Source organism: Ranitomeya variabilis, chromosome 7 (genome assembly GCF_051348905.1).
Source record: "Ranitomeya variabilis isolate aRanVar5 chromosome 7, aRanVar5.hap1, whole genome shotgun sequence".
Lineage (NCBI taxonomy): Eukaryota > Metazoa > Chordata > Amphibia > Anura > Dendrobatidae > Ranitomeya > Ranitomeya variabilis.
The window spans coordinates 3,803,747-3,874,956 of record NC_135238.1 but is presented as its reverse complement, the minus strand read 5'-3'; the positions used below and the strand labels follow the sequence as shown (position 1 = coordinate 3,874,956).

At 47.0% G+C, this 71,210-nt stretch overlaps 3 protein-coding genes across 6 annotated transcripts; 2 read left to right on the top strand and 1 right to left on the bottom strand.

The window, feature by feature from the left end:
* Positions 1 to 4,988: 4,988 nt before the first annotated feature.
* LOC143785035 (uncharacterized) lies at positions 4,989 to 13,131 on the top strand. The gene is made up of 4 exons (XM_077273693.1): positions 4,989 to 5,355; positions 6,392 to 6,515; positions 11,461 to 11,534; positions 11,917 to 13,131. Exons 1-4 carry the CDS (start codon positions 5,043 to 5,045, stop codon positions 12,870 to 12,872), a joined length of 1,467 nt encoding a protein of 488 aa, XP_077129808.1. The 5' UTR covers positions 4,989 to 5,042; the 3' UTR covers positions 12,873 to 13,131.
* A 9,848-nt stretch (positions 13,132 to 22,979) lies between these two features.
* On the bottom strand, positions 22,980 to 37,502 carry LOC143785034 (uncharacterized). Of its 2 annotated transcripts, none has more exons than XM_077273690.1 (5): positions 37,407 to 37,502; positions 25,078 to 25,358; positions 24,113 to 24,298; positions 23,928 to 23,962; positions 22,980 to 23,192 (listed from the first exon to the last, which is right to left on the bottom strand). In XM_077273690.1, exons 2-5 carry the CDS (start codon positions 25,355 to 25,357, stop codon positions 23,109 to 23,111), a joined length of 585 nt encoding a protein of 194 aa, XP_077129805.1. In that variant the 5' UTR covers position 25,358; positions 37,407 to 37,502; the 3' UTR covers positions 22,980 to 23,108. The 2 variants fall into 2 exon arrangements, with proteins under 2 accessions (XP_077129805.1, XP_077129806.1); XM_077273691.1 differs by having other exon boundaries at positions 22,980 to 23,189.
* Positions 37,503 to 37,505: 3 nt separating this feature from the next.
* LOC143785032 (uncharacterized) lies at positions 37,506 to 62,045 on the top strand. 3 transcript variants are annotated; one of them, XM_077273687.1, is made up of 7 exons: positions 37,506 to 37,641; positions 44,727 to 44,995; positions 47,378 to 47,608; positions 51,213 to 51,262; positions 52,153 to 52,498; positions 52,608 to 52,814; positions 59,774 to 62,045. In XM_077273687.1, the coding sequence occupies exons 1-7, from the start codon at positions 37,610 to 37,612 to the stop codon at positions 60,946 to 60,948; spliced, it is 2,310 nt and encodes a 769-aa protein (XP_077129802.1). In that variant the 5' UTR covers positions 37,506 to 37,609; the 3' UTR covers positions 60,949 to 62,045. The 3 variants fall into 3 exon arrangements, with proteins under 3 accessions (XP_077129802.1, XP_077129803.1, XP_077129801.1); XM_077273688.1 differs by lacking the exon at positions 51,213 to 51,262 and adding an exon at positions 51,313 to 51,362 and having other exon boundaries at positions 37,510 to 37,641; positions 44,733 to 44,995; XM_077273686.1 differs by lacking the exon at positions 51,213 to 51,262 and adding an exon at positions 51,313 to 51,362 and having other exon boundaries at positions 37,525 to 37,641.
* Positions 62,046 to 71,210: the final 9,165 nt, after the last annotated feature.

Here is a 71,210-nt window from a genome sequence, read left to right as displayed (position 1 = left end):
TTATTAACCCCGCAATTGACAAAGACTGGCATGCACCCCCTGACGGACTCGACCAGCACTCAGAACCGCCATGACCCAGTGCCGCTACTGCAGCGGCCCAGCTGAGGCGGCACACCTCCATTTATAGTCTTCTAAAATATGGTGCCCCCATAGCTCCCTACACTCAGTATGATGCCCCCACCGATCCCCATTACACAGTATGATGCCCCCACGGCTCACTATGCACAGTATGATGCCCCCACAGCTTGCTACACACAGTATTATGCCTCCATAGCATCTTTATACATAGTATGATGCCCCCACAACTCCCCTATTCACAATATGATGCCCCCACAGCTCCCTTATTCACAGTATGGTGCCCCCACAGCTCCCTATTCACAATATGATGCCCCCACAGCTCCCTTAATCACAGTATGGTGCCCCCACAGCTCCCTACACACAGCATGATGCCCCACAGCTCCCTTATACACAGTATGGTGGGCCCACATCTCCCCATACACAATATAGTGCCCCCACTGCTCCCTATACACAGTGTGGTACCCCCACAGTTCCCCCACAGTATGATACCAAAAGTCATCTCAAATATAATTTTATTTGCAGCTCCTCACATATTTTGATGACCCCACAGAGTACTATGCCCCTACAATACTGCACTGCACCATGCAGACTGTGGCTCTGCGCAGCAGGTGTCCCTGGTGATGTCATCACACCTGCAGTGCTGAGACTCAGGCTGAATGGCCGAACATGGCCCTAACAGCTCCTTGTTGCTCCACTGTATTCAACTGTGGTTACATCCTGACAATTCAGATATTGTTGGAATTGAAACTCTAGGCAGCACTGTTCCCCACCACGATCCCCAAATTACAGGGCCCAATGACGGCTGCACTGAGTGTGGTACACATTTAATATTACCGTTAGTGTGCATTATGACCATCTTCTGGGTTATCAGGTTATAAGACATCAAATTTCAAGCAATTAGCAAATATTGGGCAAGGTACGGTAGGTGTGAGATGTGTGTCGGATCACCAGGGCGATATAACTGAAGATAAATGTAATTGTACTCACTCCTGAATAATCTTTGTACTTGTTGTCAATAGATTTGTTTCTTTATAGTTAATGTAGCTAACTGGCTACAAGATGTCGCTGTTGTTTGAACATCATTAAGAGACTGACATATGTCTGTAAGATGTGATATGGAGGGTTTTATAAAGGGAAAGACAGGAAGAGGAAGCGCAGCCATCTTGGGCCAGAGTCTGCAGGAATGAGGAGTGTAGGAGGCTGTGCTGGAGAGGGATGCGATGACATCCCCTCGTGACAGCACCCAACTGAATAAAGAGCAGCGGTAGATTGAAGATGAACTGAACCGGTATCCGAACCTGTCTGCATGGGAGGGAATTCCTGCTAGAAAAGCTGTTAAAGAAAAGAAAGGGCCCAGGACCTGTGAAGTGAAAGGTGCTGCACCCTGTGGAAGCGTGATAGCACAAGCCTCCTCGGTATTGTTCACTGGCTGGAAGAACTCTGCATCCACCCGCATGTCCTGATTGTGTCGTTCGGAACAGCGGCAAGAAATGCCAAAAGCCCACAGCGATGTCACGGTAAGTAAACATGCACGCATCACAATATATTTTAGTGCCAATAGACACATGGCTGTAACAAAACTTTAGTTAGTTAGGTATATTGACTCTTCGGACCACATTTTCCTACTGGAATCAAGGGCCAGAAAACCTGGATTTGTCTCTACATTTTCGTGCAGTCCAGTAACTAAAGATTCTAGGCTATATTTAGGTGCTGACACAGCAGCGGTGAACTCCAGGAAGGGCTTGTGTTTTCCTCTCTGCTCTGCTGGAAGAGGGGTCTCTCTGTGGGACAATATGAGGTGGAGCAGTGATTCAGCTCCAACAGACTTTGTCCACGGCACCTTCTCCGATGTCTATACAGTGGGGCAAAAAAGTATTTAGTCAGTCAGCAATAGTGCAAGTTCCACCACTTAAAAAGATGAGAGGCGTCTGTAATTTACATCATAGGTAGACCTCAACTATGGGAGACAAACTGAGAAAAAAAAATCCAGAAAATCACATTGTCTGTTTTTTGATCATTTTATTTGCATTTTATGGTGGAAAATAAGTATTTGGTCAGAAACAAAATTTCATCTCAATACTTTGTAATATATCCTTTGTTGGCAATGACAGAGGTCAAACATTTTCTGTAAGTCTTCACAAGGTTGCCACACACTGTTGTTGGTATGTTGGCCCATTCCTACATGCAGATCTCCTCTAGAGCAGTGATGTTTTTGGCTTTTCGCTTGGCAACACGGACTTTCAACTCCCTCCAAAGGTTTTCTATAGGGTTGAGATCTGGAGACTGGCTAGGCCACTCCAGGACCTTGAAATGCTTCTTACGAATCTACTCCTTCGTTGCCCTGGTGGTGTGCTTTGGATCATTGTCATGTTGAAAGACCTAGCCACGTTTCATCTTCAATGCCCTTGCTGATGGAAGGAGGTTTGCACTCAAAATCTCACGATACATGGCCCCATTCATTCTTTCATGTACCCGGATCAGTCGTCCTGGCCCCTTTGCAGAGAAACAGCCCCAAAGCATGATGTTTCCACCACCATGCTTTACAGTAGGTATGGTGTTTGATGGATCCAACTCAGTATTCTTTTTCCTCCAAATACGACAAGTTGTGTTTCTACCAAACAGTTCCAGTTTGGTTTCATCAGACCATAGGACATTCTCCCAAAACTCCTCTGGATCATCCAAATGCTCTCTAGCAAACTTCAGACGGGCCCGGACATGTACTGGCTTAAGCAGTGGTACACGTCTGGCACTGCAGGATCTGAGTCCATGGTGGCGTAGTGTGTTACTTATGGTAGGCCTTGTTACAGTGGTCCCAGCTCTCTGCAGTTCATTCACTAGGTCCCCCCGCGTGGTTCTGGGATTTTTGCTCACCGTTCTTGTGATCATTCTGACCCCACGGGGTGGGATTTTGTGTGGAGCCCCAGATCGAGGGAGATTATCAGTGGTCTTGAATGTCTTCCATTTTCTAATTATTGCTCCCACTGTTGATTTCTTCACTCCAAGCTGGTTGGCTATTGCAGATTCAGTCTTCCCAGCCTGGTGCAGGGCTACAATTTTGTTTCTGGTGTCCTTTGACAGCTCTTTGGTCTTCACCATAGTGGAGTTTGGAGTCAGACTGTTTGAGGGTGTGCACAGGTGTCTTTTTATACTGATAACAAGTTTAAACAGGTGCCATTACTACAGGTAATGAGTGGAGGAAAGAGGAGACTCTTAAAGAAGAAGTTACAGGTCTGTGAGAGCCAGAAATCTTGATTGTTTGTTTCTGACCAAATACTTATTTTCCACCATAAAATGCAAATAAAATGATAAAAAAACAGACAATGTGATTTTCTGGATTTTTTGTTCTCAGTTTGTCTCCCATAGTTGAGGTCTACCTATGATGTAAATTACAGACGCCTCTCATCTTTTTAAGTGGTGGAACTTGCACTATTGCTGACTGACTAAATACTTTTTTACCCCACTGTATATTTGGCTAATTTTGTAATACTCTCCATATAGTCGAGGACAGACTTTTCCTCTAGTTTCTTGAGTTTATACGGGGACGGGAGGGAACATTTGGTTGGGAAATAGGAATAGAAATATATATTCTTAAAGGGAACCTGTCACCATGTTTTTGGAAGATGGGATAAAAATAGCGTTAAATAGGGGCAGAGGTGGGCATTACATTAGAGTGTTTGTTATGCGTTTATTACCCACCTAAGTTGCCGAAATACCTTTGCAAAGTCTCCGTTTTCGCCTGTCAATCAGGCTAGTCTGGTCAGATGGGCGTTGTCTTCCCCCAGATTTTGCGTAGTTTTCCGTTGGTGGCGTAATGGTGTGCGCATGCCCAAGGTCCCGAATCCTCTGCCAGGGGATTTCAAAGAGCGCGGTGTCCGTTATTGCATTGGTGATCGGTGGGCGCGGCCATCTTCCTTTGGCCGCGCGTGCGCAGAAGCGGCGCTCTGCTGGCCGCGGCATCAGGAAAATTGCCGCGGGATGCCGCGCGTGCGCAGATGGATATCGCGGCGGCCATTTTCCTGAAGCCGCGGCCAGCAGAGCGCCGCTGGCAAGCAGAGCGCCGCTTCTGCGCACGCGCGGCCAAAGGAAGATGGCCGCGCCCACCGATCACCAATGCAATAACGGACACCGCGCTCTTTGAAATCCCCTGGAAGAGGATTCGGGACCTTGGGCATGCGCACACCACTACGCCACCAACGGAAAACTAAACAAGATCTGGGGGAAGACAACGCCCATCTGACCAGACTAGCCTGATTGACAGGCGAAAACGGAGACTTTGCAAAGGTATTTCGGCAACTTAGGTGGGTAATAAACGCATAACAAACACTCTAATGTAACGCCCACCTCTGCCCCTATTTAACACTATTTTTATCCCATCTTCCAAAAACGTGGTGACAGGTTCCCTTTAAGATTGTGAATCCCTGTGCTGAACCGCAGGTGAGCTCATGCTTCGCACTCACTTAAACCAGTTTTCTGGAGAAAATAGCAGAAAGAGTTCTCTTGGATGCCGAGCTGTCCAGCATAGTGAATAAAGCCTTCTGGCAAAATGTTTGGTTGATGCGTTTACTTTGTGCGTTTGTCAAAACTGAGTAGGAATATCTTCGTTCCTCCTAAGTAAAATAGTTACTGACAGTGGACTGGGTGGATATTAGTTGTTTTCTCGTCTGCGACTCTGCTGTGTCTTGAACAACACCCTTGGTGCATGATTTATGTGGGGGCAACGTGAAAAAAAGCCAGGCCATAACTATGGTGGAATTGGACTCAGGAAAGTCACACTATAATGAGAGCAGTAACTCTACACCTGGTGCACCTCTAGTGGCGAGATCCAGAAATCCACTGAGCGGGCTGGGAAATGAATATTCAGCATAAAGCTCGGAGTTAAAGTCCTTGCCCGAGTGTGGAGCTCTGCTTTTCTTGAACTTTGTACATAATATAACTCGTTGTACAGGCGACTTGCCAGTTCAGACATGGACATCGAAGAACTGACACAATGCATTAAGAACTTCAGCTTTGGCAGGTGTGAGTCGGGTGGACAGGGCTATGAGAGAATCCTACTGCAGCTTTTTGGTTTCTTGGGTCATGGCAAATCCTCCTTCATTAACTCCTGTAAATATGTCTTGGATGATGAGGACTACGTGAGCTATGCAGGGGCAAATATGTCCAATACCCGGCGCAGCTCGGCCAGGATATCCTACAAGCTGACGGACAGCATCACTCTGGTAGACAATCGTGGGTGTGAGAAGATCAGCCATAAGACAGGGGAGATATTCGCTCAGCTCGGTGAGTAGAGAAAAAATTATGAGAATGTGGTCCACCAGTCCCGTGTTGTCACAAATGATCAGAATGTGGCACACCAGTCCCATATCGTCATGGGTCATCCTTATTGGATGGAAGCCTCTGGTCATAATTCCAAAATGGTGTTTACAGACCAGGGCTTTCTCCAGTGCAGATTACTCTTACAGGTAACATAGTAACATACTTATTAGGGTTGAAGGAAGACTTTAAGTCCATCTAGTCCAACCCATAGCCTAACCTAACATGCCCTAACATGTTGATCCAGAGGAAGGCAAAAAAACCCCATGTGGTAAGAGTAAGCTCCATCATGGGGAAAAAAATTCCTTCCCGACCCCACATACGGCAATCAGACTAGTTCCCTGGATCAACGCCTTATCCAGGAATCTAGTATATATACCCTGTAACATTATACTTTTCCAGAAAGGCATCCAGTCCCCTCTTAAATTTAATTAATGAATCACTCATTACAACATCATACGGCAGAGAGTTCCATAGTCTCACTGCTCTTACAGTAAAGAATCCGCGTCTGTTATTATGCTTAAACCTTCTTTCCTCCAGACGTAGAGGATGCCCCCTTGTCCCTGTCACCGGTCTATGATTAAAAAGATCATCAGAAAGGTCTTTGTACTGTCCCCTCATATATTTATACATTAAAATAAGATCACCCCTTAGTCTTCGTTTTTCCAAACTAAATAGCCCCAAGTGTAATAACCTATCTTGGTATTGCAGACCCCCCAGTCCTCTAATAACCTTGGTCGCTCTTCTCTGCACCCGCTCCAGTTCAGCTATGTCTTTCTTATACACCGGAGACCAGAACTGTGCACAGTATTCTAAGTGTGGTCGCACTAGTGACTTGTATAGAGGTAAAATTATGTTCTCCTCATGAGCATCTATGCCTCTTTTACTGCATCCCATTATTTTGAGTACTGGTTAGTTATTGGGCTCAGAAGTGCGGAGATCTTCGTTCTGAGACTCCTCACTGTTGGCCATTAACTTCTGAGAGATTTTCTGTATCTTGCAGGTAATGTTCTACCCCTGGATGTGGACATGGAGTGGAGCGAAGGATTGCAACTAGTAGACAAGGCTGTGGATGTGGAGACAGAGGTCATCTCATCAGATTTCATCTATCCTGTGTTTCTCTATAGGTAAATACATCACTGGGTCCATAGGTGCCAACAACATATTTCCGAAAGATGATAGGGAGGGGAACGGAGTAAAGAAAAAAATGGAGAAAACCTAATTCTGAGAACTAATGAAGCCCAATAATATGGGGAAGAGGAGAGGGAAAAGAGCCTGGAAATTCTACAGTACAGTCAGAAAGGAAAGGGGAGAACCAGCAGAGAGCAGTCAGAGAGGTAGGAGAAGAACCAAGAGAGAACAGTTAGAGAAGTAGGAGAACCAGGAGAGAATGGTCAGCGAGGAACGAGAAGAACCAACAGAGAGCAGTCAGAGAGGTAGGAGAAGAACCAAGAGAGAGCAGTTAGAGAAGTAGGAGGAGAACCAGGACAGAATGGTCAGCGAGGAACGGGGAGAACCAGCAGAGAGCAGTCAGAGAGGTAGGAGAAAAACCAAGAGAGAACAGTTAGAGAAGTAGGAGGAGAACCAGGAGAATGGTCAGCGAGGAACGGGGAGAACCAGCAGAGAGCAGTCAGAGAGGTAGGAGAAGAACCAAGAGAGAATGGTCAGTGAGGAACGGGGAGAATCAGCAGAGAGCAGTCAGAGAGGTAGGAGGAGACCCAAGAGAGAATGGTCAGCGAGGAAGGTGGAGAACCAGCAGAGAGCAGTCAGAGAGGTAGGAGAAGAACCAAGAGAGAATGGTCAGCGAGGAAGGGGGAGAACCAGCAGAGAGCAGTCAGAGAGGAAGGGGGAGAACCAGCAGAGAGCAGTCAGAGAGGTAGGAGAAGAACCAAGAGAGAACAGTTAGAGAAGTAGGAGGAGAACCAGGAGAGAATGGTCAGCGAGGAACGGGGAGAACCAGCAGAGAGCTGTCAGAGAGGTAGGAGAAGAACCAAGAGAGAATGGTCAGTGAGGAACGGGGAGAACCAGCAGAGAGCAGTCAGAGAGGTAGGAGGAGACCCAAAAGGGAGCAGTCAGAGAAATAGGAGGAAAACCAGGAGAGTGCTGTTAGAGGTAGGAGTAAAACCAAGAGAGAGCAGTCAGAGAGGAAGGAGGAGAACCAGCAGAGTGCAGTCAGAGAGCTAGGAGGAGAATCAGGAAAAGGTGGTCAGAGAAGTAAGAGGAAAACCAGGATAGAATAGTCAGAGAGGTAGGAGGAGAACCAGGAGAGAACGGTCAGAGAGGTAGGAAGAAAACTAGGAGAGAGCAGTAAGAGAGGTAGGAGAACCAGGAGAGGGTTTTTAGAGAGATAAGAGGAGAACCAGGAGTGAGTGGTCAGAGCGGTAGAAGGAGAATGAGGAGAGAGTGGTCAGATAGGTAGGAGGATAACCTGGAGAAAATGGTCAGAGACGTAGGAGAACCAGCAAAGAACGGTCAGAGAGGTAGGAGGAGAACCAGATGAAAACAGTTAGAGAGATAGGAAGAGAACCAGAAGAGAGCAGTCAGATAGGTAGGAGGAGAACAGTAGCGAACGGTTATAGAGTTAGGAGCAAAACGAGGAGAGAGCAGTCAGAGATGTAGAAGGAGAAACAAGAGAGAATGGTCAGAAAGTTACAAGGATAGCTAGGAAAAAGCAGTCAGAGAGGTAGGAGGAGAACCAGGAGAGAAAAGTTAGAGAGGTAGGAGGAAAACTGGTAGAAAATGGTTTGAAAGACCAGAGGAGAACCAGGAGAGAATGGTTAGAGAGGTAGGAGGAGAACAAGCATAGAGTGGTTAGAAAGGTAGGAGGAAAACCAGGAGAAAACAGTCAGAGAGATAGGAAGAGAACTAGAAGAGAGTGGTCAGTGAGGCAGGAGGAGAACCTGGAGAGAACAATCAGAGAGGTAAGAGAAGAAACAGGAGAGAACGATCATAGAGATAGGAGGCTAGCCAGGACAGGGCAGTCAGAGAGGTAGGAAGAGAATCAGGATAGAGCGGCTAGAAGAGAGGAGGGGAACCAGGAGAGAGAAGTCGGAGAACAAGGAGAGAATGGTTAGAGAAGGAGAACGAGAACCAAGAGAGAGTGGTCAGAGAGGTAGGCGGAGAACCAGGACAGTGCGGTCAGGGGTAGGAGGCAAGCCAGGAGATAGTGCTCAAAGAGGTAGGAGGATAACCAGGAGAGAGCACTCAGAGAGGTAGGAGAATCAGGAGAGAGCATTCAGAGAGGTAGGAGAATCAGGAGAGAGCATTCAGAGAGGTAGGAGGAGAACCAGGAGAGAGCATTCAGAGAGGTAGGAGAATCAGGAGAGAGCATTCAGAGAGGTAGGAGGAGAACCAGGAGAGAGCATTCAGAGAGGTAGGAGAATCAGGAGAGAGCATTCAGAGAGGTAGGAGGAGAACCAGGAGAGAGCATTCAGAGAGGTAGGAGAATCAGGAGAGAGCATTCAGAGAGGTAGGAGGAGAACCAGGAGAGAACATTCAGAGAGGTAGGAGGATAACCAGGAGAGAGCACTCAGAGAGGTAGGAGGAGAACCAGGAGAGAACATTCAGAGAGGTAGGAGGATAACCAGGAGAGAGCACTCAGAGAGGTAGGAGGATAACCAGGAGAGAGCACTCAGAGAGGTAGGAGGATACCCAGGAGAGAGCACTCAGAGAGGTAGGAGGAGAACCAGGAGAGAACATTCAGAGAGGTAGGAGGATAACCAGGAGAGAGCACTCAGAGAGGTAGGAGGAGAACCAGGAGAGAACATTCAGAGAGGTAGGAGGATAACCAGGAGAGAGCACTCAGAGAGGTAGGAGGATAACCAGGAGAGAGCACTCAGAGAGGTAGGAGGATACCCAGGAGAGAGCACTCAGAGAGGTAGGAGAATCAGGAGGGAGCACTCAGAGAGGTAGGAGGAGAACCAGGAGAGAACATTCAGAGAGGTAGGAGGAGAACCAGGAGAGAACATTCAGAGAGACAGGAGGAGAACCAGGAGAGAGCAGTGTCCTTGATGGGAATAAAGTGGAGCACAATGAGGAGGATTCGAGGATCCACAGTGTCAGTTGCTGCAGAGATCCAGAAGATCAGCAGGGAGCAGTGACTGTAGAGTTTAGCTGTTAGTAGATCGTTAGAGACTTTTTTTACTGTGTGTTCATATGCAGCTTTTTTATCACTTTTTTTCTGCATAAAAAATATAAGCAATGAACGGGAAAGTGGATAAGAAATGATGCCGTTCTGGTGCATTTTTTAGGCGTTTCTGTCAGCTTCTTGATGCTTTGTTATTTTGAGTTCAGTGGGTAAATGCCAGAGTAAAGACACTTAAAGAAGTGATGTGCTACATTTTTTTAAAAACATCCCAGAGGTTAAAGCATCCTAGGAAAAAAAGGTCACTTAGTGAAACAGATTTCAGAAATGTCATTGATTTCGCTGTTACTGTAAAATTCCACATTTTTTCTGCATAATATAAAGCACTGAAATAATAATGCAGAAATAATAATGCATCAACAAACACTACGTGTGAACAGTCAGAGTGGTCCCTGTAGACTGCACAGACCAGATTGTAATGGGTCAAGAAGACCATTGTCAGAAAGATTTGGGGTTAAAGGAGAGTGGAGCAAACATTCCCGGAGAGTAGAGATGAGGGGAGACTAGAGACCAGGTCATAGTTAGCGGGATCTGTCAGCAAGAATATTTCTTTTTACACAATGGGGTTATGTCATAAAGGGGAAGGAAAAACACTGTACAATAAAGGAATGTGGAATATTTTATAGAGACAGCCGGGGAGAGGGACTGGACGAGCCGTGGAGAAAGCGAGGAGTCTGGAGACTTCTGATATTGGCTTAAAATGATCAAAAGGAAGTGCAGGAAGGTGGGAAAATCCTGTTTTATGTCAATTTTAACTTTAAAACTGAAAATATCTTCAGCACTGAGATCCATGATCAGCACCTGCCCATCAGCACCAAGAAAAGTGTGAAAAGTGTCAAGGAATCGAATTTGGGCTATTCATATGGAGATCAGAGAGGTGAAGGCTGGCATGGAGCAGAGCCAAGCATTGGTGTAGCATGTAGGGGGAACAGAGGAGGTTGCCCTGGGTGCCAAATTGTAGGGAGAGCAACATTTTAATACATTTTTACACTCTCTTTCCAACCCCAATTTTATTAGGGTTAGGTTTAGGGTCTAGTTTGGACTGGGGTTTGGGTTAAAAATAGAGTTAGGGCTAGGATATGGTAAGGCTGAGAGTTTGGTTAGGACTAAGGTTCGTGAGGGCTAGGGATTAGTTAGGACTATGGTATGGTTACAACTATGCTATGGTTAGGACTAGACTTTGGTTAGGACTAGGGCTTGGATTATGACTAGATTTTTAGGACTTTGGTAAAGATCAGAGAGTTTTATTGTGATCAGATCGTAGAAGTGGAGAGTTAGTGTAGGCAGAAACCAAGCAGAGCCTAAAGAAGACTAGAACAAGTAGACAACATCATTGCACGTGTATAAGTTGTAGAACATCAAGATCAAGGCAAAATCTCTAAGCTGAGAGACAGGGAAGCAGATCAGGTTCTCAATGGGGATGTTAAACAGTTATTGTTTTAGAAAATAAGATAAAAGTAAGCCAGGCAGAAAATATACTAAGTATACCAACTCTTCTTCCCGTCCTCTCCTCATTCATTATTACCACCATCGTCAAAATGAACGCAACCATCAGTATCATCATCATTGTCATACCCACTTCCCTCTTCATCACCATTTCCTTCATCCTGTGACGTGATGTTCTTATCTCAGAATCCATGGAAGGTCTGATGCACTTCCATGGAGGTTGTGATCTCCACATCTCCAGGAGCAGGTTGTGATTCTGGACCATTATTAGAAGTGAAGCCTCCAGCTTGTTCCTCTGCAGTGGAGCATCTACCACCTGAGTGTCACAAAGGAAGGAGAAGGCTTCCCTGGGTAACAGAAATACGGAGGCAAAAGGATCTGTACTGTAGAATTAGTGGCGGATAGAAGTTCAGAAGATTGGGTCCATTCTGTTCTGCAGATAACAACACAATGTATCAAGAAGATCTGTTCTGTATTTTCAGCATTAAGAAAGGAATTGACCAAGAGGAAGTAGAAGATATAAAGAAGCTTCTCCAGACTGCCGGAAGTGTCACAGGTAAGAAACTTAGGCTGAATTCTCCTGAATACTTATCGTCTGGATCATGGCTGCCATCTGGTGACCAAGACAGGTTATGTTATAATTAGATAGATAGATGATTGATGGATAGATAGATAGATGATAGATAGATAATAGATAGATAGATAATAGATAGACAGATAGATAAATAAATAGATAATAGATAGATAGATAATAGATAGATAGATAGATAATAGATAGACAGATAGATAAATAAATAGATAATAGATAGATAGATAATAGATAGATAATAGATAGATAGATAGATAGATAATAGATAATAGATAGATAATAGACAGATAGATAATAGATAGATAATAGTAGACAGTAATCATTATATAATAATTTCTCTGTTCCTCAGGGACATTTCCCATTGTTGTCCTCACATACAAGACTTATGGCAGACTGACACAAATTGAGGAAACGTTCCGAAAAATGGGGGTGGAAAGGATTTTCGCGCTGGAGAATTACACCCTGGAGGATAACTGCAGATCAAGAGGAAGACATGAAGCCATCTTACATCTTTTATTTGAAGTTATCAAACAAGTTAGGTTTTCTCTACAACATCCACGAGATCGAATTCAGGAGGTGAAAGACAGAATACAGTTCATCCAACGGGTCATACGTGACATGGACAGGTGGGACCGAGTCATCGTGGACAGGCAGTGTCGGACCGACATATCCAGGTGGGAAAAGGCTGACAAGGATAGGCAGGGTAAAACTGACATGGACAGATGTGAATGGGCTGACAGGTGTAACCATCATGACATGGACAGGCAGGACCGAGTCAACATCAGTAGGAAAGACCAGGCTGACATGGAACATCGGAACTGGGCTTACATGGACGGGTGGAGCCAGGCCGTCAAGGATGGATGGAACCACGCCGACATGGACAGGTGGGAGCAGGCTGACATGGACAGGCAGAATTGGACTGACATGGACAAGTGGGAACAGGCTGACATGGATAGGTTGGGTTGTGTCCCCATGGACAGGCAGGAATATGAAGTGACAAGGTGGGACCATTCTAAAATAGACAGGTGGGAACAAGCTGACATGGACAGGCATGACCAAGTTGATGTTGACAGGCGGGAGAAGGCTGACATGCATAGAGAGGAACAGGATGACATGGATAACTGGGAGAAGGCCGATATGGACAGAGAGGAGGACAGGAGACATTACGAAGAAGCAATAAAAAATTTAACAGAGAAGTATGAGCTTCAGAGACAATGCGACCAACGAAGAAACGAGGCTGAAATGAGGGAATATCAGCGGATTATACAACAACTCAAGAAGAAATCTGACTGTGTTCTCCAATGAGGAGGCGGCAAGAAGATGTCATTATGAATGATACGTCCACTTCTCTGTTGTGACCCCTCTATAATCTTATATATGCAGACTCCTTCCCCCCAATCATATCAGCCGTTTTTTTATTTCCCAGGAGATCAAAAGGTTGGACATATTGATATTCATGGTGGACTGTTGGGCTCACGGTCAATTCTCTCCACCTTTTATTTCAGATGTGTGCCTCATTGTAGTTTCAATAAAAGTAAATTGAGAACCACCAGGGCGGCCATGATCTCTGCTTCAGGAGTTGTCACTCACTTAGGTAAAGTGTATTTGTCATGAATCACAGAGGGATATTTTTATCATCCCACCACTGCCACCAATAAGTCATGATTGTTTGGCTGCCCAGGTTCTTTTCTGAAGGGGATTTATCTATATCCCACTTCCCAGTTTGGAACTCGCAGCTCTCTGGTGCCCCCCTTACCCTCAGGTCAGTCAGGGAACTTCACCTAGGATAATTAGTTGCCAGAAAGGCTGCCTGCTATGTACTGGCTGTTGGGCACACACTGCAGTGAGGGTGATATAATTATTACCAGCCGCAGCCAAGCATTACATTTATAAACCCCGTTCTGTCGTTGCCAGCTTTACCCAACAAGCTCAGTACTGTCCGCTGTCACCAGCTCCTATTCCTAAATCAATAATGGGTCACGAGCCAACCCAATTAGTAGCGTAATTTACTTCAGAGGATGTGACAGTACGTTATAGAGCAAGGAGAAACGAAGCTAGTAATTTTATATATTTTACTCCAAAAGGTAGGCAGTGTTTACAAAAGTATAAAAAGATGTGATAAAATGAGACAATTATGTATCTACAGACATTTACAAAATAAAAGGGATTGAAGGAAGTAAATAGACTTACAGTTCTTTCATATAATGGCTGACCATGCAGCTGGGGGAAGGAGCATATGTCCCAGTGCATCACAAATGTGTCTCTCAGCTAGCTTCCTGGGCAAAGGCTGACTCAACTCAGCAGGTTTAAGATATACCCTCTGGTCGTGACATCACTGAGTGAGCTGAGTTATGAAATGCACTCCTCTTTTCTCAGAGGGACTGAAGCATACTGAAAGCTCCTAACCGCCGTGGCTCGGGGATGGCACCATGTATAGCGACCACGGAACTGCCATTCTCCAGGCATGACCTGGCGTTAATTTGAGCCCAAACATGAAAGTGGATATGAGCCTCTGTCAAGCAGTAATCCGTTTCTACTAGGTGCTGCGCTGGTGTGTAGCCCTATTGTTGCACATACCAAATATATAACTTTCATATCTCTGTCATTAATTGGGGTCTAGTTATGCCCTACTTGTAAGTTTTCACATGGCCTTTAGCCAGCTGAAAGTCATAAAATACTCAGTGGGGGCTGCTGCACATTGGTATCAAGTTGCACAAAGTGTGCAGTGAGAAGACAGTTTCCTATGCAGCTGAAGAGGGGGGTCAGAGAGCCAACAGCGTGTGTGTGTGCCATGTAACCTTCTAGAACTATACTCCGAATATGGCATATTTATATTATCGTGACAGTATTATTTGTCTACTTGGCTGACAATCCCTATAGGTGCTGTAATAGTGGCCATATTGTTTTTTCTTCCAGATGAATCTGGTTTTACTACTATGTAATAATGCAAATTATGAGTCATCATAAGGTTTATTGTTTTTACATCCCAGGTTGTCCCACAGAAGACATTCCATAACAACCTCATCTCTGAAGCAAGAACACTCACATTAATCACCAGAGTTCCTTCTGGTCCTATCATCCCATCTTCAGCTCCATGGGCCTCACAAACATCTCTGGAGATAATGTCCTTTCTTAACAAGTTAACTTTACTTAACAGTGACATTTCTGAGGCTTTCCATGCCTTCTCGGCAACCTCCGTTCTTCCTGGCAATCCATACCTCGCTTCTGGCAATCCCTGCCACGCTGGACAATCTCTGTCCCATTTGTGCCTTCAGGCCCACCAGCTTTCTCCCATTCCCATTGTCCAGCTTCAAAGGAAGAGGTAAAAGGCTCACCGTCTCAGCTTTACCTAGTCCCGGCCATAGGCCCCGGATCCTCTCAGGGATGGTTACCATTTTAGCTGGTGACCGTCTGCACACCACTGAGCCTGGGGCCCCTTCTTGCCAAAGCAACCTTATCCCCATTGCTATCAGACTGTCCTTGATCACTATATCATTAAACCACCAAGAGTATAATCCAAAAAATACAATCTTTAGTAAAGTATACAATACATTAAGAGAATAAAAAGTCTGCTAAATACCAGAAATGCAGGGGCCAAGGTTACACAGAAAGTTGCAAAACAACCTTTTTACAAAATTCTCAACGGACAAGAGAGTGACACCATGGTAAACTATGTATTCATCATAGGAACATATTGTACTATGGCTAAAGTAACATCCTACAGGAAAGAATTCTGGTAATATTGCTCCAGGTGACAAAGCGATAGAAAGGGTTTAATATCAAGAGGACATTTTGTAAGAAGGTTGTTGCCTCATGGGTTGGGGGAGGGGACATATTAGGGTTTTTACAGAAGCATAGTAATGTCGGAGACTTGGGCCTCTCTACCTTTAAGAGTATTTTTTTACCAAAAAAGAGAAAAAAATACCCCTAAAATGTAACTTTTATTAGTTAAAGGTAAAATTACCCATAAATTGGGGTCAACTAGATATAGTAATAACAGAGTCATATCCTAAATAGAAAAGATTGACTAGGGGGAGGGGACAGTGAACTCTCCCTTCCTTACCCCACCTTACCGTGGAGGTTGCACCCTAAGTTCAACACGGCGCCCCCGCTCAACGTCGGCTCTCCTTATAATGCTAGAGGGAGGAACTAACAGAAAACCAATAACAATAAAGTGCAGTACAATGACCTGTATCTTTTCAGAGAGACCATGTAGATGATGGCTCTTAGTACGGTATACTTTCTGAACCCGAAATCAGAAAAAAGAAGTTTATAGCAGGAAGTATCCTAGGTAAAACTACTGGTGATTTAGGTGGACAGCACCAATAATAATCCAAAATAAGGGAACCGACCCACAGAATCTCAGGGTCACCAATAATTGAAAAGGGCTTTTCTAATCATGTGAGAAAGTCAGCGAGGAAGCTTAATATACAGGACATGGTATCGATAAAGAAAAACCCACTAAAGCATGTTAGAAAGGTTCAAATACAGGCAATAAGAATAATTAACCCATGAAATTCACGGCAGTGGTCAAGAGAAAACACAATAAATAATGGAGGATGTACTCGTCCAATCTCATGTTGCTGGGATGGGTTTACATAATTAGAGTTTACATTGGCGGCCAGAACGTTACATTTTGGTCTGATCTGACCACGGCACCTGCCTCCATACATGTAGGGAGTCTCCCACATGTCTTTTGACAGACACAAAACAAGCCTTTCATTTTATGTCTAAGTAAAGGCTATTTCCTGCCCCCTCTTCCATAAAGGCCACCTCTATGGAGCTTACGGCTTATAGCGGTCATGTGGACAGATACTCCAGTCTCTGCTTGGGAACTCTGCAGCTCCTTCAGGGTTACCTTTAATCTCTTTGCTGCCTTTCTGATTGATGCCTGGGGTGTGAGTTTGGGGGGGGGCCTTTTGTTGGCAGGTTTGTTGTGGTACTCTGTACTTCTCAACAACTTTGCCTCTGACTTGCTTTGAGATCTCCTTCATCTTCATGGTGATGTTTTGAGATCTCCTTGTCTTCATGATGGTGTTTGGAGATCTCCTTCATCTTCATGGTGATGTTTGGAGATCTCCTTGGTCTTCATGGTGGTGTTTGGAGATCTCCTTTGCCTTCATGGTGTTGTTTGGAGATCTCCTTTGCCTTCATGGTGTTGTTTGGAGATCTCCTTTGCCTTCATGGTCTTGTTTGGAGAGCTCCTTGTTCTTCATGGTGCTGTTTGGAGATCTTGACCTCAATGGTGTTGTTTGGAGATCTACTTAGCCTTCATGATGTTATTTGGAGATCTCTTTGGCCTTCATGGTGTTGTTTGGAGATCTCCTTGGTCTTCATGGTGTTGTTTGGTTACTGGTGCCTCTTGTTAATAATGTTGCAGCCTCTGTGTCCTTTCATAAAAGGTAAAGTGTATATACTGACCGACATGTGACACTTAGATTACACGTAGGTGGATTTATGAAGGGAATTGCTTGCATCGGAAATGTTTAGAGGGCTTCATAGTAAAAGGGGTGAATACATATGCATATGCCAATTTTTAGTTATTTGATCCCATAAATTTAATTTATGCCTATATTTTTCTCTCTTCACTTCACCAATTTAGATTAATAAGTGCTGATACACACGAATCGGATTACAAATATAGTTAAAACAGCTAACACAGAAAAACTAACAAAAAACACAACATGAAGAGCAGACTCACCAAAACCTTGTCAGATGACAAATGCACTCACATGGTGCAGCAGGCCCCCGATAATAAGTGCTAAAGCAGCACAGGTGCAAGCTACTGACGAGAACCACCCACTCGCCCTCTGATGTTTGGGTGAGTGGGTGGTTGCTCTCATCAGTAGCTTGCACCTGGGCTGCTTTAGCATTTATTATCGGGGGCCTGCTGCACCATGTGAGTGCATTTGTCATCTGACAAGGTTTTGGTGAGTCTGCTCTTCATGTTGTGTTTTTTTACAAAAATATTTAAACACAGCTTGTAATGTAATGAAATAGGTAAAAAGCCAAGAGGGTGAATATTTCCGCAAACCAGAGTATTCCCAGCTAATCATCCCCCTCCACAATCTTTAGGATTGTATTTACTTATGCTGTCTTGATGTCTTAGGCTGCTTTCACACTAGCGTCGGTACGGGGCCGTCGCGCTGTGTCGGCCTGATGTACCGACGCATACTGTGAAAAAAATGCCCGACGTGGGCAGCGGAAGCAGTCTTACAACGCTTCCGCTGCCCCACTGCACGGTCCGGGGCGGAGTTTCGGCCGTGCATGCCTGGTCAAAAATGGCGGACTAGACGCACAAAAAAAGTTACATGTAAAGTTTTTCTATGCCGGCGGTGCGCCAAAACATGACGCAACCGTCGCACGACAGTTGTGACGTGTGGCACTGTGTCGCAATGCGTCGCTAATAAAAGTCTATGGAGAAAAAACGCATCCTGCGGGCAACTTTGCAGGATGCGTTTTTTCTCCACAACGACGCATTGCGACGTGCAGTGCCCAACGCTAGTGTAAAAGTAGCTTTATAGTTAGATGTAATCTTAGACCAGACAGTTTATATGTGATAGACAGTGTGATTGTCCCGAAGCAGCTCCTGGACTTTCAACATTCCTCCTTTTAATTATTTTAGACTTCTCTGCTCCACAAATGGTGCACGCCATTGATTAATCTTGCGCATTTTACAACCTTTTTTCTAGACACGTTTGGAATCACACAGAGGCTATTGCTCCATATTAATAAGTCTAAGTGCACAATGTCCACCAGATTCATGGAGCAATCAGAATAGTAATTGTGACTCAGTGTAATGTCTTACGTTGGATCCTTTATGTTCAGGAAGATCCGCGTTTGTACTGGTGACTTTATCAACATACCTTCTTAGTCCATCCATCCACCATCCAATGTTTGATAGTCTTGTCCGGGCTCCTAGTTTACATGGATCCATTGTCTGTTCCTGGCTCACAGTCTACATCTATCGATGAACTGTTCCTGGCTCATAGACTCCATCTATCACCTCCAAACAATCAAACACAAACTATCTCTGTCCAAGGAACATAGAACCTGGAGATCGTCAGTAACGCTACAACTTCATCAGGTGCTCGGTTGAGGTATTTATCAGCAAAAAGATATGAAAAATTGCTCAGAGGCAGAATAACACTAAGGTACCATCGAGTCTGGTAGGCTCAAGGGTGACTTACTCCTTTGTAGGGCCAGTAGATGCACATGGACTTACCCCTGTCTGGATCCATACAGGAGATGTGTGTCCTCCTATGAATCCTCAGAGCTTCACCAGTGATCATTCATGTATAATATAGTTCTAGAGTGGATTTATTAGACAAAATTACAATAAAAGTCCTTGTAACGTGTTTTGAGACATAAGGAGTCGGACTCCCTCTTCCTCAGACACAGGATGCAAAGAGTACAGACTTATCATTACAACCCCTGATTAAACACAAAGTGTCAGAGGGGTCGTCACATTAACCCTGTGCTCCAAATAGTAACCCTGTGCTCCACAGACGGGAGCCCAGTGCTCCGCAGATGGGAACCCTGTGCTCCAAATGGTAACCGTGTGCTCTGCAGTGCAGACAGGAATCTTGTGCTCCACAGACAGGAACCCTGTGCTCCACAGACAGGAATCTTGTGCTCCGCAGACAGGAACCCTGTGCTCCAAATGGTAACCGTGTGCTCTGCAGTGCAGACAGGAATCTTGTGCTCCGCAGACAGGAACCCTGTGCTCCACAGACAGGAATCTTGTGCTCCGCAGACAGGAACCCTGTGCTCCACAGACAGGAATCTTGTGCTCCGCAGACAGGAACCCTGTGCCCTGCAGACAGTAACCCTATGTTAAGCAGATGGGAGCTCTGTGCTACAAATGGGAACCCTGTGCTCTGCAGATGGGAATCCTGTCCTCTACAGATGGGATCCCTGTCCTCTACAGACTGGAACCCTGTCCTCTACAGACGGGAACCTTGTCCTCTACAGATGGGAACCCTGTCCTCTACAGATGGGAACCCTGTCCTCTATAGACGGGAACCCTGTCTTCTACAGACGGGAACCCTGTCCTCTACAGATGGGAATCCTGTCCTCTACAGATGGGATCCCTGTCCTCTACAGATGGGAACCCTGTCCTCTACAGATGGGAACCCTGTCCTCTACAGATGGGAATCCTGTCTTCTACAGACGGGAACCCTGTCCTCTACAGACGGGAACCCTGTCCTCTACAGATGGGAACCCTGTCCTCTACAGACGGGAACCCTGTCCTCTACAGATGGGAACCCTGTCCTCTACCGAAGGGAACCGTGTCCTCTACAGATGGGAACCCTGTCCTCTACAGACGGGAACCCTGTCCTCTACAGAAGGGAACCATGTTCTCTACAGATGGGAACCCTGTCCTCTACAGATGGGAACCCTGTCCTCTACAGACGGGAACCCTGTCCTCTACAGACGGGAACCCTGTCCTCTACAGACGGGAACCCTGTCCTTTACAGATGGGAACCCTGTCCTCTACAGATGGGAACCATGTCCTCTACAGATGAGAACCCTGTCCTCTACAGACGGGAACCCTGTCTTCTACAGATGGGAACCCTGTCCTCTACAGATGGGAACCCTGTCCTCTACAGACGGGAACCCTGTCCTCTACAGATGGGAACCCTGTCCTCTACAGATGGAAACCCTGTCCTCTACAGACTGGAACCCTGTCTTCTACAGACGGGAACCTTGTCCTGGGAACCCTGTCCTCTACAGATGGGAACCCTGTCCTCTACAGATGGGAACCCTGTCCTCTACAGATGGGAACCCTGTCCTCTACCGAAGGGAACCGTGTCCTCTACAGATGGGAACCCTGTCCTCTACAGACGGGAACCCTGTCCTCTACAGAAGGGAACCATGTTCTCTACAGATGGGAACCCTGTCCTCTACAGATGGGAACCCTGTCCTCTACAGACGGGAACTCTGTCCTCTACAGACGGGAACCCTGTCCTCTACAGACGGGAACCCTGTCCTTTACAGATGGGAACCCTGTCCTCTACAGATGGGAACCATGTCCTCTACAGATGAGAACCCTGTCCTCTACAGACGGGAACCCTGTCTTCTACAGATGGGAACCCTGTCCTCTACAGATGGGAACCCTGTCCTCTACAGATGGGAACCCTGTCCTCTACAGATGGAAACCCTGTCCTCTACAGACTGGAACCCTGTCTTCTACAGACGGGAACCTTGTCCTCTACAGATGGGAACCCTGTCCTCTACAGATGGGAACCCTGTCCTCTACAGACGGGAACCCTGTTCTATACAGATGGGAACACTGTCCCCTACAGATGGGAACCCTGTCCTCTACAGATGAGAACACTGTCCTCTACAGATGCGAACCCTGTTCTATACAGATGGGAACACTGTCCCCTACAGATGGGAACCCTGTCCTCTACAGATGAGAACACTGTCCTCTACAGATGGGAACCCTGTGTACCAAATGGGAACCCTGTGCTCCAAATGGGAAACGTGTACTCCACAGACAGGAACCCTGTCCTCTATGTGAACCCTGTGCTCCATAGACGAGAACCCTGTGCTCCACAGACGGGAACCCTGTGCTCCATAGACGGGAACCCTGTGCTCTAGACGGTAATCCTGTGCTCCATAGAAGGGAACCCTGTGCTCCACAGACGGGAACCCTGTGCTCCATAGACGGGAACCCTGTGCTCCATAGACGAGAATCCTGTGCTCCACAGACAGGAACCCTGTACTCCACAGACGGGAACCCTGTGCTCCACAGACGGGAACCCTGTGCTCCATAGACGGGAACCCTGTGCTCCATAGACGGTAATCCTGTGCTCCATAGACGGGAATCCTGTGCTCCACAGACAGGAACCCTGTGCTCCACAGACGGGAACCCTGTGCTCCATAGACGGGAATCCTGTGGTCCACAGACAGGAACCCTGTGCTCCACAGACAGGAACCCTGTGCTCCATAGACGGGAACCCTGTGCTCCATAGACGGGAATCCTATGCTCCACAGACAGGAGCCCTGTGCTCCATAGACGGGAACCCTGTGCTCCATAGACGGGAATCCTGTGCTCCACAGACAGGAACCCTGTGCTCCATAGACGGGAATCCTGTGCTCCACAGACAGGAACCCTGTGCTCCATAGATGGGAACCCTGTGCTTCGCAGATAAGAACCCTGTGCTCTAATTTTTTTTCACACGATGTACACAGTTGTTGCTGAGTACGACCCCCATTTTTGTCGCCTGGTCATGCAGATGTCAGGGAGACCTGGCAACAATGATGAGAGCGGCTTTCAGCAGCCAGCGCCGGAGAACAGCACAAACTATGGCTTTTTCCCAGGCGCGGGTACATGTCACGCTGATGACACACGGATGTCATCCACGTGTGCTGCACACATTTTGTCCGTGTTGCTGATAAAAACGGACATGTCTGCGGGTTTTCACACATACACACAGTCTGTGTGAAAAACCTGACATGTGCGCACCACCATTGAATAAAACAGAAGTGTGAAGGGGTCTTACTGCGAGTAACGAATGCCTGAACTCCACCTGCATCCATTGCTCGCAGTGAGTTGGCGCACAGGCATTGTGCACGTGCTGATGGCGATCATACATGACGTGATTTTTACTATATCCTGTAATACTGAGGTTTCTTCTTAGTGATTTATTAGTTTTGATACAACTTGATTTATGACTGATTGAAGCCTCCTTGATGACATCTCCGGTCTGTGGAGAACATTACATTATCATTATTATTTTTTTAGGGCCATAATTACATTTGATATTATTAACAATACGACAATGTATCAATAATGCCGAGTCTACTGCTACCCGGTAATTATCTTAAGATGCTTCCAGATACTGTAAGTGCATTTGCTATGATTGACAGGGCTGTGCAGGTGAATGTGAGGACCCCTCCGGTCCCCGACGCTTTGTGCTTAATCAGGGGTTGTAATGATAAGTCTGCACTGTTTGCATCCTGTGTCTGAGGAAGAGGGGAGTCCTTACCTCCCGAAATGCGTTACAAGGACTTTTATTGTAATTTTGATTAATAAAATCACATTGGACATATATTATTATACTCGTATGATCAATGGTGGAGCCGAGAGGAGGACCCACATCTTCAGTATGGATCCCGAGGCAATCTGACTGGGTAAGTCCACGTGTATCTACTGCCCATACTGAGGAGTAAGTCACCCTTGAACCTTCCAGATTTTATGGTACTTAGTTTTATTCTGCCTCTTGAGCGTAGGATATTTTCTCTTTCAGCTCTTCACATCTACCACCCTTCTTCTCCTAGCCCCGTTAATCCTCACACACCTTGTCCTCTCTTCATCCAAACAATTTTGTAATTTGGAGCATTCTTAAACTTTCCACCTTCCCCCTGACAACATGACACGGTGAGACTTATAAAATTGGTTCATTCTGTTTATTGAAGAAGATGTTAAAGCAGAGAAGGTCTAGATCTCTGGAGATTGTTGTCCCGAAGGTGACCTTCATGCGGAGGGATCTAGTATAGAAGAGTTTTGGTCTGCATATTTCCAGCATCAATCTAGAAGATTTTTTTTCTCCAGCGCCATCTTACAAGTAGAACCAATGCGATGCATCCGACGAGCCCATAGATGACGTTCTTCTGCTAGGAGGAAGATATAAGCATTGAATTGGGAAATAAATACTCATGGTTGTAATAACATTAAATAAAACTATGAGATCTACACAACGTGCAATGCTAAACCCAGGAAACACAGGTCTCTGGCTCCTATAAGATCTCCAATGACAAGTGCTCCATATGTGATGGACTTATCGAGAACTTATCGAGTTAACGTTCGTGATGAAAAACCATAAGAGATATCCACCTCATCCTTTTCTTCTCTTCACAGATATCATTTCACCTTTGGATTCCACTCAGTTCTGTATCTTTACTTGACAGAAAGCCAATTACTGATCAGCCTTGTATTCCTGGGGTCATATTTTAGAAAGTCCTGTGTGTAGCACCACTTATCTCCACAGTCTTCTCTTACTCATTTACCACAGTATAGGGCTGGTCACAGTCCAGGGATAAAATGAACATTATCATGTCTGAGGTCATAAGGAAGTTACAGTTAGGTAAAATGATAAATATGGAAATTCAGGGGTCATGGATGGTTGGAGAGTCGGACTTCACCTACAGAGCCCATGGCTCAGATGTGAGAACATTTGTAGACATTTTTCACATTTTAGAGGAACTTTCCATTCTTAGCCTACACAGCTGACATGGCACTCTATGCATCAGATCCAATACAAAGAATCTAAACTGACATTCCCACTGGATTCAGCATTGATCGATGACATTGTGGGCTCACGTTCCCCGACATATATACCTGCTACCTACCAATATTTGGCGCTTCTGTTGGTTTTTCTTATGCGCTGGAAAAGAAGACAGAGAAGAGTCAGGAACATCCTACAATAAATTGCATCTTCCAGTAGGTGTCATCAACAATCATCCTAAAAAAAAAAGTTCTGGATGTGAGAAAAACAGCGCCACTGGATGACAGAGGACACGAGCATCTCCGTTACCTCTCTGGAAGGTTTGGAGAAAGACTTGTTGCTTGTGTATAGGAATCGGGTATTTCTCATTCTCGGCAAAGAGCACCAGTTCGGAGGCCCATCGGGAGATGCTGGGCTGGTTGGTAAGAATCCGCTGCTTCTCCTCCTCATCACTCTTGAGTAAGTCAGCCACCACCACCATTACACTGTCACGACCTTAGAAAAGAAGACAGCCCACCATTAGCTTTACAATCTAAGAAAGGAGTAAAGAAATCTCCTATGAATCAGAGCTTAGACTGACATGTGAAAGACTTCAATGTTTTCACGCTGGTTAATTAGTAACTTGGTGATTTATTGGTTTATTTCATCACTGATAATTCCTTAAGAAAAAGGCTGTAAACAAACACCATTAAGCATAATTTAACAATGATCCCTGTTCATTCAGAGTTGTAACTCTACTTTCCAAAAATCCTGATGTGAACCCAATGGATCTCTTGCTCATCTGTTCAGAAGTGTCCAGTTGGCATTGGATCTATCAAATTTGTCATGTTACCACCTAACACGAGCCTTGTATAATACTGATGTCTAATTACATGGACAAGGAACTAATGGGCCACCTTAAGCCCCAGGTACAACTGCTACACCTCTGGCCACTGAGGACCTTCAGACCTTTATGTGACTATGGAATAATGAGGACAGTAGCATCTCTATGTATTGGAGTAATAGAGACTTATAAATGGTGCCAAAATTTCTAGGGCCAAAAATAGAGAAAAAAGGACCAGAGAGGTAGAGTTCAGTCTTCCCAAGCCATGAATTGTCTAGAGGATACTAGGTTGTCCTCATGCTCAAAAGAGTATTGAAGGACCACATCATATTCTGAGGGACAAAAATCTCCTGTGTGTCCACCTTTGGAAAATTTGTGATCATGTAACAAAGTAAAGCGTGTCGCTGATACAATCGTATCCCTCACCCCAGAGTCCTCATCCATGCTTTACCTAGTCTCTCCGAGAGTTCCTGGAGCTCCAGGTCGTACAGGGAGTCGGTGACGTCTGTGAGGTTTAGTCTCCCCTGACGCTTGGTGTGGTAGAGGATGGAGAAGGAATGTTTCTGCATCTCCGACCTCCATTCTGCTTGGTTGCTGTTGCTTATAGGCAGGTGGGTGACTCTGCCCAGGAGGTCTTTGTAGGTTGGGGACCGCAGATGGTTGAGCATCCATAGAGCATTGCCTTCTGCTGCCCGAGAGGTCACCGCTACATCCAGCTTTTCTGATTTCATTCTGGCAAATGACAGAGTACGAGATGAGTAGTCCAGTTACTAATCTTGCGGGAAATGCAGGTTCCGCTTTACCAGGAGGCAATTGTCTGCTTTCATACCAATATTTGATGTGAAACCTGACAGTTTTCAAGGAGCCTCAAATGTAAATCTGAACTGAGCCTAATAATATTATTAATACTACAAATAGGACTGTTACTACGTACATTACAAAAGCTACAACTAGTACAGAGCATGCCAATACTGCTAAAAGTAATGCTGCAAGTCCTCCTAGTACTGCGAAGAACACAATATTCACAAATACCGTAACTGCTACAGTACTAATAATTGTAGCATCACAGTCAATTACTACTCCTAGAACCCAAGCTACCATTACACACAATACAACTCTTCCTGGTACTACTAATAATACACAAAATAGGAAAAAACTAATAAAAACACTGAAAAACTGGCGTGTGTGAACTAACAACAACACCTATGACTACTACTAAAACCACTACTACTAGGAAAACCACTACCATGACAGCTACTACAACTATGACAACTGCTACTGATACTGATAATGGAGTGCCCGCTAGGACCATGGGGTACTCGGTACCGGGCCTGTTCTGTTCTTAAAGGGGTGGTCACTGTGGCAGTGACCCGGTCCATGGCCCTGGGCGTCCAAGTTAAAGGGAAGGTTTTAAAAGGGGTTGTTTTTAATAAAGAATGTTCGTGATGCCACCTGTGGTATTCTGTCACAGATGACTGACGCTGCTTAAAGGGGTCCTCTGGGGATGATGGTGCTGCGGCAGGGATGGTATGGCTTCCCACATGTGAAGCTTGATCCCCAGGGCTCCCGGTGTAGTGAAAAAAGATGACAGACGGTGTAGTGCCAGAAAGAATTAGAGGACACAAGGTTGCAGTCTCTTTACCTTTTACTGGTGGTATACAGCCACAGTCCAGGGTACGGATCACAGGTGATGGTGAGGTCCGGCCAGCCTGGAAGTGATTTGGAATCCCCCTAGCCAGGTGGGATTGGAAGCCTTCCTTACAGAGCTGTAGTGGGCGTCCCTTGCTGCCTAAGGCTTCACACAAGGTCCTCTCTCTCTCTGTCCTATTAGTTGGACATTACCCGCATGGCAGGCAACTTGAGACCTTTTTACAGGGGTCCCTACTTGTGGCGACTCCGGGCTCTATATGCTGCTGTGCCTTTGGGTGTTAATGGTGGACAGGCGACTTTTAATCTCCTGCCCGCCGGTTTCTGCTGTGGGGCATACAGTTACCCCCACAACCTCGGAATTCCGGCCTCCGGCTTCTGCGCTTGATCCTGGAGTGAGCTACTCGCAGCTCCCCTCTTTTCTCCTTAGCTCCTTCTCCCCTCACAGTCTCCTACAGACTGCTCTGTCTCTCTCTTGCCAGGAGCTGCAGAAACTCATGTCTGCACGGCTACAGCTCTCCTCACCGCCTCTCCACTCCTCACTCCTCTCTGACAAACTAATCTAACTCCTCCCCCAAGCCAGAACATATACTGTATAGGGAAGTTCCCCTGAAACCGGGTCTAGAGCTCCCCCTTCTGGCCTGGAGTCAGAACAGTGTTGTATGTACATGTTGCCTGTTAAAGGGATCCTTGTCGCTTCCAGGTATGGCATCACCCTCCCCGTGAGGAAGGCAATACCACTGTAACAACCAGGTTCCTGGGGTGTTACAATAGTACTTCTAATATTACAATTACAACTAATAAAAAAGTCACTATCATGAATAATACTAACAATTATAACAAGTGATACAAATACTATTACTACTAGTAATAGATCTACTACATCTACCAATAGTACAACCACTACCGCAACAACTAAAACTACCACAACTATTACTATTGTAAAGGGAAGTGTGTTTGGTTGTTACTATTGCTTTCAGTACTACAATTACTAACTTGTCTAGCTCTTCTACTTTAACCACCACTACGACACTTAGTAATATGACTACAATACATTATTACTTCCCTAAGTATTAGCAATAGAGAGATTACTACCATTGTTTCTAACATGACTAATACTACAATTATTACTACTAATGCTGCTTCTTCTAGTGTTATTACCATATCTGTACCCGGCCTCTGTCCTCCTCCTGCAGTATATCAGTACATTACTACGACTATTACTATTATTATTTATTATTATAGCGCCATTTATTTCATGGCGCTTTACATGTGAGGAGGGGTGTACATAATAAAAACAAGTACAATAAACTTAAACAATACAAGTTATGACTGGTCCAGGAGGAGAGAGGACCCTGCCCGCAAAGGCTCACAATCTACAAGGGATGGGTGATGATACAGTAGGTGAGGATAGAGCTGGTCATGCAGTGGTTTGGTCTATCAGGAAAGGTCTATCAGTGGTTACTGCAGGTTGTAGGCTTGTCGGAAGAGGTGGGTCTTCAGGTTCTTTTTGAAGGTTTTGATGGTAGGCGAGAGTCTGATGTGTTGTGGTAGAGAGTTCCAGAGTAGGGGTGATACGCGAGAGAAATCTTGTATGCAGTTGTGGGAAGAGGAGATAAGAGGGGAGTAGAGAAGGAGATCTTGTAAGGATCGGAGATTGCATGCAGGTAAGTACCGGGAGACGAGGTCACAGATAAATGGAGGACATAGGTTCTGGATGGTTTTGTATGCCATTGTTAGGGTTTTGAACTAGAGTCGCTGGGTAATCGGGAGCCAGTCCAGGGATTGACAGAGGGGAGAGGCTGGGGAATAGTGGGGAGACAGGTGGATTAATCGGGCATCAGAGTTTAGAATAGAATGGAGGGATGCAAGAGTGTTAGAGGGGAGGCTGTCATGATTCCCCAATGGCATGGGAACATCAGAAACACAAAATAACAGACTAGCCTTCGGGTGATGGAAACTCAAGCTGACCGTGACCTAAATCTACCACACAACTAACAGTAGCCAGGAAGCATTCCTACGGCTGCCTAGATGCCATGCGCCAGCCGGAGAACTAACTACACCTGGAAGAGGAAGGAACAGACCTGGCTTACCTCTAGTGAAATTCCCCAAAGATGATAGTAGCCCCCACATATATCAACGGTGAGTTCAGAGGAAAAGACATACACAGTATGAAGGTAGATTTAGCAAAGCGAGGTCCACTTACTAGATAGAGGAAGGATACAAAAGAGGACTTCACGGTCAGCTGAAAAACCCTTTCAAAAACCCATCCTGAAATTACTTTAAGACTCCTGTGTCAACTCATGACACAGGAGTGGCAATTTCAGTCCACAAGAGCTTCCAGTAACAGGAAATGACAAACTGTAAACTGCACAAAAAATACAAAACAAAAAGGACAAGAGTCCACTTAGCTGATCAGCAGACTGGTAGCAGGAACATGCAACTGAAAGACTCAGGTTACAATGATGACCGGCAAGGAAGTGAAAGATGCCGGGAGGTCCAAACGAAAGGAAACAGGGTTAATAATCTCCAAAATCCTATAGGGACCGATGAACCGAGGCTTAAATTTAGGAGAAGAAACCCTCATTTGGACAAAACGGGAAGACAACCACACCAAGTCCCCAACACGAAGGCGAGGACCAACCCGACGCTGGCGGTTAGCAAACCGCTGAGTCCTATCCTGGGACAAATTCAAATTGTCCACCACTTGTTCCCAAATCCGATACAACCGATCCACCACAGCATCTACTCCAGGACAATCCGAAGACTCCGCCTGACCAGAAGAAAAACGGGGATGAAACCCCGAATTGCAAAAGAAAGGGGAAACCAAAGTGGCCGAACTAGCCCTATTATTAAGAGCAAACTCCGCCAACGGCAAAAAGGCAACCCAATCATCCTGATCCGCAGACACAAAACACCTCAAATACGTCTCCAAAGTCTGATTAGTTCGCTCCGTCTGGCCATTAGTCTGAGGATGGAAGGCAGACGAAAAAGACAAATCAATGCCCAACCTGGCACAGAATGCCCGCCAAAATCTAGAAACGAACTGGGTACCCCTATCAGAAACGATATTTTCAGGAATACCATGCAAGCGAACCACATTTTGAAAAAACAAAGGAACCAACTCAGACGAGGAAGGCAACTTCGGCAATGGCACCAAATGAACCATCTTAGAAAAACGGTCACACACCACCCAGATAACAGACATCCTCTGAGAGACAGGAAGATCAGAAATAAAGTCCATCGAGATGTGCGTCCAAGGCCTCTTCGGAATAGGCAAGGGCAACAACAACCCGCTAGCCCTAGAACAACAAGGCTTGGCCCGAGCACATACATCACAAGACTGCACAAAAACACGCACATCTCGAGACAGAGATGGCCACCAGAAGGATCTAGCCACCAAATCCCTGGTACCAAAAATTCCAGGATGACCCGCCAGCGTAGAAGAATGAACCTCCGAGATGACTCTACTGGTCCAATCATCAGGAACAAACAGTCTACCAGGTGGACAGCGATCAGGTCTATCCGCCTGAAACTCTTGCAAAGCACGTCGCAGATCTGGGGAAATAGCGGATAATATCACCCCATCCTTAAGGATACCTGTAGGTTCCGAATCACCAGGGGAATCAGGCTCAAAACTCCTAGAAAGGGCATCTGCCTTCACATTCTTAGAACCTGGTAGATATGAGACCACAAAATTAAACCGAGAGAAAAACAACGACCAGCGCGCCTGTCTAGGATTCAGGCGCCTGGCAGACTCAAGATAAATCAGATTCTTGTGATCAGTCAAAACCACCACCTGATGTCTAGCACCCTCAAGCCAATGACGCCACTCCTCAAATGCCCACTTCATGGCCAAAAGCTCCCGATTACCGACATCATAATTTCTTTCGGCGGCAGAAAATTTTCGAGAAAAGAACGCACAAGGTCTCATCACTGAGCAATCGGAACTTTTCTGCGACAAAACCGCCCCCGCTCCGATCTCGGAAGCATCGACCTCAACCTGAAAGGGGAGAGAGACATCAGGCTGGCGCAACACAGGGGCAGACGAAAAGCGGCGCTTAAGTTCCCGAAAGGCCTCCACAGCGGCAGAGGACCAATTGGCAACATCAGCACCCTTCTTAGTCAAATCCGTAAGAGGCTTAGCAACACCAGAAAAACCAGTTATAAATCGACGATAAAAATTAGCAAAGCCCAAGAACTTCTGAAGACCCTTTAGAGAAGTAGGCTGCGTCCAGTCACAAATAGCCCGAACCTTGACAGGGTCCATCTCAACAGAAGAAGGGGAAAAAATGTACCCCAAAAAGGAAATCTTTTGAACCCCAAAAACACACTTAGAACCCTTTACACACAGAGAATTCTCCCGCAAGACCTGAAAAACCCTCCTGACCTGCTGAACATGAGACTCCCAGTCCTCAGAAAAAATCAAAATATCGTCCAAATACACAATCATAAATTTATCCAGATATTCACGGAAAATATCATGCATAAAGGACTGAAAAACTGAAGGTGCATTAGAAAGGCCGAAAGGCATTACTAAATACTCAAAGTGGCCCTCAGGCGTATTAAATGCGGTTTTCCACTCATCCCCTTGCTTAATTCGCACCAAATTATACGCCCCACGGAGATCAATCTTGGAGAACCACTTAGCCCCCCTTATGCGAGCAAACAAATCAGTAAGCAGCGGCAACGGATACTGATATTTGACAGTAATTTTATTCAGGAGTCGATAATCAATACAAGGCCTCAGCGAGCCATCCTTTTTTGAGACAAAGAAAAACCCAGCTCCTAAAAGGTGATGAAGAAGGACGAATATGTCCCTTTTCCAGGGACTCCTTAACATACTCTCGCATGGCAGCATGCTCAGGTACAGATAGGTTAAACAAACGACCCTTTGGAAATTTACTGCCTGGAATCAGATCTATGGCGCAATCACACTCTCTGTGGGGAGGGAGAGAACCAATTTTAGGCTCTTCAAAAATATCCCCAAAATCCGACAAAAATGCCGGAACCTCAGAGGGAATAGATGACGAGATAGAAACCAAAGGTATGTCCCCATGAGCCCCCCGACATCCCCAGCTTAACACAGACATAGTTTTCCAGTCCAGTACTGGGTTATGAGATTGCAACCATGGTAATCCAAGCACTAACACATCATGTAAATTATGCAACACGAGGAAGCGAATCATCTCCTGATGGTCTGGAGTCATACGCATAGTCACTTGCGTCCAGAACTGTGGTCTATTACAAGCCAGAGGTGTAGAATCAATACCCTTCAGAGGTATAGGAACTTCCAAAGGCTCCAAATCAAACCCACAGCGCCTGGCGAAGGACCAATCCATGAGACTCAGAGCGGCGCCAGAGTCCACATAGGCATCCACGGTAATAACTGATAATGAACAAATCAGAGTTACAGACAGAAGAAATTTAGACTGTAAAGTGCCAATAGAAACAGACTTGTCAACCTTCCTAGTACGTTTAGAGCATGCTGATATAACATGCGCGGAATCACCACAGTAGAAGCACAAGCCATTTTTGCGCCTATAATTCTGCCGCTCGCTTCTTGACAGAATTCTGTCACATTGCATTTTCTCTGGCGTCCCTTCAGAAGATACCGCCAAATGGTGCACGGGTTTGCGCTCCCGCAAACGCCGATCAATCTGAATCGCCATTGTGATGGACTCATTCAGACCTGTGGGCGTAGGAAACCCCACCATGACATCCTTAACGGCATCAGAAAGGCCTTCTCTGAAAATTGCCGCTAGGGCACACTCATTCCACCGAGTAAGCACAGACCATTTACGAAATTTTTGGCAGTATATCTCAGCTTCATCTTGCCCTTGAGACAGGGCTATTAAAGCTTTTTCAGCTTGAATCTCCAAATTAGGTTCCTCATACAGCAACCCTAAAGCCAGAAAAAACGCATCCACATTGAGCAACGCAGGATCCCCTGGTGTCAATGAAAATGCCCAATTCTGAGGGTCACCTCGCAGCAAAGAAATCACAATCTTAACCTGCTGGACAGGATCTCCAGAGGAGTGAGGTCTGAGAGAAAGGAATAATTTACAATTACATTTGAAATTCAGAAACCGAGATCTATCTCCGGAAAATACCTCTGGTGTAGGAATCTTAGGTTCAGAAATAGGAGTACGTATAACATAATCTTGTAAATTCTGAACCTTCGTAGCAAGATTATTTAAACCTGCAGCCAAACTCTGAGAGTCCATCCTTAAACCGGAGAGATCAGAGCCATTCAAGGATTAGAAGGAGAGAAAGGCAAGGCTGTAAATAGAGCAGAAATACAACTGAGCCAACTAAGTAGCAAACATGTGAGGGAAAAAAAAAAAAAAAAATCTACAGACTTCTTTTACTCTCCTTTCTTCTGCCAATTACTTTAACAGTGGCCGGTCATACTGTCATGATTCCCCAATGGCATGGGAACATCAGAAACACAAAATAACAGACTAGCCCTCGGGTGATGGAAACTCAAGCTGACCGTGACCTAAATCTACCACACAACTAACAGTAGCCAGGAAGCATTCCTACGGCTGCCTAGATGCCATGCGCCAGCCGGAGAACTAACTACGCCTGGAAGAGGAAGGAACAGACCTGGCTTACCTCTAGTGAAATTCCCCAAAGATGATAGTAGCCCCCACATATATCAACGGTGAGTTCAGAGGAAAACACATACACAGTATGAAGGTAGATTTAGCAAAGCGAGGTCCACTTACTAGATAGAGGAAGGATACAAAAGAGGACTTCACGGTCAGCTGAAAAACCCTTTCAAAAACCCATCCTGAAATTACTTTAAGACTCCTGTGTCAACTCATGACACAGGAGTGGCAATTTCAGTCCACAAGAGCTTCCAGTAACAGGAAATGACAAACTGTAAACTGGACAAAAAATACAAAACAAAAAGGACAAGAGTCCACTTAGCTGATCAGCAGACTGGTAGCAGGAACATGCAACTGAAAGACTCAGGTTACAATGATGACCGGCAAGGAAGTGACTGGAGAGCAAGGCTAAATAGGGAACTCCCAAAACTGATGGAAGCAGGTGAGCTGAGGCAGAAAAGAACACACAAGTCTCCAGTACCACCAGCCACCACTAGGGGAGCCCAAAAAGCGGATCACAACAGGAGGCCACAAAGCAGGAGGTTGCAGTAGTCAAGGTGGGAGAAGATGAGGGCATGGACTAGGGTTTTTGCAGATTCTTGGTTGAGGAATGAACGGATCCGTGAAATATTTTTGAGTTAAAGTCAGCAAGAAATGGAAAGGGCTTGGATATGTGGTTTGAAAGAGAGATCAGTGCGAGGATAACCCCGTGGCAGTGAGCTTCTGGGACTTGGGAGAGTGGATAGGTCCATAGGGGGGATTGAGTGAGATGGGGGAAAGATGATGAATTCTGTTTTATCCTTATTAAGTTTTAGAAATCTAGCGGAGAAGGATGAAATAGCGGACAGACATTGAGGGATTCTGGTTAGTAGCGTGGTGATATCTGGTCCAGAAATGTAGATCCGTGTGTCATTAGCATAGAGGTGATACTGGAAGCCGTGAGATTCTATGAGCTGTCCCAGGCAGAAGGTGTAGATCAGTGTTTCTCAACTCCAGTCCTCAAGAGGTCATGATTTCAGGATTTCCTTAGTATTGCATAGGTGATAGAATTAATGCTTGAGCAGGTGATGAAACTATCACCTGTGCAATACTAAGGATATCCTGGAAACTTGACCTGTTGGTGGGTCTTGAGGACTGGAGTTGAGAAATACTGGTGTAGATGGAGAAGAGAAGGGGCCCTAGTACTGAACCTTGCGGGACTCCGACAGATAGGGGGCGCGGTGAGGAGGTGGTGTGCAAGTGGGAGATGCTGAATGTCCAGTCTGTTAGGCATGGCGCGATTCAACATACGGCCAAGTCTGTGTGTGATGCCAAGAGATGAGAGGGTCTGTAGTAAGAGAATGGTCCACTGTGTCAAAGGCAGAGGACAGGTCCAGGAGGAGGAGGACAGAGTAGTGTCACTTGGCCTTGGTGGTCAATAGGTCATTGGTGACCTTAGTTAGGGAAGTTTCAGTGGAGTGGTGTGACCGGAAGCCAGATTGTAAGCGGTCGAAGAGGGAGCAAGAAGAGAGGTGGGCGGACAATTCAAGATAGTAACAAAGTTATTAAGGTTGAAGGAAGACTTTAAGTCCATCTTGTTGTGTTGGACGTGTTGTTCCAGTAGTTTTGAGGCATAGGGGAGAAATTATATTGGACGATAGCTAGATACAGAGGATGGGTCAAGAGAGGGCTTCTTGAGGATAGGTGTGATTGAGGCATGTTTAAAGCTTGACGGGAAAACAACAGTTGTTAGTGATAGGTGGAAGAGATGGGTTAGAGTTGGGATGAAGACTTTGGTGAGGTTTAGGATGAAGTTAGATGGGATTGGGTCAAGTGCACATGTGGTGAGATGCGATCTTGAGAGTAGAGTGGAGAGTTGATCTTCTGTAATGGTGGAGAAGTTGGTTTTGGAGGTGGAGGGCTGGGAAATTAGGAGGAAGGGCTCTGGGGTTGTCGACCAAATCTGTCTCTGATTTTATCAATCTTCTGCTTGAAAAATGAGGCAAAGTCTTCAGCTGAGATGAGTGGGGAGGGAGGAGGTGCTGGGTGATGGAGGTGAAAATTGAAGGTGTTGAATAACTGTTTAGGATATGAGAGATGAGAAGTAGGTTTGCTTAGCTGTGGCAAGTGTGGCCTTGAAAGTAGTGAGGGACTGTTTGAATGTGATGAAGTCCTCGTTGAAGTGGGATCTTTTCCATCTCCGCTCAGCAATCCTGGAAGCCCGCTTCACCTCGTTGGTCAGGCTGGTGTGCCAGGGCTGTCTGTTGGTTTTGTGAGCTTTGGTATGTGTGAGAGGGGCAACCGATTCCAGAGCTACAGCTGTTGAGATGTTATATAGAGCGGCAGCGTCATCTGCATTGTGTAGGGAACTTATGTCTGTAAGAGGGAGAAGGGATTCAGACAGTGAGTGTAGATCGAAGTGTTTAAGATTTCTGCGAGGGTGTGGTAAGTTGTGGAGTGGGGATTGTGGACCTGGAGAGGAGAGGAAAGAAAATGTGAGTAGGTTGTGGTCAGAAAGAGGAAGAGGTGAGTTAGAGAGGTTAGAAAGGGAGCAGAGGTGGGTGAAGATGAGGTCCGATGTGTGACCATCTTTGTGAGTGGCTGTAGAAGACCATTGAGTGAGGCCAAAGGAGGAAGTGAGAGATAGAAGCTTAGTAACAGCTGAGGTGGAAGTGTCAATGGGTATGTTGAAGTCGCCCATGATGATAGTGGGGATGTTAGCGGAGAGGAAATGAATGATTCAGCGGAGAGGAAATGAATAATTAAACCAAAGGAAGGGGCATTAAATATATAAGCTCTGCCATAAAATGTGTAGAGAAACCAAAGGAAAATGGACACTGGAGCTGGATAAAAGTGTTCTATCTTTTACGTACTTAGAAATATTGCATGTTTTTTTCTGCAGCTTGTGCACTGCGGATTGCGTTTTCCATATGTGTACATTGTACTGTAAACGCATGGAAAGCTGCTGCGGACCTGCAGCTGCAGATCCGCTGCGAATCCTCAGCAAAATCCGCAACATGTGCACATAGCCTTAGTGGGAAAAAAACATGAAACAAATGCACATCAAGAGAAGGTGCCTAGTATTCGAAGGAGATCGTATGGTCCAGTGAGGAACCCTATATGGCGTGATGTGAAATAAATAAATACACTTAGGGTATGTGTCCACGTTCAGGTTTGCTTCAGGCTTTGGTCAGGATTTTATGCAGGTAAAATCCTGACCAAAAATGCACCTGAGGTCACTGGCAGGTCACCTGCGGTGTTCCTGCGTGTTTTGCTCATTGTAGCAACATGCTGCGTTCTGAAAAAACACAACGCATGTGCGTTTTTGCGGGAAAAACGCATGCGTTTTTTAATGCAAAGTGGAGACGGGATTTCATTAAATCCCCTCCACTATGCTGTAACATCTGGACGCTGCGTTTTTGTCAAAAACGCAGCGTTACCTGAACGTGGACACATACCCTATGTGTTAGTAAGCATGTAAAGCAACCTGCAGCAAGCGTGGAGAGAGGAAGACCCCAAGGCGCATTTCGCCCAATGCTTCTTCTTACCACATCTGTCCCCAGCCTCTGTCTCTTCCTGCCGTATATCTGTACATTATTATATCTGATCCCTCTATTACCGCTGCATTTTTTCTACCTCTTCTTCTTCTGCTCCTGCCGTCGTGGCTCCGGCTTTCGCCATGACTTATTTTTCTAGTACTACCACTGTTACTTCCGCCATTAGCCCCCGTTGTTGCTCGCAGCTTTTTTCTGCAGTGTTTTCGGACCTGATTGATCTTTTGCGTTTTTTACATCATTTTTGTTTTTTCTCCTCTGATTTTCACTGATTTCTTTTGCACCTGATTCTCTAGATGACGCCCGAGGTTTGAGAACTTTGCTCAAATGTAAAACTGTTATAGGCTACGTTCACATTTGCGGTCAGCGCCGCAGCGTCGGGCGCCGCAGCGGCGCCGCATGCGTCATGCGCCCCTATATTTAACATGGGGGCGCATGGACATGCGTTGTGCTGCGTTTTGCGCCGCATGGCCGCAAGCGTTGGACGCAAGAAACGCTTCAAGTTGCATTTTTTTTGCGTCCAACTTTCGGCCAAAAAGGACGCATGCGGCGCAAAACGCAGCGTTTTAGCGTGCGTTTTGCCGCGTTTTTGTTTGCGTTGTGCGCTGTGGCGCCGACGCTGCGGCGCACAACGCAAATGTGAACGTAGCCCTACATTTCAGAGGAAAATGTCTCGTGTTACAGCAAAGACACAAAATGTGAGCAAAATTAATGTATAGCGTCCATAACATCCCTTCAGGGGACGGAAGGGGATCGGGGGAATTTGGGCAAAAGATTTGTGACTTTCTAGAAAAATAAGAATTGATGAATTTACTGCAAATATCAGAAAAAACAAAAACCAAGACCATTCATGTGGGGACAGAAAACACGAAAAAGCACAAAATGCAGGAAAAAGAATCTGGTGCAAATCGAAAACAGCAGAGAAAAAAAGTGCAAATGGGAAAATGGACGAGAGCGAAAAAGTGCCTGAGCCTGCCCGCCATTACCTGAGGTCTGTGCCGGGGTCTCCTCAGTACCGGGAGCCTGCCGGAGAAAGGAAAAGTGAAAGTAGAAAACAGAGGAGGAGGAGGAAGGAGGAGGGAGGCTGACTTACCGGAAAACACCCAGAGACTGACAGAGACTGAGGAGAGAAAGAGACAGAAACAACGAGAAGTACAGGAGAGAGACGACAGCAAGAGCAGAGGCAGACATGAGCTACAGGAGCTCCAGTCATGGAGGGAGGTGAGGGCTGACAGGAGCAAAGCGAGCAGCGCACACATGTACAGTCACATATATAGTCACATGTATACCACAGACATATACATATACATATATATAGTCACATGTATACCACAGACATATATATATATATACATATATATATACATACAGTCACATATATACAGTCACATATATACAGTCACATATATAGTCACATAAATACAGTCACATATATACCACAGACATACATATATATATATATATATATATATATATATATATATATATACAGTCACATATATACAGTCACATATATACAGCCACATATATACCACAGACACACAGTATATATATATATATATCTATATATATATATATATATATGTATATATATATATATATGCGGTCACATATAGAAATATAGTCACATATACAGCTGATACATATAGAGATATGGTCACATATGCAGTTCACAAAAAAATGAAGTCATCTTTGAATGTCACACCAGCAGCTCATGTGCCCCCTGATACCAGTAGCTCATGTGCCCCCGACACCAGCAGCTCATGTGCCCCCTGATACCAGTAGCTCATGTGCCCCCGACACCAGCAGCTCATGTGCCCCCTGATACCAGTAGCTCATGTGCCCCCGACACCAGCAGCTCATGTGCCCCCTGATACCAGCAGCTCATGTGCCCCCCGACACCAGCAGCTCATGTGCCCCCTGATACCAGTAGCTCATGTGCCCCCGACACCAGCCTCTCATGTGCCCCCCGACACCAGCAGCTCATGTGCCCTCCGACACCAGCAGCTCATGTGCCCCCCGACACCAGCAGCTCATGTGCCCCCCGACACCAGCAGCTCATGTGCCCCCGACACCAGCAGCTCATGTGCCCCCGACACCAGCCTCTCATGTGCCCCCGACACCAGCAGCTCATGTGCCCCCCGACACCAGCAGCTCATGTGCCCCCCGACACCAGCAGCTCATGTGCCCCCCGACACCAGCAGCTCATGTGCCCCCCGACACCAGCAGCTCATGTGCCCCCCGACACCAGCAGCTCATGTGCCCCCTGACACTAGCAGCTCATGTGCCCCCGACACCAGCCTCTCATGTGCCCCCGACACCAGCAGCTCATGTGCCCCCTGATACCAGTAGCTCATGTGCCCCCGACACCAGCAGCTCATGTGCCCCCGACACCAGCAGCTCATGTGCCCTCCGACACCAGCAGCTCATGTGCCCCCCGACACCAGCAGCTCATGTGCCCCCGACACCAGCAGCTCATGTGCCCCCGACACCAGCAGGTCATGTGTCCCCCGACACCAGCAGCTCATGTGCCCCCTGATACCAGTAGCTCATGTGCCCCCTGACACCAGCAGCTCATGTGCCCCCGACACCAGCAGCTCATGTGCCCCCGACACCAGCAGGTCATGTGTCCCCCGACACCAGCAGCTCATGTGCCCCCTGATACCAGCAGCTCATGTGCCCCCGACACCAGCAGGTCATGTGTCCCCCGACACCAGCAGCTCATGTGCCCCCTGATACCAGTAGCTCATGTGCCCCCTGACACCAGCAGCTCATGTGCCCCCGACACCAGCAGCTCATGTGCCCCCGACACCAGCAGGTCATGTGTCCCCCGACACCAGCAGCTCATGTGCCCCCTGATACCAGCAGCTCATGTGCCCCCTGACACCAGCAGCTCATGTGCCCCCTGACACCAGCAGCTCATGTGCCCCCTGACACCAGCAGCTCATGTGCCCCCGACACCAGCAGCTCATGTGCCCCCGACACCAGCAGCTCATGTGCCCCCCCGACACCAGCAGCTCATGTGCCCCCGACACCAGCAGCTCATGTGCCCCCCCGACACCAGCAGCTCATGTGCCCCCGACACCAGCAGCTCATGTGCCCCCGACACCAGCAGCTCATGTGCCCCCCGACACCAGCAGCTCATGTGCCCCCCGACACCAGCAGCTCATGTGCCCCCGACACCAGCAGCTCATGTGCCCCCGACACCAGCAGCTCATGTGCCCCCGACACCAGCAGGTCATGTGTCCCCCGACACCAGCAGCTCATGTGCCCCCTGATACCAGCAGCTCATGTGCCCCCGACACCAGCAGGTCATGTGTCCCCCGACACCAGCAGCTCATGTGCCCCCTGATACCAGTAGCTCATGTGCCCCCTGACACCAGCAGCTCATGTGCCCCCGACACCAGCAGCTCATGTGCCCCCGACACCAGCAGGTCATGTGTCCCCCGACACCAGCAGCTCATGTGCCCCCTGATACCAGCAGCTCATGTGCCCCCTGACACCAGCAGCTCATGTGCCCCCTGACACCAGCAGCTCATGTGCCCCCTGACACCAGCAGCTCATGTGCCCCCGACACCAGCAGCTCATGTGCCCCCGACACCAGCAGCTCATGTGCCCCCCCGACACCAGCAGCTCATGTGCCCCCGACACCAGCAGCTCATGTGCCCCCCCGACACCAGCAGCTCATGTGCCCCCCCGACACCAGCAGCTCATGTGCCCCCGACACCAGCAGCTCATGTGCCCCCGACACCAGCAGCTCATGTGCCCCCCGACACCAGCAGCTCATGTGCCCCCCGACACCAGCAGCTCATGTGCCCCCGACACCAGCAGCTCATGTGCCCCCGACACCAGCAGCTCATGTGCCCCCGACACCAGCAGGTCATGTGCCCCCCCGACACCAGCAGCTCATGTGCCCCCCCGACACCAGCAGCTCATGTGCCCCCCCGACACCAGCAGCTCATGTGCCCCCGACACCAGCAGCTCATGTGCCCCCCCGACACCAGCAGCTCATGTGCCCCCCCGACACCAGCAGCTCATGTGCCCCTGACACCAGCAGCTCATGTGCCCCCGACACCAGCAGCTCATGTGCCCCCCGATACCAGCAGCACATGTGCCCCCCTGACACCAGCAGCTCATGTGCCCCCGACACCAGCAGCTCATGTGCCCCCTGACACCAGCAGCTCATGTGCCCCCGACACCAGCAGCTCATGTGCCCCCTGATACCAGTAGCTCATGTGCCCCCGACACCAGCCTCTCATGTGCCCCCGACACCAGCAGCTCATGTGCCCCCCGACACCAGCAGCTCATGTGCCCCCCGACACCAGCAGCTCATGTGCCCCCCAACACCAGCAGCTCATGTGCCCCCCGACACCAGCAGCTCATGTGCCCCCCGACACCAGCAGCTCATGTGTCGTGGTTCTCAATGGCAAGAGACCGTAGTAAAGCATACAAAAGGACTAGCTCTTGGAAGATGGGAACTCGAGCTGACTGTGAGCTAAACCTACCGCACAACTAACAGTGGCCGGGTAGCGTGCCTACGTTTTATCCCTAGACGCCCAGCGCCAGCCGGAGAACTGACTGACCCTAGCAGAGGAAAATACAGACCTGGCTTACCTCTAGAGAAATTTTCCCCAAAAGGCAGACAGTAGCCCCCACATATAATGTCGGTGATTTTAGAGGAAATTGACATACGAAGTATGAAGATAGGTTTAGCAAATTGAGGTCCGCTTACTAGATAGTAGGAAGACAGAAAAGGGAACTACACAGTCAGCTGAAAACCCTTTCAAAACACCATCCTGAAATTACTTTAAGACTCTAATATCAACTCATGACACCAGAGTGGCAATTTCAGCTCACAAGAGCTTCCAGCCTCAGAAATATTCAAACACAGAGAACTGGAACAAAAATGCAAAACAAACTTAGGACTACAAGTCCAACTTAGCTGATAGTAGTCTAGGAGCAGGAACATGCAACAGAAAGGCTTCTGGTAACATTGTTGGCCGGCATAGAAATGACTGAGGAGCAAGGCTAAATAGACAACTCCCACATCCTGATGGAAACAGGTGAACAGAGGCGATGAAGCACACAAGTTCAGTACCACAAGTGACCACCGGGGGAGCCCAGAAACCAAATTCACAACACTCATGTGCCCCCCGACACCAGCAGCTCATGTGCCCCCTGACACCAGCAGCTCATGTGCCCCCGACACCAGCAGCTCATGTGCCCCCGACACCAGCCTCTCATGTGCCCCCTACACCAGCAGATCATGTGCCCCCGACACCAGCAGCTCATGTGCCCCCTGATACCAGTAGCTCATGTGCCCCCGACATCAGCCTCTCATGTGCCCCCGACACTAGCAGATCATGTGCCCCCGACACCAGCAGCTCATGTGCCCCCGACACCAGCAGCTCATGTGCCCCCGACACCAGCAGCTCATGTGCCCCCGACACCAGCAGCTCATGTGCCCCCGACACCAGCAGCTCATGTGCCCCCGACACCAGCAGCTCATGTGCCCCCAACACCAGCAGCTCATGTGCCCCCGACACCAGCAGGTCATGTGTCCCCCGACACCAGCAGCTCATGTGCCCCCGACACCAGCAGCTCATGTGCTTCCCAACACCAGCAGCTCATGTGCCCCCGACACCAGCAGCTCATGTGCCCCCGACACCAGCAGCTCATGTGCCCCCGACACCAGCAGCTCATGTGCCCCCGACACCAGCAGCTCATGTGCCCCCGACACCAGCAGCTCATGTGCCCCCGACACCAGCAGCTCATGTGCCCCCAACACCAGCAGCTCATGTGCCCCCGACACCAGCAGGTCATGTGTCCCCCGACACCAGCAGCTCATGTGCCCCCGACACCAGCAGCTCATGTGCTTCCCAACATCAGCAGCTCATGTGCCCCCGACACCAGCAGCTCATGTGCCCCCGACACCAGCAGCTCATGTGCCCCCTGACACCAGCAGCTCATGTGCCCCCCCGACACCAGCAGCTCATGTGCCCCCCGACACCAGCAGCTCATGTGCCCCCGACACCAGCAGCTCATGTGCCCCCGACACCAGCAGCTCATGTGACCCCGACACCAGCAGCTCATGTGACCCCGACACCAGCAGCTCATGTGACCCCGACACCGGCAGCTCATGTGCCCCCGACACCGGCAGCTCATGTGCCCCCGACACCAGCAGCTCATGTGCTCCCGACACCAGCAGCTCATGTGCTCCCGACACCAGCAGCTCATGTGCTCCCCGACACTAGCAGCTCATGTGCCCCCGACACCAGCAGCTCATGTGCCCCCGACACCAGCAGCTCATGTGACCCCGACACCAGCAGCTCATGTGACCCCGACACCAGCAGCTCATGTGCCCCCGACACCAGCAGCTCATGTGCCCCCGACACTAGTAGCTCATGTTCCCCCCGATACTATCAGCCCATGTGCCCCCGACACCAGCAGCTCATGTGTCCCCTGATAGCAGTAGCTCGTGCCCCCCGATACTAGCAGCCCTTACCGTTGCATGCTAGAGCTGCCAATTGACCCTGGATTTCACCGATTTTGTCTTCTTTGAACATTAGGACTTTACAATCTGAACAATTCCCAGATCTATGAATCCTTTTCTGTGGCGACCAGCGGCCACTATGGTACTAACGTGCAGCCGCTGATCTGCAGATATAGGCAGAGTTACCAGAGTTCACCAAGTTTCTGAACCGTTTTCCCTTGATACAATCCATTGTTCATCAGGGTTGGTTTTAGGAAGAGACAATCTGGGCGACTGTCCCATGTTTCGCAGGATGGCCACTTCAGGAGCTCGCTAAGATCTCCCAGTATTGTTTAGTGCTGTATGTGATATTATTTGGGAATTGTTTGCATTATTGAGGAATACATGGTGTGTTATGCAGGGTTGTTATCGGAATTTGCTTGTTTATTATTTGTGCCCTATATTATATATGGACAGTATATAGCGATGTTACTTTGGCATTTCATAATTCAATTGGAAAACTTTCCAAAAAGGCAAGCAGGAGGGGGAGGCTTTGCTTGTTGTCACAGGCCTTATTTTCTAAAGAACGGCACTATATACCATTCACTAGTCATGAACCCAGATCGTAATTGAGCTTGATCTTTTATCACAGGGGTCCCCAACTCCAGTCCTCAAGGCCCACCAACAGGTCATGTTTTCAGGATTTCCTTAGTCTTGCCCAGGTGATAATTGCATCACCTGTGCAATACAAAGGAAATCCTGAAAACATGATCTGTTGGTGGGCCTTGAGGACTGGAGTTGGGGAACACTGTTTTATCAGACCCTGAGTCCCACTCAAGCTCCCCCAACCCCGGTGATGACCTCACGAGGACCCGGTTGTGGGCTGGTCGCAACCTTCATGACTTTAGGAAATCCAACTTCTACAATAGCTTCTCTCCAGGTGATCCCAGAAGTTTCAGACTGACGTCATCTTTTGAATCAGGATTTTATCTATGCTTAGAGACCAAACATGGCCTAGCTGCTGGCAGTTGTATGACCTCTGTGGATTTGGGGCCTTTTGGCGGTGCTTATAGTAACAAGAAAATATGAGTATTTTTGAGTAGTTATCCCGATGCTGAAAATGTCCATCTAATTAATATTGGATGTATAGAAATTCCAATATTCTATCATACTGTCTGAGCTGGCTTATTGTAACTGCAGTGACCATGGCTACTTTCTTTAATCCTCTCCAAACCTAATCGCCTTTTCCTGTCTCTCTGTCTGCACACAATACGCATCCTCTTCAGTCACCTGGGCATAAAGAGGCATGGTATTTAAGATGTTTCTTTCTGCACTGACATTTTACAGAACGGCAGCTTGAAGTGCTAGCTCCTTTTTTCCAAATGGAAGAGGTAAGAAAAAGCAAGGGGGGATATGAGGGACATCAAGGATTTTTAACATTTTCTATGACACTAAATATTATATATTTTGTTGCTCGTCTTCATTTTTGTCAATTTTTGGGGCTCTCAGTTCTTCCCTTAGTAGTGGTTACGGGAGGTTTGTCGCTGCCATATTGTTGCATGACCTGTTGGTATTTTGTACCAATCTTTCTCATTTTAAATGTTGTAACCTCTGTATATTGTTCAATAATAAAATCTATACTTTCTATACATACGGATGATCCCTTGCATAACATGCACTTTTTTCTTGTATCTGACACCACTGATATGATATTAAGTGCACACAGACTATATAATACAACCTCCACCGCTTTCGCACTTCATGCAGGTGACCGCTCCTAGTCATATGAAGACCACAGTGCACATGCTGCATCACCTTGTGTTTTCTCTTGCAGTAACAGGATTGTCGTGGGGATCAGTTCCAGATCTTCAGAGCAAGATTTACAATGGTTAATGGATTTCATAAGAAGGACATTCAGGGATCACGTGTCCGATGTGAAGTATCTGCAAATCTCCAACAGCAATCGAATAGAGTGGGAGAGAAGTGTGAACACATGCTCGTTCGTGATGCTGTATCACACAAAACGCCAGGGGCGGATCAATATTACAGACGTGGATGGAGCGTTATATGATGAGGAGCTTAAGATACTCTCCATAACTCTAGGTAACAATGACATCCACATCTTTATTAAATATGGGCCAAATGTAGGTCGCAGACCTGCACTGATATGTTAATAAAACTGTCAAGGTATCGTAGCCTGGGAAGGTCACCGAGAACCAGCTGCTGTGATCTTTGTGTCAAACATCTCTTCTGTCCACTATTATCCAGACAGTTACATGATTGGCCGATGATCAATGGAGGAGGCCGCAGGCTGCTTCCACTAATAGGCCAGTTATCGGGAAACTAACACTGAGCGTATGGTACATACACCTCCCATACAATCACTGCAAACTCCACGATAACCCAAGACTACTCTCTACCACCACCGATCATTTTGTGTACATAGGCTGACTGGATGCCTGATTTCTGGTAGTGTATGACTTTGAGGTGCGGTTTACAGAACAAAAGGAACAGAACTATTTTATATTTAATCCAAAAGGAGGCAGTTTACGAAAAATATATAAAAAGATTTTACAAAGAGTACAAAACAATACAGAATATACAGTTACAGAAAATAAAAGGGATGAACAAAGGAAACTTACTAAGCCACTCGCAGAGACAAATCAACTTATCTGAAGGAGAGTGCTTCTCTTGGAGACGTTCAGTGAATGGGACTCTTGCATACACGATGTGTATCTCTCAACATTTAACCCAGTTCATAATTTGTGTTGAACTTTTATTAAAACCTGAGATGCTGCCTTAGTGTCTAGTCTTGGTTTTTCATGGCCAACCACAGTCCTACATTTTCAGTATTGGTTACCTCTGTGCTGATTTGGTCTCCACTAGGCAGTAATGGTCTTCTTGTCCTGTCGTGTTTTTCCTGGTCATTATTGGTCTTCACTGTCCACTATTAGTCACCCCTTTACAGTCTTGTTTTCCCTTACCCATATTGGTGCTATACACTGACTATTTCTTGTTTCTCCTGTTTAGTTTGTGCACCCCTTCTCAAATCTTGATTTTTCCCTGCTCATACTTTGTCTTAACTGTCCATAATTGGTCTTGTCTGCACAATTTTACATTACCCCTCTAATAATTAGTGTATGCTTTCCAGTTTCACTTTTCTTTAACCTGTATGGGTCTCCACTGTATAGTTTGGCCTCCCTTTTTAGTCTTGCTAGATTTAGTTTTGGTCTTGCCTGTCAAGTGTTGTTTCCCCTGCTCAGTCTTAGTTTTCTCTGTCAATTCTTGGTTTTCACTTTCCAGACTTTCCAGTCTTGATCCTCACATCCTGTCTTGGTCTCACTGTGTAGAAGTGGTCTCCTCAGCAAGTCTTAAACTTTTATGCTCAGTCTTGGTCGTCCCTGTCCAGTATTGGTGTCACCTGTCCTATCATGGTCTTCTCTTGGTCTCCTCTATTCATTCTTTCATTACTGGTCTCTTTTCCACTTTTGTGCTCTCCTGTACATTTTGGTCTATGTTGTCTATGTGAGTGGGTAAGGAAACACTGATCTTCCTCCTGAGACTACAGGTGTGAATAAAGCAAACAAAATACCCTAAGGGTACTGTCACACAGTACCATTTCCATCGCTACGACGGTACGATTCGTGACGTTCTAGCGATATCGTTACGATATCGCAGTGTCTGACACGCAGCAGCGATCAGGGATCCTGCTGAGAATCGTACGTCGTAGCAGATCGTTTGGAACTTTCTTTCGTCGCTTGATCACCCGCTGACATCGCTGGATCGTTGTGTGTGACAGCGATCCAGCGATGTGTTCGCTTGTAACCAGGGTAAACATCGGGTAACTAAGCGCAGGGCCGCGCTTAGTAACCCGATGTTTACCGTGGTTACCAGCGTAAAAGTAAAAAAAAACAAACCGTACATACTCACCATCTGCTGCCCGTCAGGTCCCTTGCCGTCTGCTTTCCACTCTGACTGTCTGCCGGCCGGAAAGTGAGAGCAGATCACAGCGGTGACGTCGCCGCTGCGCTCTGCTCTCACTGTACGGCCGGATCTCAGTCAGAGCAGGAAGCGGACGGCAAGAGACCTGACGGGCAGCAGATGGTGAGTATGTACGGTTGTTTTTTTTTACTTTTACGCTGGTAACCAGGGTAAACATCGGGTTACTAAGCGCGGCCCTGCGCTTAGTTACCCGATGTTTACCCTGGTTACCCGGGGACTTCGGCATCGCTCCAGCGCCGTGATTGCAACGTGTGACCGCAGTCTACGACGCTGGAGCGATAATCATACGATCGCTGCGACGTCACGGATCGTGCCGTCGTAGCGATCAAAATGGTACTGTGTGACAGTACCCTTAGAACAGACTATAACGATTGCCAGTGATGTGAGCGGTGTTAGTTGTTTGCTTGTGTCTTATCACAGATTCGTTGTCTTCACGGTGTCTTCCCTAATCGCATCTTTTGTTTGAAATGCCCTTTTCTTCAGGCAGAAGTAATGTCCTGGTCGTGTTGGATGATTTGGATAATTGCTCGGACTCAGAGAAGCAGAGGATCCAGGTTACACAACCCAGCCTGCAGACGTTTTCTTCTGAGTTCTTCCTTTTTCCTGAAGAAGGCAAACGTGACGAAGCCATGAAGAAGAAGGCCGATTTCATTAAGTTCTTTGGCATAAAAGCAGCAGCCAGGGATCCCCAACCCAACACCACAAAGACTAAAGGTAGTAAAAAGGGGAAAGACATTTGTATAAATTACCAGGTAATGTGATTTGTACTCATAAGGCTGCATATCCTCACAGAACGTTGCCCCGGTTTTAATAAATTATTGGAAGTTTTCAGTCAGTAGTTGCGGGTGATGGAGACCGAGGATGGTCTATGTCCTTGTGGAGGAGCAGGAGCCGAGATTTCCATTAGTTGGAGTTCTCCCTATGTCGTATCTGGAGCGCCCCCACACCGCCGCAGGGCCGAGGGGTACCCGGAGCCGGGCCTCTGGGTCTCAGTCCTGGGGTTGTCACGGTGGCTAGACCCGGTCCGTGGCCCTGTCTGTCAGTGGGGGACGTCCGATGCAATAAGTGGTGTTAGTGTTGCGGTGCAGTTGTGGGGTGCAGGTCGCGGTAAATAACGAGGACACCAGGTTGCAGTCTCTTTACCTCTTTACTGGAGATCTCTGAGTCCTCAGTCCAGAATACGGTTCACCAGGCTGCGCAAGTCCGGCCGGTCCAATGGCACCTCCAGAGCTCTCTTCACAAGTGGAAATCAGTGCCTTCCTTCTTAGCGCTATGTGTTGTAGTCCTCCCCTGCTGTGCTTACGGAAAGTCCCCACAACTGTTGTGTCTGTTTCTTAAGTTCCCTCACAACTCGATTAGATGATGTTCTGCTAATCATCCGTCCCTTCCTGATGTTACAGTTAGAACGGCACCCGTTTGTCAGGTAGGCCTGGAGTTCTTCCGGGACCCTAGAGACGCCCCTCTCCCGCAATTGCCTCCCAAGACTTCATAGGTGATTTAGGTGAGACAGCCCGCCTGAGACTGACTGTCCTGCCGCTGTTTAGAGTATTGCCTGAAGCTGTATGTAGAAATACTCCCTCGGCGTTCCGGCCACCGGTAGTGCGCCTCAGTAGGATGTTGCCCCCTTCTCTCAGCATCACCCCTACTGGTATTCTCCTAATTGCTTCGATCTCGTTTCTCACTCAGCACAATATATCTCGCTTCTTATCCTTCCTTAGGGCACCGCCGCTTCTCAGTGCAGGCACGGTCCCGTTACTTTCGCTCTCCTTGCCAAGCCTCTGTCAGGATCCCACCCCTGACCGAGACCCTACTGTCTCTTCCTCCACAACACCCTCTGCCACTAGGTGTTGCTTCGTCCAATCCAGTCAGCTTTCTGATCTAACTTCCTGCCTGACCCCCAGTTTACCCACTATGGTGGGGAGTGGCCTAATGAATAGCACCCTTAGCTCCCCCCGGAGGCCCGGCGGTGAAATGTATTGGTGTCTGTGATACCTGATTGGAGGAACTCCTTCAGTGCCATCGGACGCACCATAGCTCCCCATAGTGGCGGAGCCACAGTACTGCAACGACCAGGACTCTGGGGCGCTGCACATTGATAGATAGAGAAGATTAGACCTTCAGGAGCAGGAGGAGCAGTGACATATTACCACAAGTCCAGCCCATAACAACATGTCCATCAGAAGGAGAAGCGCGGCTTCCTGCAGAGACAACGAAGCTCCAGCTCATTGCCCTGAGCTTACCTAACAGCCTGGGCCGGACCCCCGCACCCTCGTGGCCCCAGCATCTACAGCCGGAGCTAAAATAAAAAAATACACATATGTGTAAATGTTCGATCTCTCACAATATAAGGTAAATTATTCCGATCGATAAACGACGTAACAAGGGAAAAAAATCAAAACTCCAGAATTACGACCACCGCAACATCGCAATAAGAGGCGATCAAAACGTCTGCCCCAAAATGGTATTAATAAAAACATCAGCTCAGCGGCCAAATAAGAAGCCCTCACTCACACCAGATCCCGAAAAATAAACACGTTACGGGTCAAAAGCGAAGAAAGTGTTTTTAAGTAAAAATATATATATACATGTTTGATGTCTGCGCACTCGTTCTGACCCGGGGAATCGTATCACATGGTCAGTTTTACCATATAGTAAACACGGTAAATAAAAAACAATTGTTTAATGTCCCTTCTTTTTATATTTCACCGCACTTGGAATTTTCGTTTTCCAATACATTATGTGATATGTATTATGACTAGTGTCATAAAAAGTACAACTCATCCCGCAAGAAAGTGAGCCCTCATACAGCTATGTGGACGGAAAAATAAAAACGGCTCTTGGAAGAAGGGGAAGAAAAACCAAAAAAATGGAAAATCGCCCCAGCGTGAAGGGGTTAATATCCTTGTAATAGCTGTATAATAGCAGCACGGCGCCCCCCGCAGGCTTCAGGCTTCGGATGTTGATGATGCGGTTACTAACAAACTAAAATAATCCTATCTCTAAAATGTCATTGGGGTCTGGGGACCGCCCTAATTCCTACAGGTGTAGACTGTTACCAGTCTGAGCTCAAAAGGCAATAAGTGCAACATCTCCACTAGTGACCCCAGAACAACACAAGACACAAGACAGTAAGTGTTGTCATAGGGAACATCAGGATGGGGCTTAATAATTAACGTTTATCTTTTTTGTGTAACATAGAGTTTAGAATGAAGCATATAGGAGCCCTCTGTTAAACATTACATTTATGTAGATGATCCTCGGGAAAGTCAGTAACAACGTTTTCTGTCTTATTTTATTAAACATTTTTAGGTCTTTCTTAACTAATATAAGGAGTCCTGTGCGCATGGTGGAGTCTAGAATGTATGGACTCTTGGCTATATATATGTATATATATGTGGTGACATATGTGCATGTATTTGCTTATGTGTTTTTGCCGCGATAAGGTGCGGCCACTGCCTTCCAGGGCTTATGTGCTGCATTCTATAATGCTGTATACCTGCCCCAGATCTGACCTGAAAGATAAGAAAAACAAGTTTTATTATACTCACCCCGGGGGCGGTCCGGGTCCGATGGGCGTCGCAGGTCCGGTCCGGTGCCTCCTAAAATACTGCAGTGCATAGGCGCCAGGAAAGGTCAGAGACGCGCAGCACCTGCGCACTGCAGTATTTTACGCTGCCCTCAACAGGGCAAATCAGTACGCCTGCGCCGGAGCCACGACGGGAAGACAAGAAGAGGACGTCATCCTATGAAGATGGGAGGCCCCGGACCGCGACGCTCATCAGACCGGACCGCACTGGACCGCCCCTGGGTGAGTATAATAACACTTATTTTTTTTATCTTTCAGGTCGGACCGGGGGCAGATATACAGCATTACAGAATGCCGTAGATAAGCCCTGAAAGGCAGTGGCCGCATCTAATAGCGGCAAAAGGAGGTGACAGGTTCTCTTTAATGGCCTGAACTCAGCGCATGTAAATACAACCGAAATGTTTGAGTGTGAGGGTGCAATTTGTACGCATTTACCCTGGGCCCACGCTGTTTAAAACAGGCCTTAAGGCCAGGTGAAGCCACAGTGTCTGCATTACCGGGACCTGCACATGTAGTTGTCACCATCGCTGTGGTCCGGGACACCGAGCACACGGGTCCAGCTTCACCTCGTCTTCAGATGGGTGAGGACCCCAAACTCCTCTGATGTGAGGTATTCTAGTAAAACGCCCGACAGGCTGCAGCTCACATCACCACCACCGGTGGCCACGTGTAGCGATAGACCATAGACGTCTCGTGACAGAGTTTAACAAGAACATTCTTTTCTTTCCAAAGCTGCTCAGTCCGCGGCACTAGACTCAAGACTTAGTGATTCAAGAGCAAAGGTAAGAAAGGACATGCTGCAGATGATTGGTAACTCTCCCTGTCTCCACAGATACATCCAGTTCCATCTTTCCTCAGATCTTTTCACGGTTCTTACCTGATGTAAGTCTGATAAACACTCAGCTTCTCTTCTGCTGTTTTGCCCAATGTCCAGGGTGGACTGTGCCGGGACCCAGTGAGACCTGATCATGTCACGTCTTACTTCCAGTCACTGGTGAATTACAAGTCCATAAGGGGGGCTCTACGCTGAGCTTATATAGGCCAACATGGCTCCTTCACTAGGGCCATCAGGGGAGACATTGATGCCTTTGTACAATTTCCAGAGTTCCTTCTCTTATCTGGCCAACTTTTGGAGGGAGACATAAGCCTCACCATACACTATAAATGGCTGACGGCTCGTTGATGTTTCAGCCGATCATTCTGCCGGCAGCCTCCTCGGCCGACTCTCCCATACATAGGAGGGCTCGCTCTATTGAGTCTGACATGTCTGATAGCAGCTTGGTATTCGGATATCAGCCATGCCAGATCCATAACTCCCCCAACACTAACTGCCGGGAAGCCCCCCGCACACAGTAGCCTGCCGACCCAACCTGTGGCTATTGGGCGTTCAGCCATCGTTAAGCTAATGGAGCATTTTCCGATACATCTCGCCCCCCTACATTATATAAGGGTAATCTGTGCTCCTGTGGGGGAGGGGTGGCTGCACCGATACCGAGATCTGGTGATGTATAAAAACCAAGTTCCTGGAATGTGAGGTGCTGACATGTAGAGGACGTGATGCTCCTCATACAGACCGCTCGTGCTATCGGATTGTGCATTTCCCCAGATCAGAAATGACTGCATTACCCCATGTGATCGTGGAGGCCGCTCACAAATGTTCTTCTACTTTCAGAGTAACAGCAAACCAATTACACAATGGAGACCGAAATTACCTTCTATGGATTTACCTTCATTACCATCATCACAACCACAATCAAGACTGAAAATCAGCATTTTCTCGAGGTCTGCGGAAAATAACTATGGCTGGCTGACAGAATGGCTGAAGACCACGTATATGACGAGACCAGTGGAAGTCCATGCTGTCTACATCAGTAATACCTCCTCACAATTTTACTCAGAGCTCTCAAACTGCTCCTTCGCCATCTTGTATCACACAAAAAAACACGGACGAATCAACATCACGGACGTCACCGACAACTTATACGATGAGGAGCTCCGGGACCTCTCCAGGGCTCTTGGTGTGTAGGACATGTCACACGGATGGTGATGGCTCCATCGTCTCAGAAGTTCTAGAAAGTTTGTAAGAAGTTCTGTATATCTGTGACTTTTTTCTCCCTATCTTTACAGGTAAAGAAAATGTGATTGTGGTGATCGATGACCTGCAGAACGCCGACTCATCAGAGAAGAACCGGATACTGAGTAACCAGCCCAGCATTGGCCGACTGGCCCAAGGACTGTTTCTGTTCAATGAAAAAAAGAAAAATGGTGAAAACCTGGAAGAAATAAAGCAGATCCTGAGGAAGAAGATGCCGAGCAATGAAAACATGATCAGTGGTGAGTATCAGTGAGCCAGGGTTTCTCGTCGGTCATACTGCCACATGTCTATGATAACTGATGTCACGTAGGAAATGTTTACAGTGTTTATACGAGGCCTGTGCTGGGGAGAGCAGACTGGGCAACTGTCCAGGGCTCTGTTCACAAGAGAGCCTTCTGCTGTCTATAAAAGGAGTAGGTGGGCGGAGGAGTGTTCATTCTACAGGGTTAATCTGCAGACTCTGTGGTCCTCAGCGAGCAGAGCATCCGGCACCGAGAGCAGAAGTACGCAATGCACTGCTGACCGCTCCCCTGTAATGGAACAGCAGACAACACCAGGCCGCGCAGCCCATCGACAGGAGAGGAGCTGACATGTCCGCATCTCCCCCACTCCTCCCTGCAATGGTCATTGTCATCTGCAGCTCCATTGCGGTGGCCGAGGACAGGCGTGCACCAGTGTTCTGCCTCTTCTCCTGTCTGTGCTCCGGACATACTGACTGAGTCCTGACAGCCGCTGTTCAGCTCCAGGACATAGCGTATGCGGTGCTGCAAGTGACACAGTCGTTATATATTGCACGGCAGCGCCTGTCCGGCACAGTGCAGCGGCGGAGATTACACCCTACAGCCAGCAGCACAGGACTGGGCACTGGGGAGCTTGATGCTGAGCCTCGTCAGCTGTCACACAGAAACCTACACACCAGGCATCGACCCTCACCCCTAGAGTAGGAAATGTGAAAGTGCCAAAAATGAGAGAAAAAAAACACAAAATGATTATAAATCGCCTCTGGCCCCCGCCTGAATCCAGCACAGGCCGCTCCATGGTCTCCGCTCGCACCATAGGTGATGATGTCACATGCACAGGAGCACTGGGGGCTGTGATTGGCTGCAGTGGTCAGGTGACGTGCCATGCTTCCTGTGACGCACTGTTCAGATCAGGTGACCACTGCAGCCGATCACAGAACCACTGGTCTGCGGTATGCGGTGAGTCATCACTCCTGCTACCTATAAGTCTACACATCCATAGACTCCCACAGGTGTGAGGACTTCAGAGCGGCGCCTTGTCTGATCTGAGGGGTCACAGGACCCGGACCCCACAGATCAGCGGCAATACACAGGCTCTAGTCTATAAATGTTTTAGAAAGCGATAGATACGTTTGAACCCCTTATTGACCTTTTTTTGTGCGTTTGCACTTCTGCCTGTTTCCTCCTCTTTTTTCCAAGAACCGTAACTATTTCATTTTTCCATTGGCTTCTCCATATGGGGCTGCTGTTCTTTGGGAGGAATTGTGAGTGTAATGGATGTCCTTGCTGGTAATCATCACAACATCACATATACACTGTCATGCTGCTCCTCGGTGCCCCGTCACCCTTCGGGGAGGTTACGCCTCAGATTTGGGGGCACGGCCAGCCCCTACCAGGCTACATGGCCTGTGTGTTCCAGCTTTGCTTCATGTGTTTGAATCCACCTTCCCCCTTCTACTCGGGGTCTATGCCTGCTCATTCACACAGTGTATAGCACATTCTATGGTGATGAATGTCAGCTCTATAGACATGGAGGAGTGTCCAGGAGAATGGTTTATCTCTCTGGAGTTCCCCTGTAACAGCAGTGACTGGAGCCAGTTCTGATCGCTGCTGCTAGAGGCAGATGCCGGCTGTGTAACAGTCCACTCCACACACCCCAACATAGTTAATAAAAGACATATTCACATATTAAGAAGTTACCAACATTGACTTGGCTTCTTTTCTCTGAAAGTCAGACATCCAGCTCGGTGTAAAGGATCGGTCTAACGTGGAGGATTTTTTGTCAAATGCAAATAATGTTAAGGGTTTAAGAAATGAACCGATAGTCACCATTCAGTCAACCATCTCTGGTGCTGGTGCGGTGTCTGTTGTGAATTTGGATTCTGGGCTCCCCCGGTGGCCGCTTGTGGAATTGGACTTGTCATCCTCTTTCCTGTTTCACCTGGTTCCATCAGTAGTGGGTGTCGCTATTTAAGCTCATTTCTTTGGTGGTTTCTTGCCGGTCAACAATGTTATCTGATGCCTCTCAGTGCTTGTTCCTGCTTCTAGACAACTACTAGATAAGTTGGACTTTTGTCCATGTTTTGTTTTGCCTATTTGTTCCAGTTCACAGCTGAAGTTTTGTTACTGTGTCTGGAAAGCTCTCGTTGATCAGGGATTGCTACTCTGGCGTTATGAGTTAATGCCAGAGTTTAAGGTAATCTCTGGATGGTGTTTTGTTAGTGTTTTTCTGCTGACCATGAAAGTATACTATCTGTCTTCTGCTATCTAGTAAGCGGACCTCAAATTTGCTAAGACTATTTTCCTGCTGCGTTTGTTGTTTCATCTGAACTCACCGTCATTATATGTGGGGGGCTACTGTCTTCTTTGGAATATTTCTCTAGAGGTGAGCCAGGTCTTATATTTCCCTCTGCTAGCTATTTAGGTCTTAGGCCAGAGCTGGGCATCTAGCGATAAATAGGAAATGCTACCTGGCTATTTCTAGTTGCGCGGCAGGCTTAGTTCATGGTCAGTATAGTTCCATCTTCCGAGAGCTTGTCCCTCTATAGGCTTGCTATGATCTCTGCCTGCAGAGATCATGACAGTTTGACCGGCCCATAAAGTGTTAAAGACCCAGGTTGAGAAAGGAGAGTTATAAGAAGTCTGCTGGAATTTTTTTTTTTTTTTTCCTTCAGTCTGCCTTTCTGCAGTCTTTTTTTCTCTCTCTCCTCCTAATCTCTGTATGCTCTGTGTGCACCTGATAATAATGGATCTCCAGAGTGTAACTGTGGGTTTGAATAATCTCATCACGAAAGTACAAAATTTACAAGATTTTGTGGTACATGCTCCGGTATCTGAGCCGAGAATTCCTTTGCCAATCGTTGTGGTTTTGATTTAGAGCCTTTGGAGACTCTTATTCCTCTGAAGGGGATTGACTCCACCCCATTGGCTAATAATAAACCACAATACTGGACACAAGTAACCATGCGTATCAATCCGGATCACCAGGAGATTATTCGTTTCCTGGTGCTGTATAATTTACATGACGATTTGGTACTGGGATTGCCATGGTTGCAGTCTCACAACCCAGTCTTGGACTGGAGAGCAATGTCTGTGTTGAGCTGGGGATGTAAGGGTATTCATGGGGACGTACCTTTGGTTTCTATTTCGTCGTCCATTCCCTCTGAAGTCCCTGAGTTCCTCTCTGATTATCAAGACGTCTTTGACGAACCCAAGCTTGGGTCGTTACCTCCGCACCGTGAGTGCGATTGTGCCATAGATTTGATACCGGGTTGTAAATATCCAAAGGGTCGTTTGTTTAATTTGTCTGTGCCGGAACATGCTGCTATGCGGGAATATATAAAGGAGTCTTTGGAAAAGGGACATATTCGTCCATCTTCTTCTCCCTTGGGAGCTGGGTTTTTCTTTGTCTCAAAGAAAGACGGCTCTTTGAGACCATGTATTGATTATCGGCTTCTGAATAAGATCACTGTTAAGTATCAATACCCATTGCCATTGCTTACTGATTTGTTTGCTCGTATAGAGGGTGCTAAGTGGTTCTCTAAAATTGATCTTCGTGGGGCGTATAATTTGGTGCGGATCAGGCAGGGGGATGAGTGGAAGACCGCATTTAATACGCCCGAGGGCCACTTTGAGTATTTGGTCATGCCTTTTGGTCTTTCTAATGCCCCTTCAGTTTTCCAGTCTTTTATGCATGATATTTTCCGCGATTTTCTGGATAAATTTATGATAATATATCTGGATGATATTCTGATTTTTTCTGATGACTGGGACTCTCATGTCCAGCAGGTCAGGAGAGTTTTTCAGGTTCTGCGGTCTAATTCTTTATGTGTGAAGGGGTCTAAGTGCGTTTTTGGGGTCCAGAAAATTTCCTTTTTGGGGTATATTTTTTCTCCCTCTTCCATTGAGATGGATCCCGTCAAGGTGCAAGCTATTTGTGACTGGACTCAGCCCTCCTCTCTTAAGGGTCTTCAGAGATTTTTGGGCTTTGCCAACTTTTACCGCCGATTTATTGCTGGTTTTTCGGATGTCGTTAAACCACTGACTGATTTGACCAGACAAGGCGCTGATGTTGCTAATTGGTCCCCTCATGCTGTAGAGGCCTTTCAGGAGCTTAAGCGCCGTTTTGCCTCTGCCCCTGTGTTGCGTCAGCCTGATGTGAATCTGCCTTTTCAGGTTGAGGTTGACGCTTCGGAGATCGGAGCTGGGGCAGTGTTGTCGCAGAAAGGTTCCGACTGCTCCGTCATTAGGCCTTGTGCCTTCTTTTCTCGCAAATTTTCGCCCGCAGAGCGGAATTATGATGTTGGGAATCGGGAGCTTTTGGCCATGAAGTGGGCGTTTGAGGAGTGGCGCCATTGGCTCGAGGGGGCTAGGCATCAGGTGGTGGTATTGACTGACCACAAAAATTTGATTTATCTTGAGACTGCCAGACGCCTGAATCCTAGACAGGCGCGCTGGTCTTTATTTTTTTCTCGCTTTAATTTTGTGGTGTCATACCTACCGGGTTCTAAGAATGTTAAGGCAGATGCCCTTTCTAGGAGTTTTGACCCGGACTCTCCTGGTAATTCTGAACCCACAGGTATCCTTAGGGAGGGAGTAATTTTGTCGGCCGTTTCTCCTGATCTGCGGCGGTCCTTGCAAGAGTTTCAGGCGGATAGACCGGATCGTTGTCCGCCTGATAGACTGTTTGTTCCGGATGATTGGACCAGCAGAGTCATCTCTGAGGTACATTCTTCTGCATTGGCAGGTCATCCCGGAATTTTTGGTACCAGGGATTTGGTGGCAAGATCCTTCTGGTGGCCTTCCCTGTCACGAGATGTGCGAGTCTTTGTGCAGTCATGTGACGTTTGTGCTCGGGCCAAGTCTTGTAGTTCTCGGGCTAGCGGACTGCTGTTGCCCTTGCCTATTCCTAAGAGGCCTTGGACACACATCTCGATGGATTTTATTTCAGATCTGCCTGTTTCCCAGAAGATGTCTGTCATCTGGGTGGTCTGTGACCGTTTCTCTAAAATGGTCCATTTGGTTCCTCTGCCCAAGTTGCCTTCTTCTTCTGAGTTGGTTCCTCTGTTTTTTCAGAATGTTGTCCGATTGCACGGTATTCCTGAGAATATTGTTTCTGACAGAGGTACCCAATTTGTGTCTAGATTTTGGCGGGCATTCTGTGCTAGGATGGGCATAGATTTGTCTTTTTCATCTGCTTTTCACCCTCAGACTAATGGCCAGACCGAGCGGACTAATCAGACCCTTGAGACATATCTGAGGTGTTTTGTCTCTGCTGACCAGGATGATTGGGTTGCTTTTTTGCCATTGGCAGAGTTCGCCCTCAATAATCGGGCCAGTTCTTCCACCTTGGTGTCCCCGTTTTTCTGTAATTCGGGGTTTCACCCTCGATTTTCCTCCGGTCAGGTGGAATCCTCGGATTGTCCTGGAGTGGATGCGGTGGTGGAGAGATTGCATCACATCTGGGGGCAGGTTATGGACAATTTGAAGTTGTCCCAGGAGAAGACTCAGCGTTTTGCCAACCGTCATCGTCGTGTTGGTTCTCGGCTTTGTGTTGGAGATTTAGTGTGGTTGTCTTCTCGTTTTGTCCCTATGAGGGTCTCTTCTCCTAAGTTTAAACCTCGGTTCATCGGCCCTTATAGAATATTGGAGATTCTTAATCCTGTTTCTTTCCGTTTGGACCTCCCTGCGTCCTTTTCCATTCATAACGTTTTTCATCGGTCGTTATTGCGCAGGTATGAGGTACCTGTTGTACCTTCAGTTGAGCCTCCTGCTCCGGTGTTGGTTGAGGGTGAGTTGGAGTACGTTGTGGAGAAAATTTTGGACTCTCGTGTTTCCAGACGGAAACTCCAGTATCTGGTCAACTGGAAGGGTTACGGCCAGGAGGATAATTCTTGGGTCAATGCATCTGATGTTCATGCTTCTGATCTTGTTCGTGCCTTCCATAGGGCTCATCCTGGTCGCCCTGGTGGATCTGGTGAGGGTTCGGTGCCCCCTCCTTGAGGGGGGGGTACTGTTGTGAATTTGGATTCTGGGCTCCCCCGGTGGCCGCTTGTGGAATTGGACTTGTCATCCTCTTTCCTGTTTCACCTGGTTCCATCAGTAGTGGGTGTCGCTATTTAAGCTCATTTCTTTGGTGGTTTCTTGCCGGTCAACAATGTTATCTGATGCCTCTCAGTGCTTGTTCCTGCTTCTAGACAACTACTAGATAAGTTGGACTTTTGTCCATGTTTTGTTTTGCCTATTTGTTCCAGTTCACAGCTGAAGTTTTGTTACTGTGTCTGGAAAGCTCTCGTTGATCAGGGATTGCTACTCTGGCGTTATGAGTTAATGCCAGAGTTTAAGGTAATCTCTGGATGGTGTTTTGTTAGTGTTTTTCTGCTGACCATGAAAGTATACTATCTGTCTTCTGCTATCTAGTAAGCGGACCTCAAATTTGCTAAGACTATTTTCCTGCTGCGTTTGTTGTTTCATCTGAACTCACCGTCATTATATGTGGGGGGCTACTGTCTTCTTTGGAATATTTCTCTAGAGGTGAGCCAGGTCTTATATTTCCCTCTGCTAGCTATTTAGGTCTTAGGCCAGAGCTGGGCATCTAGCGATAAATAGGAAATGCTACCTGGCTATTTCTAGTTGCGCGGCAGGCTTAGTTCATGGTCAGTATAGTTCCATCTTCCGAGAGCTTGTCCCTCTATAGGCTTGCTATGATCTCTGCCTGCAGAGATCATGACAGGTGTCCACGAGGGTCTGCCCAGTATTCAGTCCATGACTTCTGTAAGATGACTAGAAAGCCATTAACATGGGTCCCAAGTCAGCCTTTCCAGGACCCAATTAGTTCCCTTCGTGACGTCACATTCACAGAGGCTCATGTGCAGATGATTGGAGGTAGACATAATCTTTGCTCACGATGGACAGAAAGTAACATGATGATCACATCTTCTTTATTCCTTTACATGTAGATTATCGACAGGACGCTGCTGATAGGAAACATAAAGACTCAAGCGTGCCTGGAAGGTCCCCAGATTCAGCTCATTCCCAGGACAGCAGGGTACACAAGGAGTCCACACCTTCATGGAGTCAACCTACAGAAGTCAGAAGAAAACCTGAGAACGTCACTGCTTCTGACACAACGAGAAAAGGAGCTGATGATTCAGGACCAGAAGCGAAAAAGAGAAATCTAGACCCCAATCCTGATAGTTCTCAGGTCGCTGCTGAGGTGGGACGTTCAATCCAAGAAGCATTCACTTATTCTACCTTATTTTCTGAGAAAATTAGTTTGGCAAATATGAAATTTCAAGAGTATCAGCAACTCAAAGAAAAAGAGTTCAGAGACATGAGGGAGGAAAAAGAAAGAATCCAAAGAGAAAATGCAGAACTGAAATTTCAGAATGGCGACCTAGTCATGAAGCTGAGAGAAAGTGAGGACAATCACAAACAGCTACTAGAATCATACATCAAGACCGTGGAAGAGAAGGATCGCACCATAGAGAAGTTCCGCCAAGATCTGCGCAACAAGGATAGCATTATGTCAGAAAATCAAGACACCCGCTGGAAGATGGAAGACAAAATGAACGAGTTAAAGGAGAAACTCTGTGAGAAAGAAAAACTATTAATAGAGGAAATACGAAGCAGAAATCAGGCAGAGCGCGCCATGGAGAAGCTCCACCAAGATCTGCGCAACAAGGATAAAATCAAAGAGGAACATCGAGACACAATCCGCAAGATGGAAGAGAAAATCCAACAGCTACAAAATGCATATCATGGAATGGAAACTAATGCAAGGCAAGAACATGCTGGATATGATTCCCAAAGACACAAAGTGAGGAGCCCAATACCTGGACAAGAAGCTGATAAAACAGGTGCTAATCAGGACGTGAAGAAATACGAGTGGAAGGGAGAAGGTTCTTCATGGGACAGAACACAATGGAATACTGTAATGTCTAATCCGGGGCCAAAGCCTGCAGAGACACAAAGTCTGAGAGAAGCGGACGAGCAGATAGAGGAGCTGAGACGTAGAATACAGCAAAAGGACGAGGAAATCCAGAATCTGAAGACTCAGGTGCAGATTGGTGAAACATTAATAAACGATCTACTGGAGGCATCTGAGGGGGGTAAAAAGAAACCAAAGAGTTGATCAAAGTCTCCTCCCTACAGGAACTGCAGAACAGATGATCTAATCTTCTCTCCTGTACTGTCCTCAATGGAAACAGCCAGAACCATGACGAGTGCCCCCCACCCCATCTCACCATGATTTCATCACATATTCAGTATTTTTTTTAAGGAATGTGCACTGGGATTTGGTCCTGATAAATCGACTCTTATAAGGCCGGTAAGGTTCCCTGCTGTAGTGACAGACGCTTCTACACTGAGGCTTATTTTCACCTGATTCCTGAATGTGCAGTGTCCCGGATGCTTGGATTATCTGTAGGTCCATAACGAGACGTTGCCATTATTGATGAGCGAATCTGCCAAAATTCTACTTCCACATCTGCTCGGATTTGGCTGGGAAATTCAATTCTGGACAATTTTACTGGATGAAAATGAATTTCTGGTGAAAGCCGCTTATCATGTTCTGAAGTTTCCCCAGACCCCGGGGCAAAATAAGCAGAAGGGTCAAAATACACAAATATTCTACTCACCTGTCCTTGGCCCTCACTTCTGGTGCTGCAGCTCCCCGCCTGCTCCTCCGCTGGCTCGCTTACTCCCACGGTCTTCTCTTATGTCTTCCCTGTTCGGTCCCACCGGTGCTGACTAGTCCCCAGTGACGGTGTGATGTTATAATACCCGCTCAGGACAAGTCAGTGCCGGCGGTGCAATAATGTGAAGACCTGAGCCAGAGCAAAGATGTGAGTCAGCGGAGGACTGGGACCAGGGAGCGGCGCGCTGGACTGGGGAGAGGTGAGTAAGAAGGGCTTTGTATTACTTTTCCCTTCTCAGTCCTGCATTCCAGTGAATCGAATTATAAATTTTTAGTGAAATTCATCGTGAATTCTGATTGCCTGAATTCGATTTGTCCCTCTTCAGTTACCGAGCGATGTCCCTATTGTGTGTATTATGGGGGTTGTAATAATCATAAAAAATGTGATCATGTGGAATGAATGGTGTAAAGTTTCATTATGATGAGCCGCCTAACCATGTGACTAAACAGCAGCCAATCACTGGCCTCTATGGTGTCGCTCCAGCCAAGTAGGTAGCACCCAGCGCAGAACATTGGTAAATACAAACATATAGTATGTACATATATACAAGTCTACAAAGTACATGCATAGTACACCATCAGTCCATTAGTGAAATTTCAAAGAGGTATGTCAAGCAACCATAGACCCTTAAAAGCACCAATGAATACACCGAGGTGAATAAAATGCTTATGATATCATGGATGTGGAGGATATAGGTGGTCTAGAGGTCACAGTGGTATAGACCAGGAGGAGACAGGAAAGGTGACAGTAGACACTAGTTACCTTGGTATGGTGGTAATAATGCTTAAAGGTAGCAAATCCTTAGTTTTAGAAACATGGGTAGGATGGGTAGGGTAAGGAATACAGATCAGCATCATGAAACCAAAGGTGAGGCTAGATTACGGTAATACACAGAGGGTCCCTGGTTAAATACCTAGTTGATGGTGAGGTAATATATAGCCCACGGTCGTTTGTTGCCCTGTGTGTGGGGCCTAAAAATGAAGAATAATGGACACCCTTGGTCAGGGAACGTGCTGGATTGAGCTTTAAGGTTGCCACCACAGACCGGCTCTATTGGGGAGAACGTTGGTCTCAATTGGTGACTACCTGTAGAGAACATGGAGGACACTGGTAGGTGGTCTCACCGGCAGAGCCCTGCATTACCTGCGATATGCGTCTAGGATGGCAGCGCTCCCGCGCCTTCCAGATGCCGGCGTGTAGAGAGAAGTCAGGATGGGGCTGTTAAATACGAGCAGTGACCGCCGGACTGGAAGTTCGTCATCCGGACCGGAAGTCCCGCCCCGGCCATCCGCAGAGTGTGGAGGCGCCTGTGTACATGTAACTAGGGTAACCAGGCATATGTACGAAATAGCGGCGGCCATGTTGGGTGGACCCTGCATATACAAGGGTGTCTGGGACCATGTTGGATGAAAGCATGACACTGAAATGGGGTAATCTAATGAATATGGGGAGGCTAATAGATACTGGCTAATGAGATTTGGAAAAAAAAGAAAAATAGAATGAGAGATGAAAAAATACAAATAAAAGACAAAATAAGATAAATGAATATTGAAAATATGAAAATAATAATGGAAAGAGAATATTACCTGGATGATTGGGAGAAATGTCAGCAAAAAAAATATATAAAAAAGACAAAATACAAGGATAGACATCAAAATGATGTATACAGTAGAATGCCGCAAGGTGGAGGCTGTGGACTGGGGGTAATGTCAGTAGTATGTGACATGGGATTAATGGGACCATGCCGAATTAGGATGATTGCTAATGGTGGGTATCGTAAAAGATGATCAAATGTTGATATCCAGTGTTCAGAACAGAGAAAAGGCTGTGCATACACAAAAAAGGGGATGAAAAAATGATGAAAAAACGTGAATAAATAATGAATAATAAAAATAGAAAGTAATCCATAAGAAGAAAAATAAAAAAAGAGACAAGATTAATGCGGCAAAATAATGCGAAAAAATGTAGGGAAAAATAGAAAGATAAATGAAAAATAAAAAATAAATGAAAAATAAAAAGATAAAAGAATGGAGAAGGAAAAAATATGAACAAAATAAAAAGGGGGAACTGTGATGATAACTCACCTGTGTGATGAGTATTCAGCGGGTCTAAAAGACAAAACAAATGGTTAATGCTGGAATTTTAACATATAAGCCAGTCTATTTCCCTATTCAAACCCCTGGGCGAGAGGGTGTCTAACGTGTGTATCCAGAAGGTTTCTCTGCTTTTACGTAATTTGACGTGGTTGCCCCCTCTTCTGGGACGATGGACCTGCTCGAGTATCTGAAACTTTAATTGGGCCTCAGTATGATTGTGGGTAATAAAATAATCAGGGATGGGAAGCCATGTTTTGCCACACCAAATCGTAGATTTGTGACTCACTATGCGGTCTTTGACATGTTGTGTGGTCTCACCAATATATAAAAGGCCACAAGGGCACTTGATTACATAGATTGCGAAGTTAGTATCGTAAGTAAAGAAGCCCTGTATGGGATACGATTTCCCTGTCCTAGGATGAGTGACATTATCCGATTTAATGACATTCGAGCATGCTCCACAATTAAGACATGGAAAAGTGCCCTGTCGACGGCTGGCAAGAAGCCTCTGTGTGGTCTGAGGTTGTGTGCTACCGATGTCGGCCCGTACTAGGTGATCTTTGATGTTCTTGGGTCTCCTCGTGCTCATTAGAGGTGGTGACTGAAATGATTCCACAGTGGGGTAGGCTTTGTGTAACAAAGACCAATGTTTTTTAATAACTGTATTTTGGGCATGAAGGGGTGATGTGTGTGCACAAAAGGTAATCTCTCCTTAGGTTGTAGGCGAGGAGTGTGGGGAGTTGATCCGTGATTTCTCTTGATCCAAAAGTTTAAGAGGGTACTGTCTTTCTTGGAATTTGAGAGCCATGGTGTCCAACCTATTCTGGTGCAAAGTAGGGTCAGTTACAATACGAGAGACCCTCTTAAATTGCGATCGTGGGAGACTGTTTTTTGTTGTCTTTGGGTGACAACTCGAATAATGCAGTAGGTTGTTACAGTCCGAAGGTTTCGTGAATATGTTGGTTGTGAGATTACCATTGTCATCTTTAATTACTAAGGTGTCAAGGAATGAAATTTCATGGGCGTTATAGTGAATGGTAAACTGTAGCTCTGGGGAGATTGAGTTAAGATACACAAAGAATTGGTCCAAAGTGTCAGCTGTCCCTGTCCATATGAAGATGTCATCTATGTAACGAACATAGTTAATGACATGTGTTGTAAAGAGTTCATTCTCATAGATGTGCTCAATTTCAAACTGATTCATAAATGCGTTGGCATAGGCCGGGGCTACGTTTGAGCCCATTGCGGTCCCACGCGTTTGGATATAATATGTGTCCTTATACAAAAAAAGTTTTAATAGAGGACAAGCCTAAGGAGCTCCAGTAGTCTATACCACTTTGACCTCTAGACCACCTATATCCTCCACATCCATGATATCATAAGCATTTTATTCACCTCGGTGTATTCATTGGTGCTTTTCAGGGTCTATGGTTGCTTGACATACCTCTTTGAAATTTCTCTAATGGACTGATGGTGTACTATGCATGTACTTTCTAGACTTGTATATATGTACATACTATATGTTTGTATTTACCAATGTTCTGTTTTTGTCTTTTAGCAATGGTATGATTAAGACTCGGGAGAGTCGAAACGTCATGTTATGTTACTAAATTTGATCGCTTACCTTATGTTTGTAGAATTGCTCCCATGTGTTACTTATATTGAGTTATGTTGAATAAATTCACACTATCTTGCATAATTGATCACTAGAGTGTGCGGTGTCTCCCGAACAATATTTGATTACTGGGACTTTTTTAGTCCATGACACCTGCACCTCACCTTAAATTGACTGAGTGCACCCCATTTTACCCTATTCTGTCCCTGGAGTGGACGGTCGACCAAAGTTATCCCTAGAGCTCAGCGATCACTCATCCAAGAAGTCACAAAAGACCCCAACATTCAGAGAACTGCAGGTCTCACTTGTCCCAGTTAAGGTCAGTAGTCCTGACTCCACCATAAGAATGAGACTGGGCAAAAATGGCCTGCATGGCAGAGGTCAAAGACAAAAACCACTGCTGAGAAATAAGAACATTAAGTCTCATCTCCATTTTGCTATGATCCCCAAGACTTTTGGGAGAATACTCTGAGTCCTTATGAGACAAAAGTTGAACTTTTTGGAAAGTGTATGTCCCATTACATACAGTGTAGAAGTAACACAGCATTTCAGAAAAGGAACATCATACCAAGAGTAAAATATGGTGGTGGTAGTGTGATGATCTGGGGCTGTTTTGCTGTTTCAGGACCTGAAATGCTTGCTGTGTTAAATGGTGCCATGAATTCTGCAGTCTACCAAAAAATCCTGAAGAACAATGTCGGGCCATCTGTTCGTAACCTTAAGCTGAAGCGCACTTGGGTTATGCAGCAGGATAAAGATCCAAAACACACCAGCAAGTCCACCCCTGAATGGGTTAAGAAAAGCTAAATTAAGACTTTGGAGTGGCCTAGTCAAAGTCTTGACCTTAATCCGACTGAGATGCTGTAATGACTTTAAAAAAGGCGGTTCATGTTCGGAAACTGCCAATGTGGCTGAATTACAACAATTCTGAAGATAGCGGCCAAAATTCCTCCAGAGCTTTATAAAAGACTCATTGCCAGTTATCACAAATGTTTGATTGCAGTTGTTGGAGCTAAGGGCCCAGCCAGGTATTAGTTTTAGAAGGCAATCACTATTTCACACAGGACCCTGTAGGTTTGGATTTATTTTTTCCTTAAAAATAAAGACCTTAATTTATAAACTGCATTTTGTGATTACTTGTATTAACTTCGTTTAATATTAACATTTTTTTGGTGACCAAAATATTTAAGTGTGTCAAACATGCAAAGGATAGGAACTCGGGAAGGCGGCAAATACTTTTCCACACAACTGAATGTCTGCTAAACTCGAGTGTCACCTGGTATTATTATTTATTATTATAGCGCCATTTATTCCATGGCGCTTTACATGTGAGGAGGGGTGTACATAAAAAACAAGCACAGTAATCAATACAAGTCACCACTGGTACAGAAGATGAGAGGACCCTGCCCGCGAGGGCTCACAATCTACAAGTATGACTGTTATGGAGGCCACTGGGGTTATATTGGTGTTATTGCATTATTACTTACTTGTTATTACACCCCTGCAGTAGCATACATTTTATTATATCTCTTTCATGGAAAAAAACAAGTAAAACTTATGAAGTTCATTTCAGCAGTGATCTGTCCTTGGGCAAATAGTTTGGCTTATGTTCATCTTGGGCTATGTGGGTGGAACTACAGCAACAAGAAGCAGGAGACACACTGAGCAGCTATCAATCAGGCTAGGTGGGCGGAGATTCATCAGGGGAGGCACACTGAGCAGCTGTCAGTCAGGCTAGATGGGTGGAGATTCATCAGCAGGGGAGGCACACTGAGCAGCTGTCAGTCAGGCTAGATGGGTGGAGATTCATCAGCAGGGGAGGCACACTGAGCAGCTATCAATCAGGCTAGGTGGGTGGAGATTCATCACCAGGGGAGGCACACTGAGCAGCTATCAATCAGGCTCCGTGGGTGGAGATTCATCAGCAGAGGAGGCACACTAAGCAGCTATCAATCAGACTAGGTGGGTGGAGATTCATCACCAGGGGAGGCACACTGAGCAGCTATCAATCAGGCTCCGTGGGTGGAGATTCATCAGCAGGGGAGGCACACTGAGCAGCTGTCAATCAGGCTAGGTGGGCGGAGATTCATCAGGGGAGGCACACTGAGCAGCTGTCAGTCAGGCTAGATGGGTGGAGATTCATCAGCAGGGGAGGCACACTGAGCAGCTATCAATCAGGCTAGGTGGGTGGAGATTCATCAGCAGGGGAGGCACACTGAGCAGCTATCAATCAGGCTCCGTGGGTGGAGATTCATCAGCAGGGGAGGCACACTGAGCAGCTATCAGGCTAGGTGGGTGGATTCATCACCAGGGGAGGCACACTGAGCAGCTATCAATAAGACTAGGTGGGTGGAGATTCATCAGGGGAGTCACACTGAGCAGCTGTCAGTCAGGCTAGATGGGTTGAGATTCATCAGCAGGGGAGGCACACTGAGCAGCTATCAATCAGGCTAGGTGGGTGGAGATTCATCAGCAGGGGAGGCACACTGAGCAGCTATCAATCAGACTAGGTGGGTGGAGATTCATCACCAGGGGAGGCACACTGAGCAGCTATCAATCAGGCTCCGTGGGTGGAGATTCATCAGCAGGGGAGGCACACTGAGCAGCTATCAATCAGGCTAGGTGGGTGGAGATTCATCAGCAGGGGAGGCACACTAAGCAGCTATCAATCAGGCTAGGTGGGTGGAGATTCATCACCAGGGGAGGCACACTGAGCAGCTATCAATCAGGCTCCGTGGGTGGAGATTCATCACCAGGGGAGGCACACTGAGCAGCTATCAATCAGGCTCCGTGGGTGGAGATTCATCAGGGGAGGCACACTGAGCAGCTATCAATCAGGCTCCGTGGGTGGAGATTCATCAGCAGGGGAGGCACACTGAGCAGCTATCAATCAGACTAGGTGGGTGGAGATTCATCACCAGGGGAGGCACACTGAGCAGCTATCAATCAGGCTCCGTGGGTGGAGATTCATCAGCAGGGGAGGCACACTGAGCAGCTATCAATCAGGCTAGGTGGGTGGAGATTCATCACCAGGGGAGGCACACTGAGCAGCTATCAATCAGGCTCCGTGGGTGGAGATTCATCAGCAGGGGAGGCACACTGAGCAGCTATCAATCAGGCTAGGTGGGTGGAGATTCATCAGCAGGGGAGGCACACTGAGCAGCTATCAATCAGGCTAGGTGGGTGGAGATTCATCAGAATGGGAGTCACTGAGCAGCTATCAGACTAGGTGGGTGAAGATTCATCAGCAGGGGAGGCACACTGAGCAGCTATCAATCAGACTAGGTGGGTGGAGATTCATCGCCAGGGGAGGCACACTGAGCAGCTATCAATCAGGCTAGGTGGGTGGAGATTTATCAGCAGGTGAGGCACACTGAGCAGCTATCAATCAGACTAGGTGGGTGGAGATTCATCACCAGGGGAGGCACACTGAGCAGCTGTCAATCAGGCTAGATGGGTGGAGATTCATCAGCAGGGGAGGCACACTGAGCAGCTATCAATCAGACTAGGTGGGTGAAGATTCATCAGCAGGGGAGGCACACTGAGCAGCTATCAATCAGACTAGGTGGGTGGAGATTCATCGCCAGGGGAGGCACACTGAGCAGCTATCAATCAGGCTAGGTGGGTGGAGATTTATCAGCAGGTGAGGCACACTGAGCAGCTATCAATCAGACTAGGTGGGTGGAGATTCATCACCAGGGGAGGCACACTGAGCAGCTGTCAATCAGGCTAGATGGGTGGAGATTCAGCAGGGGAGGCACACTGAGCAGCTGTCAATCAGACTAGGTGAGCAGAGATTCATCATCAGGTGAGGCAGACTGAGCAGCTATCAATCTGGCTAGTTGGGTGGAGATTCATCAGCAGGGGAGGCACACTGAGCAGCTATCAATCAGACTAGGTGGGTGGAGATTCATCAGCAGGGGAGGCACACTGAGCAGCTATCAATCAGGCTAGGTGGGTGGAGATTCATCAGCAGGGGAGGCACACTGAGCAGCTGTCAATCAGGCTAGGTGGGTGGAGATTCAGCAGGGGAGGCACACTGAGCAGCTGTATATCAGGCTAGATGGGTGGAGATTCATCAACAGGAGAGGCACACTGAGCAGCTATCAATCAGGCTAGGTGGGTGGAGATTCATCAGCAGGGGAGGCACACTGAGCAGCTATCAATCAGGCTCCGTGGGTGGAGATTCATCAGCTGGGGAGGCACACTGAGCAGCTGTCAATCAGGCTAGGTGGGTGGAGATTCATTAGCAGGGGAGGCACACTGAGCAGCTATCAATCAGGCTAGGTGCATGGAGATTCAGCAGTAGTGAAGGAGCACTTGGGAACTGCCAATCAGGCTAGATGGGTGGTGTAAGCAAAACTTCACTTTTTGTCATTAACTTGCAGCTATCTGGTGCCCCCTTACCCTGCTGGCCAATAAGGGTATTGACAGAGCATAAGAAAGTGACCGGAGCTGCTCTAATTTATGTTGAATATTGCGGCACGTGATGTGACAGGAAGTATACCACCGGTTCCTGATAGGAAGATATATATACCACGATCCAGTCACCATCAAGTCCCCAACACCACATAAATATAACAACTATGCTGCCACCACCGACCTCTTATAGGGGGATCGGACGCCCATTGGTAACGTGAATTTGTGTGGAGTACGTGGCGGATTGCTCATAGAGCAAGAAGAACAAAGCTAGCAAATTTATAAGATTACTCCAGAAAAAATTGGCAGTGTTTACAACAGATACAAATGATAGTACAAAAGAAACAAAATACAAGTATGTACAAACAGTTATGAAATAAAAGGGATGAAAATGCGAAACGTACTAAATCTCAGTAACAGGTATGACTTGTCGATAAAGGGGAGGAGAGGTCTCAAAGAAATGATCCAGTACCACAGAATAGTGTTTCAGCTGTCTCTCCTCGCTCTGAATGAATGCCCAAGATGGACGTTCTTGTTTTATGCTTTGGCCATAAAGCTAAGAACTCACACTTTGCTGACCTCACATATGGTCTGTTTTCTGGAGGTTCACATAGCTTGGAAAGTTATGGATAATGCCTTTTCATATCTTTGGCTTGGAAGCTCACAGGCTAACGATAATGGCATTATTTTTTCCCCTGCGATTTTACCGTTCTATAGAGTCCAAGCACGGTATGTTTGTGATTTGCTGGTGGGCAGAAATTAATTTCTCAGCTTTCTGATAGCCCTAAATGCTGCAAAACGCTGCCATGTGTAACCCCAAGTGCCCAGATCCTGGAAATCTAATTTTCATGTTTCTAGGATTAATGTGTCTTATTGAGTTTGACTTTGAGTGCTTTGCTTATAAGACAAAGCAATCTTTGGAGGGGAAACACATTCAGCTCTGCTCATGCAGGCAGGCAAAAAAAACTCGCATTCCACACTGACCATTTGCCTGAAGGGAGGAGGGTGGAAACTCAGAGTGGGAGAGGGGCTGCAGGAAGGATTTGGTCCTTCAGAAACCAATGATGGGAAGAGTAGTAGGCCAGCTCTGGTTGTATACCCCAAACAATGGAAAATAATTCATATTTTCCTTACAGGTGGAGATTCATCAGCAGGAAGAGGAGCATTGAGGGGCCGCCAGTCAGGCTAGGTTGATGGGGAGGAGCACTGTTCAACTGCCAGTCAGCTGAGGTGGGTGGAGATTTTTGAGCAGGGGAGGAACAATAAGGAGCTGCCAATCAGACTAGATGGGTGGAGATTCATTAGCAGGAGGAGGAGCACTGAGGTGCTGTTAATCAGGCTGGGTGAACGGAGATTCATCAGCAAGGAGGAGCACTGATGAACTGTCAATCAGGCTAAGTGGTTGGAAGTTCATCAGCAGGGTAGGGTCACTGAGCAGCTGTCAATCAGACTAGGTGGGTGGAGATTCATCCGCGAGGGGGAGCACTGATTGATAAGCTATCATTTGGGCTAGGTGGTGTCACAGTTGCACTGTAGGGGGAAGCCTGGCAGCTGTTAATAGAGCTTT

Bases quoted from the DNA above. Each gene is read 5' to 3' on its own strand.
- LOC143785035 (XM_077273693.1), top strand. From the start codon at position 5,043: ATGGACATCGAAGAACTGACACAATGCATTAAGAACTTCAGCTTTGGC. The intron at 5,356-6,391 runs GTGAGTAGAGAA...TGTATCTTGCAG, and splicing joins GGAGATATTCGCTCAGCTCG to GTAATGTTCTACCCCTGGAT. The intron at 11,535-11,916 runs GTAAGAAACTTA...TCTGTTCCTCAG, and splicing joins GACTGCCGGAAGTGTCACAG to GGACATTTCCCATTGTTGTC.
- LOC143785034 (XM_077273690.1), bottom strand. From the start codon at position 25,357: ATGAAATCAGAAAAGCTGGATGTAGCGGTGACCTCTCGGGCAGCAGAA. The intron at 24,299-25,077 runs GTAAAGCATGGA...TTCTTTTCTAAG, and splicing joins GGAACTCTCGGAGAGACTAG to GTCGTGACAGTGTAATGGTG. The intron at 23,963-24,112 runs GTAACGGAGATG...CTTCTTTTCCAG, and splicing joins TCTCCAAACCTTCCAGAGAG to CGCATAAGAAAAACCAACAG.
- LOC143785032 (XM_077273687.1), top strand. From the start codon at position 37,610: ATGAGCTACAGGAGCTCCAGTCATGGAGGGAG. The intron at 51,263-52,152 runs GTAAGAAAGGAC...TTCTACTTTCAG, and splicing joins TTAGTGATTCAAGAGCAAAG to AGTAACAGCAAACCAATTAC. The intron at 52,499-52,607 runs GTGTGTAGGACA...CTATCTTTACAG, and splicing joins GGACCTCTCCAGGGCTCTTG to GTAAAGAAAATGTGATTGTG.